At 42.3% G+C, this 72,089-nt stretch overlaps 1 protein-coding gene across 2 annotated transcripts; it reads left to right on the top strand.

Annotated features, from left to right (window-relative positions):
• The first annotated feature begins 33,214 nt into the window (after positions 1-33,214).
• Positions 33,215-46,302, top strand: ARRDC3 (arrestin domain containing 3). 2 transcript variants are annotated; one of them, XM_090038256.1, is made up of 8 exons: positions 33,215-33,745; positions 36,990-37,071; positions 39,141-39,288; positions 40,500-40,602; positions 40,973-41,229; positions 41,648-41,810; positions 42,673-42,827; positions 45,338-46,302. In XM_090038256.1, exons 1-8 carry the CDS (start codon positions 33,466-33,468, stop codon positions 45,392-45,394), a joined length of 1,245 nt encoding a protein of 414 aa, XP_089894382.1. In that variant the 5' UTR covers positions 33,215-33,465; the 3' UTR covers positions 45,395-46,302. The 2 variants fall into 2 exon arrangements, with proteins under 2 accessions (XP_089894382.1, XP_089894383.1); XM_090038257.1 differs by lacking the exon at positions 45,338-46,302 and having other exon boundaries at positions 42,636-42,815.
• The last annotated feature ends 25,787 nt before the right edge of the window (positions 46,303-72,089 follow it).

Here is a 72,089-nt window from a genome sequence, read left to right as displayed (position 1 = left end):
GAGGAGACTAGAGATTTTGTGGCACCGCAGAGCAAGACAGAAGTGTAGCACCAGTTTAAGTGGAGTGGGAGCTCCAGTGCCCACTATATGAGGCACTGTCAGGCCAGATGCAAGAGCGCAGGCACAACCGAGTGAAGCAACAGCGCTGCGTAAAAGTCAAGGCTTTGTGGGCACAGTGGGTTGCCATAACCATCCAAAATCATCAGTCCCACTGTGCCCACAACTTGATGCCTATTCTTGCACCCCAGGACCCAAACCACAGCCGTGCTACCTTTAACAGCACATGGACCCTGCCTGAGCCCCTGCCCCAGTCTGGTGCCTCTGGTTACACATCACTGGAGGAGGGCTCCTCAGGTGCCCAGCATTCCACCCCACTGAGCTCCCCAGCTGCAGTTGCCAACAGCAGCTCAGGAAGCCCCTGGCCAGTGCCTGCCTTGCCATGAGGTATGGCTGGCCATTAAACCACAAGCTGGCAGCTATACCAACTCCTTCCAGGTGGCCCCTAGCTGGGTGCCTGCATGCTGTGCCCCTCCATCAGAGGACACCACCCAAAATCAGACACTATCACCGCCAGCCAGGCCCAAGCGGAGCTGCCAGCCACACCAGCCCTAGCCAGGCAGTAAGGCCTGCACTGGGGCAAGGGCCCTGCCTGCTCCCCGCTCCTGTCCAGTCCGCTCACACTCCCCTGGCCCCAAGTTCTGCCCCCACAGCATGCAGATGGGTTGGAAACAGTACAGAACTTTATTGAGCAGACTATGCAACTGCAGATAGGTGGGCATGGGCCTCTCACATGCCAAGGAATGCGTTGATGTTGGTGGTGATGTCCTCCTTGGCTGTGGGGGACAGAGACATGTAGCACAGCCACAGGTATCCCTCTAGGTGGCAGAGGTTGTGGGGAAGCCCAGGCGTGATCCCTGTGCTATTGTAGCTCAGAGTCCTGTACCAGGTGTGCAAATGCACCTGGGGTACCACGGCAATCAGCAGCAGTAGGCTGTAGTGGTTCAGGCACCCTTCACCTGTGCAAACAGCTCCTTGTGCACTGCCTCCAACACACGCAGCAGGGGTATGCTCAGGGTGCAGTTCTGGTGCACCAAGGGGCTGGTCCCAGGGTGCCTCCCTGGAGAAGCCCCCTGGGGGAAGGGTCGGGGCATGGTCATCTCCTCATCCCAGGTGTATGGGAGCCCAATGCCCCTGCAGCCCAGGTGACATCAGCTGGGCGGCAAGAGGGGCTGGCCTGCAGGACAAGAGGTGGGGAGGGGCAGGGTCTGGAGCTGTGGCAGCAGGTGCTGCCAGAAACCTGACCCTCTGGCCCCTGTAGAGTAAGCAGGGATGGAGGGGGGGGGCTCAGCCAGCAGCCACCTAGTCTCAGGTCTGCCCATCTGACTCACTGCTGCACACGTGCACGCCCGACCCTGATCTGAGGTCGGGCAGGACATGGGCCTCTGGTACCTCTGTAATGTTGCAAACTCTCACAAACAGCTTCTGTCTCATGGCTGTACAGGACCCACAGCTGCACACAGAAAAGCCAGCCCTGGGAGCCAGGATGTGGCCTCAGGGTCACTGCCACCCACAGCCAAGGCCCTGTGGGTGCACTGGCTCTGCCAGGGAAGGACCCAAGACAGGACCCTCCTCCTAGACCAGCTGGAGGAATCATAGGCCTGGAAGGCAGAGGACCTCACTGGGAAGGAGGCAAGGTGGTGTGTGTCTGGGCAGACCTGGAGTTCTGAGCTCCAGGTCCTGGAGCATAAGCGGCTCCAGGTTCTGTGGGAGCAGAATGCCATCCTGGGCTGGGCAATGTAGGCCATAGATGATGACTGTTCTGGCCCTGGCAGTCACATTTGTGCTTCCTGCTGCCCAGCTCCTGAACCTAGCCCCACCTGCCCTCTATAGCAGGTCCCCACTTGGGCTTAGGGGAAGAACCTCTGTCACCTCCAGCTGCCAGGAGCCCCCTGGCCTGGCCCCCACCCCAGGTCTGGCACCCCTTCCTGGGTCCAGCCTCACCGCTTACCCTGGATCCACATGGGCACAGAGGTGGAGCTGCCTACAGCAACACCAAGACAGCATGCCAGTCCTTCTGGGCCAGGACTGGTCTACCAAAGGGGGAGCCACCACCACTGCTGGAGGAATACCATCTGCTGTCACCACTGAGCAAGCCCCCCACCTGCTGCACTCCCCATGGCATCTGCACCCATGGGGGAACAGCCAGAGACAAGAGTCCTAACCACCCATCCCTAAGCTCTGGCCCCTAGGATCCCCACCCCAGGAGAGCCCACAAAGGACACTGTGCATCGTTTTCATGGGGAAGTAGGTGGGTTGGGCAGTGGAGGGGCTCTCTTTGTTGTGGGTGAGGAGGGCTCCGTGTGCTGAGAGGGAAGGGGGGCTCTGTTTGTTGGGAAGTGGTGGGGAGGGAGGGAGGCTCCGGATGCTGCGAGGGAGATGTGTGAGGAGATGTGAGATGTGTGAGGAGCGAGTGTTGTGCTAGGGGCAGACAGGATGGTGGGGTGTCCATGGGTGGTGATGCAGGTGGGCTAGAGTTGAGAGTGCTGGAGGAGGTGGTTGGCTAAGGCCTTCTGTACCTGGTGCCCTGGCCCCCACTGGCAGCTGTGTGGCTCTCCTTGGGCCTTGCCAGGGCAGCATGCCACTGCGGCTGTAGGTGATGTTCCTGATGCCATGCATCTTCCATGTACCATGCGTCCTCCACCCAAGCCTCATGGAAGAGCTTCTCCTGGCCCTCATTAGGTATTATGCAGCCCCCAGGGAGGTTGTCTTCAGTGAATTTGAGGACGGCAGTCAGGGTATACCAGCAGCCCTTAAGACAGCCGAAGATGCACCTTACCAGGACACAGATCCAGCCCAGGCAGTGGTTGAAGTGGGCCTTGTGGGGGTCCAGGTGGTCAGTGAAGAGCTGCATGGTCCCCAGTGAGGAGGGGCAGGATAGCCACAGTACCCGTCTGCAGGTCCAGCAGCCCTGGAGAGGAGCAGCCACTCTTCACCAGGCCCAGCAGGCCAGAGCTCCAGAATATGTGGGCGTCATGGGTGCTGCCCACCCAGCCAGCACTCGTGTGAAAATCCCCAAGTCATCCACAATGGCCTAGAGCACCACCAAGTGAAAGCCCCCACAGCTATTGTAGGTCTAGTCCCCATAGGGCAGGCAGGTGATGGAGATGTGGGTGCTTTCCAGGGCCCCAATACAATGGGGGAATCTCAGAGCATGAAACCCCACCACCACCACCCTGCAAGTAGAGCACCCTGCCTTCCAGCATGTCCTATAGGGTGCTGCACACATCCAAGACAGCCTCCCCAGTGGTGGCCTTGCCCACACCAAACTAATGGCTGATATACTGCAGACTGGTGGGCATGGCCAGCTTCAGCAGGGTGTCTGTAGGGAGGCATGGCTGCATGCCAGTGTCCTGCCCACTTGAGGTGGGGCCAAAGCTGCTCCACAAGGTCATGGAAGTTGGGCCAGATCAAGCAGAAGACCTCTAGCCACTGCTCATCTCAGGTGTGCTAGATTATGTCCAACCACTAGTCCTGGATAGCCCGGAGGGCCCAGAAGTGGCAGGGCTGGAGGCCCGGGAGAATGATGGTGGCCCCGTGGTGGCATCCTAAAGCCCCTCATTGGCATCCCTGCTGGCAGGAGCTGTGTGGCACTGGTGGTGTCCCTGGGACAGCACACTGCAGCCAGGTAGGTAGTTGTTGTGTGGGGGGAGCCTGGTGGCGTGCCCAGACAGCTGGTAGACCAGGCGGCAGTCAGCATGGCATGCCAGCAGGGCCAGCAAGAACCCAGGGTGCTGGTCGTCTCTGCCAGGGGCAGGGGTAGAGTAGCCATAGTGTGGGGAGACAGTTGGCAAGGAGACAGCTCCCATGTGCTACCTCTGCACTAGGCACACTGCTTCTGGGCAAGGAAGCGACTGGCCAGAGAGCAGTGAGTGGGGCTGACTTTTCAAGAGGGGCTGCCAGCTGTGGCCAGAGCCTGGATCCCCCCTCCCCCCCCATACACCCCCTCCGGTGGTGGCAGGGGCCCATTGCAGGGCTGCAGAAAATTTGGTGTAAAGAGCAGTAAATCTGTTCCCTAATCCTCACGTGTAGATGCTCACCTGAAAGTGCTTAGTCCAAAGTAGCTTACACCAGAGTAAACTTAGGTTAGATCAAATGCATATGTAGACTCACCCACTATGGAGGATAACTTACTAACTATAAAAGGGTACAGTCTGCCAGCACCAAGTAGCCTTGAGGCTCATTGATCACTACCAAATTGTGGATAAGCTAATTTTTTATCTGCTATGATGAATACATTTAGAAGGCTAGAGCAATTGTCAATATAATACTATTTTATACTTGATAGTGCACGGTATAGTCTAATTTGGCATATCACAATAGTGCAAGTAAGTACCATTTATTTACAAAGCTGCAAGATCAGGTTTCAAATTATATATGTATCATTACAAACAGAATACTTTACAAATGTTATTTGAATTATTCAAAAGATTGTACTTACTCTATGCATCTTCACAGATGAAAGAGGAATGTCAGTGAGGATATGCCACCATTATGATATAGCGATGGATTCTAAATCTCTGGAGAAGAGAAAAATAGGAAGTATACTTTTCCTGGCACAGTAACTACACTTAGCTACTTATTACTAGCCATGAGCTTAAGATGCATTAGAAGGAATGCGAGTTATCAGGAGCAAGTTCTTCCACCCTTACTCATATTCAGTACTCACCTTTCTGGCAGCTGGTCAACAACCTCTGGATCAGAGTACTGCTAAGTTTCAAAAAGTGGAAGAGTTGGGACCTGAAACTGCTTTTGATGCCCTATTTAGGGTCACTGCTACCAATAGGTACTTATGCAAATTAGTCTCATTAAAAGTTGAACAAGATTTTCCATATGGATAAAGACTACTCAGCATGTCTGACAAAAGTTTGAAGATTAGGTCCACAACTAATAAGATGCATAAGACACTTTTATGTTAACATTTACTAGTTCAAAAATACCCTGATCACAGTTTCATAGTTAGTAGGGTCGGAAGGGACCTGAGCAGATCATCAAGTCCAGCCCCCTGCCATGGCAGGAAAGAGTACTGGGGTCAAATGACCCCAGCAAGGTGTTCATCTACCCTCCTCTTAAAGACCCCCAGGGTAGGAGCCTACACCACTTCGCTTGGAAGTTGGTTCCAGATCCTAGCTGCCCTGACCGCGAAGTAGCGTTTCCGGATATCTAGCCTAAATCCACCCTCTGCCAGCTTGTGACTTATTCCTAGTCACTCCTGGTAGTGCTCGGGAGAACAGAGACTCCCCCAATGCCTGCTGTCCCCTCTGACTAGTTTGTAACAGGCCACTAGATCCACCCTCAGCCTTCTCTTGTGGAGGCTAAACAGGTTCAGGTCCCTTAGCCTGTCCTCGTAGGGCCTGCCCTGCTGCCCCCTGATCATGCAAGTGGCCCTCCTCTGGACCCTCTCCACGTTGTCCACACCCCACCTGAAGTGTGGTGCCCGGAACTGGACACAGTACTCCAGCTGCGGCCTGACCAGTGCCGCATAGAGGGGGAGTATCACCTCCTTGGATCTGCTTGAGATGCATCTGTAGATGCATGACCAGGTATGGTTGGCCTCTCTACACTGCTGGCCCATGTTCATCTTGGAGTCAATGATGACTCCAAGATCCTTTTTGGCCTCTGTAGTGACAAGAATGGAGTTCCCCAGCCTGTAGGTATGGTGCCGGTTCTTCCTCCCCAGGTGCAGCACCTTGCACTTGTCGATGTTGAATCCCATCCTATTCTCATCTGCCCACCCTTGTAACCTGCCTAGGTCTGATTGTAGCCTATTCCTTCCTTCTAGTGTGCCCACACTGCCACTAGATCCCCCCATATCTTAGTGTCGTCAGCAAATTTGAACAGGGTGCTTTTTGCCCCCTTGTTCAAGTCACTGATGAAGACGTTGAACAGTACAGGCCCGAGGACCAAGCCCTGCAGAACCCCACTGCCCACATCCCTCCAGGTCGAAAACGACCCGTCCATCACCACTCTCTGGGTGCGGTCCTCCAGCCAGTTCATGACCCATTTGACTGTGTAGGTGTCAATGCCACAGTCCCCCAGTTTCTTAATAATGGGGTGAGAGACAGTGTCGAAGGCCTTCCGAAAGTCCAGGACAACTACGTCCACTGCTACCCCCGCATCTAAGGATTTGGTGATCTGGTCATAGAAGGCCACCAGGTTGGTCTGACAGGACCTGCCTCTAATGAATCCGTGTTGGTTTCCCCTAAGCATAATCTCCCCTGTTGGCCCTCGTGGACATGTGCCAGAATAATTCTCTCAAAAAGCTTACCCAGGATTGAGGTAAGACTAACCAGCCTATAGTTTCCCGGGTCCTCTTTCCTCCCCTTTTTAAAGGTGGAAACCACATTGGCCCTCTTCCAATCCTCTGGCACCATATTAGAGCACCATGAGTGCTCGTACAGCCATGCCAGGGGTCCCACAATGACCTCAGCTAATTCCCCCAGTTCTCTAGGGTGGAGATCGTCCAGATCAGCTGATTTGAATACATCCAGTCCCTCCAGAAGTTCCTCACTAACCCTTGGCCTAGGTGCGCTTCTCCTGGGGTCTAAGGGGGCCCAGAGAGGGGGTGGCTGTTCTGGTCCCTGCTCAGGAAAATGGAGGCAAAGAAATTGTTAAATTAGAAAAGTTATAGGCATAGAAAAGTTTCCAATAGGTGTCCAAAACCAATATTAGTTTACAAAACAAGCATTTCCTGTGTCACAGGTGAGTCAGGGGATTGGTGTCCTGAGAGAAGCCGAGAACACTCCAGGGAGATGTGTGGGAGTAGTTTTGGATCTGGTGATTTTTTCTTCAACATGAATAACGTGCAGTTCTGCTTGCAGGCTGCCTTGCTACTTTTGTGGAATGTGCCCAACAGAGGTAATTCAGGACTGAAGAGAATATGGTTTTACTAATAATGGAAAGACATAGATCTCATCAAGCTCTCTCATTCTCAAAGAAAGCCAAAAAGCCAGTTAGTCCATGTTGTAGCTGCTCACCTGTGAGATAGGCCCATGCCTGCCTGGGATAAGCAGCTCTGTGCCCCCAAAGCCTCTCACAAATAAGTCAAGCCTACTTGAAGATCTGACTATGGTAGAACAAGTCATATTTCTCTGAAAATTGATAACCCATCCACAACAAGTGCTCTTACTTTGATAAATCGGAACAAAGGAATTTGGAAGGGTGAGGGAGGTCATTTGTTAAGAAGACAAGCAACAAATTGACTTACCAGTTCAGCTAAGTTGTCATCTATTCCAGTCCTAGATCTGACAGTTGTCAGTACCCTGTGCTTCAGATAGAAGTAGAAAATCCCCTTAATTGGCAATAGTGCACAGCCCTGGGGCGGAATTTTATTCTACTCTGACAATTCAGGCCAAAGTTTTCAATAGAACTCAAGATCTACAGTTAAGGGCAGATTTTTCAGAAGAGCTAAGCTCTCATTCAAGCACCAAAATAAGTCAGATTTTCCAAACAGCTGAGTGTATAAGACACCAGACTCTTTTGAAAGTCTGGCCTCCAAATGACTGGGTCATTTCCAAAAGCATAACAGTCAATATGTATTCTTTATCTTTTAAAAAAAAAAAAAAATTAACTAGGGTAGCCCGAATAATTTTATTACCAAAATAAGCATACAATCCCTTTTTGATTTTTACCATGACCTTTGCCTCATTGACAGTCAGCAGCAGTGAGTTTCAGAAGTTAATACTACAGACTGCATTTCAAAGGGTTCAAATCCCTTTAAGCCAGCCAAGAGAAATATAGGACCAACAACAGAAAAATACTCTCAGCACACATTGTTTTATCAAAGGGTTTTTTTTGTCCATGAGCCTTAGGATTCACAAGCTATAACACAAGGAGTAAAGGATTTCATGTACACTGAGATTCAAACATTAAACCCCCTCAATTCAGGCTACACTTCATTCCTTAGCAACTGAGCATAACTAGGAAACAAGATTTCCCAGACACCTGTTTCAGAGAGTTTCCTGAGCTCCTGAATGGGCATTTTTCAAGTCCACACCATTACTTTGTCAATCTTGTAATTAGGAAATTAACCCTCTGCTTGTCAAGGTTCAGGTCCTCTTCCACTTGTCACTGTTTTCCAGTCTCTTAAAGATTAAAAGCTCCTGATACTGCAGCGCTTGCTCTGGTAACAGCCCATCGCTGTCAGTGAGAGATTTAACCGAGTAGGGACTGCATAAATGGGCCTTGCATAATGTGACTGAATGAAGACATCATTTTTTTCCTGGACTGGAACTCATGATAGGGCCATTTACAAATTGTGTACAAGTGAATTTGTTGGCATGAGAGCTACTTCAAGTTCCCTGCCAGCTGGTGGATCATGGCTGAACCAGCTTCTCTGCTGAGCAGCCAGCATGACCTCTAGCCACCAAGATTACAACAGCATAAAATTCTCACTCTCCAACAAGGATACTATGTACCATGAAAGAGGAGCAGCAGAGCAATGTTATGATTTCTGACAAGGCACAACAACAAGATCTGCAGGAGCTGGCTGTGATAGATAAGTAATGGTGCAACCCTGCCCTTTTTATTAAGGGTTAAATACAACATGTTGATGTTGCACAGATACCAACATAACTACAGACTAAGTGATCTATAATGCAAAGCATTGTTCCAAAAATTCACCCTGTTAAGAATCAAAAATACAGAACATTTGCTTCTGCATGGAACTTCATTTTATCACACCATCCCATGTTGCTTCCTTTCATTTCCCAAGCGCCAGTACGATAATGCTGTGCACACCTCAGAGGCATAGGATGAAGGCACAAGCAGGGAATCCCATCTGAGTACACATCTGTGTATGGCAAACTGCCTCCAGACTCATCCACAAAAATCTAAGATAACAGTTCTGAATGCTGGGCAATTAGTATGAGAGAGGATGGTAAAAGGGTGTTTGTGTTTTCTTTTACTTTTCCTATATTTTTATTTAAATTACAGCAGCTTTAGGACTTCTTTAAAAATCGATAGTCCAGCTGCCAACAATTCCAGGACTAGTATGGCAAAAATGGTCAAGTAACAAAATGTAAAGTAAAAGTAAAAAAATGCTCCATCCATGTTTATTTCCCTTTGGGAATGGGTCTAGAATCCAGACCATGGATAACAGAGCCATTATTCTAGTTCTGTAACATCAGGAAAATCCTGAGGAATATTCCCTTTATGCCACTGTAACCAGGGTGCACCCAAGTACTGTGCTCCCCTCTCCAGATAGAAGGGATGGGTGGCAAGTAGGAGTCCTGAAATATGCAATATGCAGGCTAGATCCTTCTACTCCCTATGGAGTCAGGCCAGGACAAGAAATACCTAACTATATACAGATTTAATATATACAAAGATTAAGAGAATGGCTATTAATAAGCATACACACACACACACAAATATATAATTATCATATAATGCTATGGCCTACAGATAAAGGCTGAAAGATTACACCCCTTCAGGTAGCCCCAAGCAATACGTTGAGAAACAGTGGATTTAAAATAGACAAACAAACAGGTAAATACAGGTGAGCACATATAAACAATGAAACAATCAAGACACAAATATATGCAGGTAACTATATATAATTATCAGGGAAGGGGGTCTCAGCACTGTCCCTTAAGAAGTTAACTAATAATATACAAAGCCAAATTTCCCACAAAATAGAAGGTGCCTTAGAAGATAAACTGCCCCACAGCTGGGGTAGCTCCCCTCTGTGGAAATCCCTTCCCCAACAACTAATGACTCCAGGGCCTGGATGGGTGGTCCTCATCCTCTCAGCCGATTTGCTTCTCAGTCATGGCCTCCCAACCCACTGGCTCCCCTTGGGCTGCCACCCACAGGTGGCCCCGTGCACCATTGCATGTACTGAGGACTCTGCCTTCAGCTGCAGGTTGGAGACGTGGGCCCCCTTGTGCTGCGCTGGGGTTCAATCCGCTCCTGGTCCCTCCGCACAGTGTTGCCTGCACCCAATTCTCTAAGCCGCTTGCCCAGAATCACAGATCCAAACTGCCTCAAGCTGCTCCCAGGGTCTCAAGCTCTGCGCATCACTGTGTGCACCAAGGTCCCAGCCGCTCACCGGGGGTTGCAGACCGAGCTGCCTCATGCAGCTCCCAAGGTCTGGCCTTTGTGAGAGGTAGCAGCAAGTGGCTGTGTTCTCCGTTTCCCCATGGGGAACGCAGTATTGGTGCACAGGTTCGGTACACGGAGCACAGACCCTGGGAGCCGTTCGAGGCAGTTTGGGTCTGCCACCCCTGCCACCCAGTGCACAGGCCACTGCACAAAGAGGCATCTTTGGGCTCTTCAGGGCACTGGTTACAGAGATTTACAGAACACTTATTTTTCTGAAAAACTAGGTATAAAAGAAAAGCTTAAAAAAGATGGGGGGGAAGTATTCTCTTTACTTATTTCAGAGAAATCCAACTAGAGTGGAAGGCAGTATTCATAGAGAAGAGTTGGGTATGCTTTGTTTTAGGAACTTTGGGGACAAAAATATGTAATTTTTCTTTTCAGGAAGATTGCTAGAGATGGGAGGAAAGATTGTTTTCAGGATGTTTTGCAAGCTGAGCAATGTATGCTAAAGAGAAGGTTAGTCAATGGATACATTTAAAAGGTTTAGATAAATGAGAGTAGCAAATAAGAGAGATTTTTTCCAGACATCTTTTAAATAAAACAATGAGAGCAGAAAGCAAAAAACTGCAGTAACTGAACTGAAAAAAATATCAGGACATTGAACAAGGGCTTCAGGTAGACAGAGGGATGGGATGGGTATCTTTGGAGCCAACAGAGAGGGAAAAAATGGTAGATTTAAAATGGCAGAGAAAAAAAGGCCTGAGAATCAAAAAGCACGGCTACCACAGCCTAGAGAGCAAGAATGATCATGGAGTTGACAATGTGAATATGGAATTCACTGTGTGCTGACCAAGCCACTCGTGACATTTCTGTATTCTTGTATTTCTGAGGTACCCTTCACAATCCAGATCCTCATAAAACACAACTGAAGCTATTTTCCCTGATCAAGGAATTTGGTTCTTCTGCCATTGTGTCCTATTGTAAATTTCCTGAAGCAAGATATAAATGTCATTGAAGTTGTATACATGCTGGTACAAGGGACAACATCAGAAGAGCATTTTATTTCAATGTATGGCAACTTTCAAATAGGTAACAGTAAATCTGAAATCAATATTCAATTTAGGACACAAAGCAGCTGCCTGATTAGCTTGCCTCCCAAACAATAAAGTTTAACTACAAATAAATAGCATGCAAGGACTTCAGTAAATTTGCATGAAATACATCCATTCTAGTGACAGACAAATCTGCACTCAGTGGGCAAACAAGTTTGGGTAGCACCCAAATTTATGATTTTGCTCTGCAATTAATAGACAAATAATGTGGCAAACTATGTGACATCCTTGTTCATTCCCTCCTAACCACTGCAATTACTGCACGATTTGGCTTTCCTCCAAACGTATTTACATAGCAAAATTTGGTCAACATTCCTGCTATTTAGAAGATCTCAGTGAAATAAATCACATCTCGTTTAGTGTTTAGTAATGACTTTCATATATAGTAGTCTAAATCTGAAAAAATAGAGTAGTCTAAATCACTCCAGGAATATTACCAACTTACTATAAACGGGAAAGAGAAATTACAGTTGGTCTCAACTCTATGAAGCTCTTCTCTAATACCAGAAAAAGTTTTTTTCAGAGCAGCATTTCAATCTGACACACAACTTTTGTGGCAGGAAACACAGGATGAAGATAAGCAATAGGGATAGTCAAAGCTGCCTGTCCTTTTGTTTCTCCACAATGCAAAAAGAATGCTATCATTTAGGGAGCAGCAAGCCAGCGTGGTGACAGAACAGTTAAGGCATCTTGCTAAGGTTACAGAAGTAAGTCTGAGACTTTGTTCCAGACTCAGACCAAGGCTAGCCTCCATTCAACCCAACTTTAGGTTGGTACCAGATCATTTGGTCTGGGAGGAAGAGAAAAGAGGGAAGAGGAGGTCAAAAGGTAGTCAGAAGTGCTCCTAACCACAGAATTCTCTTGTTTGCTGTTGGCAGTAGAAACACCCTAGCCCAATATGTTGTTAGATTCAAGCAGACTTTTGACAGCAATGCCAGACCAATCTAGTCTTCCTTTTTCCAGCTGCATTACATTCAGCTGTTTGAGATCTCACCCAACACTCAGAGGAGCATTTAATCTTCTAGTCAGTGGAGAAAAAGACAATCACCAGAAAAATAGTGAAAAAAAAAACAAAACTCTACCATGCTGCTGGAAGCACTTGGATTAGAGGCATGACAGGGCAGCTCTGTGGTCCAGGTAGCAGCTTCATACAGAGGAGAATTCAACAACGTAACCAGCTACAGTAGCAGCTATTTTTGTGCACCTTCCCCCCCAAACTTCCTCCTAAATACTACCCCGATTATCCCCTCAGTTGCACTACTGGCTGGGATGAATTCTGCCTCCCAAACCATCTCTGTACATATAGGCTGCATTGCTGTCACTATTTTTACAACAAAAGCTAGATCCTGCCTTCTTTCTAACCACCCCACTATTCTGCCCCTATCTTTAAGGACAGATTTTTACCCATAGAAGGAAAGAGACTGATTAATCTGATTCACCAGAGTCTAAGGGAGTGGAGAAACTTCCTGGTATCAATTATAAAGGATTATTGCATCCTTATAAAGGATGAGTCAGGAAACACCACTAAGGAGGAGTTTTCAGCACTGCCACACTTGTAGGGAGTGAACTAGGAAACCCAAGGCTGATACCAAAAACTCAAACTGGCTACAGGAATCAAGGACAATAAGAAGTCCTTCAGATACATGGGAGGTCATTAAAAAAAAAAAAAAAAAAATAACCCCCCCCAAAAGAAAAACAAAACCCAAGGGCAACATTGGCTGCCTGCTAAACCAAATGGGGTAGCTGCCAACCAACACCCAGGAAAAAGCTAATCTCTTTAACGATTACTTTGCGTCAGTCTTCCACCAGCCCAAGGGAATTACCCTGCCTGACAAGATGCAGGATTACCAGGGCAAGGGAGAACATACACCCAACACTGGCAAAGATCTTGCAAGGGAACACCGTGAAAGGCCTGACATCCTAAATCAGCTGGCACAGAAGGAATGCACCCAAGAGTGCTAAAGGAACTGGTTGGCATCATAGCACGGCCAATGGCGAGGATATCTGAGAACTCATAGCACTCAGGAGAGGTTCCTGGACTGTGGAATAGGGCCAACATGGTGCCTATCTTCAAGAAAGAAAGAAAGGGAGATCAAGGGAACTACAAGCCAATCAGTTTGACCTCAATCCTTGGAAAGATCTTGTAAAAAATCTGATAGCATTCAACATGGTGCCATGCAAGGTGCTTCACCTCAGGAGGAAACATCTGCATCATATTTATATGCTCGGCAGTGCTACACTCACTAGCACCACGACTGCAAGAGATTTGGGGTCATGACTGATCACGAAATGAACACGAGCCACCAACGCAGTGCCACACGCAGCCAGCAAAGCAAATAAAACTAGCTTGTATCTACCGATGCATCTCAAGCAAGACCTAGGAAGTCATCCTCCCACTTTACTCAGCCTTAGCAAGGCCACAGCTAGAGTACTGCATCCAATTCTTGGCTCCACAATTTAGAAAGGATGTGGAGAAGCTTGAAAGAGTCCAGAGGAGAGCCAAGTGCATGATTAGAGGATAAGAAAGCAGGCCTTATGAGGAGAGCCTGAGACACATGGGACTCTTCAGCCTGGAAAAACGAAGGCTCAGGGATGACTTGGTAGCAGCCTGTAAGTACATAAGTGGTGTGCATCAGGATCTGGGAGAATGTCTGTTCACCAGGGTACCCCTAAGGAAAACAAGGTCCAATGATCACAAACTGTCGGAGGACCATTTTAGGCTGGACATAAGGAAAAAACTTCTTTACCATCTGAGTTCCCAGGGCCTATAATAGACTTCCCCCAGAGGTGGTGCAAATACCTACTCTGGACACTTAAGAAACACTTGGATGCTTATCTTGCTGGGATCATTTGACCCCAGCTGACTTCCTGCCCCTTGGGCAGAGGGCTGGACACAATGATCTTGTGAGGTCCCTTTCAGGCCCTAATGTTTATGACTCTATATACTGGAAAAAAGTCATATTTTTATTTGTTTGCATTCCAATAGAACCCAGAGCCCCAGTGGGACTAAGGACCCATCATGCTAACAAAGGACCACTGGTTTCTGACTCACTGGGCACATTTACTGGAGATGTTTACTGCAGAGTTGATTAATTAGCTCAGCAGTAAAGTCTCAGTGTCTACACATATTGTCAGTGTCTATTAGGCCATAGTAAACCAATAAATGCCGCCTTAGGATAGTACTTGTGTTTGCTTTGTATTTATCTGCATTGGTTTTGCATAAGGATTATGTTGAAGACCCTGTGGGTGCCTCTACATGTGAAATTAATATACCTGAATAAATTCCAGTAAAGTTCACTCTGGAGTTTATTGCTCCAGGGTGCCACATTTACACATGTGCCTGGGACCTCAGTATGTTGAGCTGGGGTGGTGCAGGCCTGGCCGGCAAAGGACCTAGGGGGGCAGCCTGCCAGCCTGAGGCTGCTTTGAAGTACCACATGACTCAGACAGCCCTGTCAGCATCTACACCAAGTTGCAACACACTAAACAATGCCACCACTATCCTGCAGGCACTGACAGGGTTGTCTAGGGCATATGCATGCTTCAGTGTGGGGACTGCCTGCCAGCTAGCACTGCACTGAAGCACCCTCATGCACCAGCCCGCCCCTCTGAGGTACACCAACTCAAGTCAGAGCAGCCTCAGACTGGCAGGCTGCCCCCTGGGTCCCTTGCCAGCCAGGGCTACACCACCCCAGCTCATCACACTGCATTCCTGGGTACATGTGTAAACGTGGCACCCGAGAGCAACAAACTCCAGCGTGAACTGTTCCAGAGTTTATTCAGGTGCATTATTTTCACACGTGGATGCACCCACAGAGTCTACAACTTAATCCTTATGCAAAACCAATGGAAATAAATACATGGAGTATCAAGCCCCAAGTTACTTTCTTCACTTGCATACAGGTGTAAAGCACTGCTAGTATTCAGTAAACAGAAAATTACCATATGAACATTTTTCTTTTTTAATTTAACTGTCAAGTAAGTCATTAGGAGCATTAAAGGAAAGTTATTCATGTGTTATAAATTTGAATGATCTCTCTGAAATTGAATACATTTAAGGTTCTGTCCATCAAGCAAGCAAAATCATAATCCACCCATTGCTCTGTTAGCACCCATGTCCAAAAAGTCTGGTGAACATACCGGTCTGCATTCTTCAGTGCACTGATAATATAAGAGAGATCACAGTCATAAATCCTGAACTCAGATTTGGCCAGATGTGCTTTCAGGGGAGTCCTTCAGCCCCAAACTCCTGTCACCTCCTGAGATGTTCCAGGAGCCAATTCAACCTGTGGTGCCTCAGCCTTACCCATCTCACCCAGGTCTTTCCAAATCTTAGCAGAGGAAATTTTTCCATTTTAGATGATCACATCTTTAGTGTAGCCACGTGCTTAGAAATTACAGATTCCCCACCCCTTCTGGAGAAGAGGCCTGCCTATTTGGTCAAATGCTCTGATATCACATCTGTCATTGACAATAAGCAAGTTAAAGACTACAAAAGGTTTGTTATAAAACCAAAAGCAATCACATGAGAAATCAGTAACCATATGCTGAGATACACAGCTATAAGAATAAACAAACAAAACAAAACAAAACAAAACATCAGAACATAATCTGATCAAGAACGTCTTGCATTAGAAAGGCTGTTTAACTTTATTTCATCCATGCAGTTAGTCCAATAAAGGATACAATCTACAAAAATCCATCCCATTCCTGTACAATGCTTGGCATATTTAGGTTTTGTTCCATTATCTAGGTGCAAGTCTAAATATTATGCCATTCAGACAGACAAATAACAAGTGTAGAGAGAAGACAAAGATAATAAACATGTCTATAACTAGCTTAGCAGAGAATACCGATAAACATAAGAGAATGGATATGCAGAAACCAATCCCCATATATGAGGGAGAGAAAGGAATAGAGAAACCAAGTAATCTAAGTACCACCATACTGGAAGATGGCTACTCTTTTAAATTACATTAAAAAGAAGTCAAAGTAAAATGTCTACCCAAGCTTCACTGCCTGTTGGGCTAGTATGGTTAAGGCACACCAATTTCTGCAGTCGGTGACACAAAAGGAAGTGACATAATTGAAGTCATGGATGGGGCTGGCAGCGATTTCCAGCAAAGAGCAAGAATAACCCAGCTTGGTTCAAAACAGGTTGCCTCTAGGACTCAGCTCCAGCTTCTCCACTGCCCAGCCAATGCACAGCATAGATGAAGCATCCAGCCGCCTGGCTGCAACACAGGCAAACCCCACTACCGCTGAATTCCACTGAAGCCCCTACTCCACGGGCCAGATCAGTGTCTCTGAAGTCTTAGATCCAGCACACAGGCCTAAATTTGCCAACTTCTGGCTAAAGTCTTAGAATCATAGAAAGTTAAGGTTGGAAGGGACCACAAGACGACATCTAGTACAACCCCCTGCTCAAAGCAGTGCCATCCCCAACTAGATCATTCCAGCCAGGGCTTTGTCAAGGCAGGCCTTAAAAACCTCCTAGGATGGAGATTCTCTTTAGGTAACTTTTCCCAGTGCTTCACCATGCTCCTAATGAGAAAGTTTTTTTCCCCAATATCTAATCTAAACTTCCCTTGCTGCAACTTGAGACCATTGCTCCTTGTTCTGCCATCTGTTACCACTGAGAACAGTCTAGCTCCATCCTCTTTGGAACCATCCCTCAGGTAGTTAAAGGATGCTACCAAATCTCCCCTCAGTCATCTCTTCTCAAAACTAAATAAACCCAGTTCCCTCAGCCTCTCCTCATAAGTCATGTGCCCCACCCCCCAAACCATGTTTGTTGCTCTCCACTGGACACTGTCTAACTTCTCCACATCTTTTCTATAATAGAGAGACCAGCACTGGACACAATACTCCAGATGTGGCCTCACCAGTGCAGAACAGAGGGGAATAATTACTTCCCTTGATCTGCTGGCAATTCTCCTACTAATGCAGACCAGTATGCCATTAGCCTTCCTGGCAATGAGGGCACACTGCTGACTCTCATCCATTTTATTACACACTGTAATCCCCAGGTCCTTTTCGGAAGAGCTGCTGCTTAGCCAGTCAGTCCCCAGGCTGTAGCAGTGTATGGGATTCTTCCATCCTAAACGCAGGACTTTGGATTTGATCTTGTTGAATCTCATGAGATTTCTTTTGGCCCAATCCTCCAATTTGTCTACTATACCCTCCAGCATGGTGTCACCCGCAACCCTGCTGAGGGTACACTCCCATCCCATCTTCCAGATCATTAATGAAAATATTGAACAAAACCAGCCCTGGGAGTAACCCCGGGGCACTCCACTTGATACCAGCTGCCAGCTAGACATTGAGCCATCAATTACTATCCATTGAGCCCAACAATCCAGCCGGCTTTCTATCCATCTTACAGTCCATTCATCCAACCCAGTCCATTCTTACAGTCTATTTATCCAGTCATATCTAACCCCCTTTGAATCCCAAGCCAGAATGGTTTCACAAAGGAAGTCTTCCACATGAATCTCACTCCTCCAAAACCAAAATAAGATATCATAACCTCTCTGCTACTACGTCTCATTTAAGTATTTCTATGGTTTAAAATGCCATTCATTCAATCAGAAATATATATTATTTATGTCTGATTCCCTAAGCCAGTCCATTTTTGTAGCTGTAGTACCATTTACATTTGTAAGTGTTCAGAATAATCTACCCCAGATTACAGTTAACTTTCTAAAATTTTGAATCAAATAGCCAACAAAATTATATGGATCAAACAAATTTTCCTAATAAAGTTATAACCAACTGGAAAAACAGCAATTTTAGGGGATTCAGCATTGGTGGATTTTTTTTAAATCAGTATTGGATGATTTGTCCAAACAGGAATTAATTCAAAGACATTCTATGGCTCCTGTTATGCATGTAATAAGACTGTGATGCACTTGTCCTTTCTGGCTTTATGAGTCCATGTAATAGATTTTTTTAGTACTTATATTTCCTTTCTGCAAGAAAAATCCACTCATATCCTATGCAAATAAACGGCCAGCAAAATAACAAATATTTAAAGAGCAGAGTATGTAATTTTGCCCTGATCAGCACTTCAATTACCATTAAAAAAAAAACAACAACAACAAAACGTTAAATATGTTCAATACTTTTTTAAAACAGGCCCATATTAAGTGCATTTCTAGCTCAGAAAATATCAGCTTGTTTGTTATATACAATGATTTCCTAATTCTGTTTTTAATCTGTAAAACAAATTGGGTAAATACTTATACAATTGGTATCTTTCACCTGATGTACATTCAATCAGCCACAAGATGGCATTAAAACCTGATTACATTTACACTACAGCTTGCACAGTCAAAGACAGTAGGATCCATTCTGAATAAATAAGAGCTTTTCTTAAATGAACATCCAAACGCACAGGAATTTCAAATACAACAGTAAAAGATGCTCAGTTGTCTAGATTTGAAGGAATCTTTAAAGAATATTTTGATACCACCAAACTTCAGAACTTAATCACCTTGCTTAAAGAGCTAGTACATGGTAGATTCACAGCACAGGACAGAGCACAGCATAGAAGTAGCAACAGATGTGTATAAAAGGTGAGAAATATCATTGTATAAATTCAAAATGAATATATATTGAACTTACACATACCTTACCTAAATAACTGCTAAACGCTGTGACACTAACTTCATTTCATCACTCCATTCTCCTTATATTTAGCTGTTCTCCTAAGAATTTTACCCATCATGAATAACTAGATGCCAGCATCCAGATTTTCTTCACATCACCACCTTACAGTATTAGTATGTGATAATCAGTGAACAGAGACCACTGTTGGTATTTCTCCAAGACCAGTGGTCTTTTTTCTCTCTCCCCTCTCCTAACATTTAGTGATCTTATTCACATGTATGCCTGAAGACAGTCTCAAAAACACAAACACCCAATACAAATTGTCACTGGAGCTCTGGCAATTGACATCAGCCAAGGACATGCCATTAAAACTTTTGGTTCTTTAGCTGCCTTCACAGTAATCATTACTCAGGTGTTTTATCATACAGGGTTATTTTGATAATGACTCTTTTCCTTACAATAGTAGAATGGACAATATGCTGACTGCTAAAATGTTTAGCAGAGTAATTGGGCTCCTTTCATTTTTGCAAAGGCTAAGTTAATTTGGACCACCTGCTCAGCTATCTATTCTTGTAGATCTTTTCCTTACATTACAGGAAGCTTTTCTTCCTTAAAGGCTGGGGGGGATAACAACTTATTCAAAACTTCTTCCTTACAACAGGAGAGAGCACCAGAAGCAGAGCAGCTCAACAGCAACACCTACCTGCTTTACAATGATCAGAATTCTCCTCTCTCAGCCAGCAAAGCGTTTTAAGTGTCACCTAGTAGATGATGGCAATGTCACCTAGTGGATAAATGACTGCAGTCAGATTAGACCAGGATTTTATTCCCAGCTCTGCCTGCTCCATGACATTATACAAGTTGATTTCTCTCTGTGAAAATTACTGATAAAGGTGACTGTTTAATCATATTTATTTTATCAATGTTTAAATCTGAATTCTTTCTTCCCTTCTGGGTCTAGATATCTCAGAGGAACCTGGGGGGACCACTATCTTTTGGTTAAGTTGCATACTGAAGTTCAGATCTACTTTGCAGATCTGCATAACAGTGAGCACATCTACACAAGATGTTTACTGCCAGATAAACTAATTATCTCTTCAGTAAATGCCTCAGTATCTACATGTGCAGGGCAATTAGGCTGAAGTCAACCAATAAACTCTACAGCAGGGAAGCACTGTAAGTACTATCCTGCCAAAAACTCTGCAGCAGCACATATGTAGACACTGGCCCAGCTGGCTGGGGCATGAGGGTATTTCAGTGAGGGCGCTGCCTGCTGGCTAGCCCCACACAGAAGCACCCTTGTGCCCAACCAGTCCCCCTGCACCACACAGAGCCAGGTCAGAGCAGCCCCAGGTTAGCAGGCTGATCCCCGTGAACCCCTTGTTCTAACCCATCCCAATGTGCTGCAGTCCCAGGCACATGTGTAAAAGTAGCACCCAGGAGCAATAAACTCCAGCATGATAAGTGCTGAAGTTTATTGCTTTGCATTAACATGCACTTGTAGAAACACCCACAGTGTTATCAATTTTTTATGTCCTATTGGTACATAGTGCCCATTGTGCATATTTTGTCCCCAAAACATTCATAGGAGTTTCAACGATAAAAATCCTAGTGACAATTCAATATATTGCAGCATATTAACATAAGTGTGCATTAGAAAAAAATCCTGTTGCAGTGTTTTCTCCTGACTGATTAATTTAGGCACAGAAGTTGCACTAGTGGCTTGTAAGGTGGATAGAAAACTGGCTGGATCATTGGGCTCAGAGGGTAGTAGGCAATGGCTCAATGTCCAGTTGGCAGCTGGTATCAAATGGAGTGCCCCAGGGGTCAGTCCTAGGGGTGGTTTTGTTCAATATTTTCATGAATGACTTGAAAGATGGGATGGAGTACCCACTCAGCAAGTTTGCAAATGATACCAAGCTGGGGCAGTAGTAGATACACTGGAGGGAGGGGCTAGGATTCAGAGAGACTTGGACAAATTGGAAGATTGGACCAAAAGAAATCTCATGAAGTTCAATCAGGAAAAATGCAAAGTCCTGCACTTGAGATGGGACAGTCCCATGCATCAGTATGGGCTGGGGACCAACTGGCTAAGCAGCACCTCTGCAGAATAAGACCCGGAGATTACAGTGGATGATAAGCTCAGTATGAACCAACAGCGTGCCCTTGTTGCAAAGAAGGCTAATGGCATACTGGGCTGCATTAGTAGGAATATTGCCAGGACACAGAGGGAAGTGATTATTCCCTTCTATTTGGCACTGGTGAGGCCACATATGGAGTACTGTGTCCAGTTTTGAGCTCCTCCCCCCCCCCCCAACTATAGAAAGGATGTGAACTGGAGAGGGTCCAGTGGAGGGAAATTAAAATGATTAGGGGGCTGGGGGACATTACTTATGAAGAGAGGCTGAGGGAACTGGGCTTATTTAGTCTGGAGATGAGAAGACTGAGAAGAGATTTAATAGTAGCATATAACTACCTAAAGGATGGTTCCAAAGAAGACAGAGCTGCTAGACTGTTTTTAGTAGTAACAGATGACAGAACAAAAAGTAAGCATCAAGCTACAGCAAGCTTGAGGTTAGATATTATGAAAAACCTCTCTCATTAAGAGGTTAGTAAATCACTGGAACAGATTACCCAGAGACACTGTGGAACTTCCATCCTTGGAGGCTTTTAAGACCCCAGTAAACAAACCTTGGCTGGGATGATCCAGTTGGGGATGGTCCTGCTTTGAGCAGGGGGTTGGACTAGATGACCTCCTGAGGTTCCTTCCAACCCTAGTTTTCTATGATTCTATAATCTAGTGGGCAAACTTTATACTCATTCTGTGGGTGTGGGTATATTTAGCACTACTATATTTTTGGACAAAAGCAACCCATAGGAAAAACAGTAATTCAAATTCAGTCATACAAGTGACAATCTATTGCTTAACTCTACATAATAGTGTTAACCATTATGGTCCTTTCAAACCGGTAGTTTCAATTAGGAAGTACGTTAGTTCCTGTCTTCAGTGTGAAGATGATTTTAAGCATCCCCAATGGGCCAACAAAAATAACTACGATCTGTCTCAGCAGACACCATCTGCAAACTTGCTCAGCTGAATTCTTTCTGAGTAGTTTTCTTCCTAGCCTGCTAAGAAGAACTCTTCTTGATAAAATATATATAGTGTGCAAGGTTAATTGATAGCAGGTAACCCTATGCATATGTAAATCACTTGCCTGCCAGACAGCCCTTTTAACTGACTGTAGGAAAAGTTGTACCTAAAGGTTTAGGGTTTTTTAAAATGAATGCAACAGAAAGTTAACATGTACTATTCCCAAAGGAATACATTCTAATTCTCTTTTTAAACAAGTTACTGCACTGGTGGCTTCAGAGAAGAACTTACGTTTAAAGGGACTACTCTCCCTCACTAAGGATATTAGAATTTGTCCCACAGCTTTTTCCTCTGCTTACTCTTATTCACGTCATGGTTGCAGACAGGAACAAAATTAAATGAAGATCCTCTATACCCAATATTCTTAGCATCAGACCATGAATCCATATGAATCACTGTTGCCAGAACTAGACTAGTATTTCCAGTGAAATTGTTCGTCTGATTAGAAAGCAAATTTGACCTCACATTATTTACTATAGACCTTGATTCACCATCTTTGCGAAAATGCATGAGTCCCTGAAGATGACTGAGTACACAGTTTTGTAACTTATTAGTTACTAAGATAAAGGGAATGGCTCCCTCAAACCATTGAAAATATTGGGCTAGATGCATTTCAGTCCCTCACTTTAAAGATACTTAGCCATTGGAGTAGAATCAATAACTGGGTGTTATTCCAAAAAAATAGGATTTTAAGAGCGATCATCTAATCCAACAGGGATCAAGCCTGCAAGTGTGATGTTATTAGCACCATGCTCTAACCAACTGAGCTAAACAGTCACTTGTCCCTGCCTGATATGGATCCATAGTATGGAAACCATAGGCAAGCTTTTTCTTTTCTCCCAAACTTCCTATAGTCCAACTGGAACCAGATTGATGCATCTTCTGCCACACAGGTGGGCTTTGCCCCTTTAGGAGTCCTTCAGACAGCCCAAATAATAGGCTTGAGTATCTTACTTTCTGGCTTTGCTACCAGCCCTCGTAACAAAAAAAAATAATCCTTGGTCCAAACACACAAACAAATAAGTAAAACAAACCTTCAGCTTTTTTCCATGCATCAAGTGAGGACCCTTTATCTCTGACCCTTCCGAGTGACAGACTTCTCTGGTTTTCAGCCTGCTTCCCACCCACAAAGTACTCCTTCCCCTAACTCAACTTCCCTGTTCTTTCTTGGCTTCAGCTTTAAATTACCAGATAATTCTTCACAGCTGGGTTTGTATCCCAGGGCTGGCTGCCTCTGTTAAAGGGCCAGACTGCCCTAGGCATCTTCTTAGGTTAGATGTTGCTTAAGTCTCTCCATTCAATGAATAGAGATCTTATGTTTTTTATTTTATTTCTGGGCATGCATGCTGAAATGTTGTGTCTGACATCTCATAGCAACACCTAAACTAAGTCCCATTTTGTATCTGGGCCTAAGATATTTTCTGTGTTTTTTTCCAAAACAGAACAAGAGGCACTGAGCTGCTGACGGCAAGACATAATGTTTTATGTCAATCTGTGAAGAATTTCAGTCAGTTAGAGGTGCAAATAGGAATTCTGTTGTCCTGGGCAGAGATGCCTAAGAATGGAGGGGCCAGCTGAGAGCTGCAGAGTGGAGAGGGAATGGTGCTGAGCACCAGAAAGTCTTGGCTGCTGCTTCTGCTGTTGTTTGTCACATTACATACTGGCAGCACCCAGCAGGTGCCATTCTGGTGCCCCCTAAGTCAGCACCCAGGCCTGCTGCCCTGCTTACCTTCCCACTCCCAGTTAAACTACTGCTGTCCGTAGCTGTTGCTGAAGATGACTCTCCCTTACTTTTTTTCTTGCTCTTATGCATTTTCACATGTTCCAAATCATCTGCTTGATGAGATAGCTGATACACCCACCACTTGAATTTGTCAAGCTGACCTAAACAGCCATGACCTCTCACTCCCCTTCATTTCTCTTTGTATCTTTGCACCTGCCAAATTTCAGAATAGTCGTTTACTCCTATCACGCCCACTTCTTTTCCTCCACAGCCATTTTGGTTTCTGTGTGGGTGCAGAGGTTTGCTTACCGTGCTGAACACTTTGTCTATTTCTGCACATTTTAAGGAGGCCTCTCTGCTGACTTGCTGAGCAAGGAATAAAAGCTCAGTGCTATTACTTTGCAGCAGTATAATTAAGATTGACATGACTTGTTAGGGGGGGTCAGGAATAAGTAGCATCGTGACATATATTTAAAACATTTATCTCACTGATAAAAGGCAAGATGAGTTTTCTTATTAACTAGACTGAAGCAAACTAGGTTGTCTAGCACTGAGCTTGGGTTGCATAAGGAGAGCTGTCTTCTGAAAAACAATGTGTAAACATAGTTCTTATGGAAAAGAATGCCTATTTGGGTGAAACAGCAGGTGGCCCATTACAAATCTTTCTGTTTTCTGTATGTATTGGTACACAGAAATATAAATTGTGACAGAGTGTTCCAATGAAACAGACAGAAGTAGAGGTAAGACCACCTTCTAGAAAATAAAGTTGAAGAATTTTATGACAGGGTTTGAATCTATAAACCTTTCCAACTGAATTAAAATCTGAGAAAAATAATATTATTCTGTTAATCCTATTGCTACTTAATGGAAAAGGAACCAAGAGTCAAAGACAAGAAGACCAGATGGTTTGCACATCCTCCTATGAGCTACTGAAATGTAAGCCTCCTAGATGCCTAAGTGGAAAGGAGGGGAGGAGGTTGTATGTTTTAAAAAAAAAAAAGGATTGGGGATTTCAAGCACAAGCAAAAGCAAAGCATGAAAGCTGATAAAAGATAAGCAGCATGAACAAGCTCAGTAAAGAAAGATAAAAGAGCTCAGGTTTTGGTGCCAGTGAGCTAAGTCCCACCTCCTTAGGCAGAGCACAGAGTAGGTTTTCTCAACAAAGCTGTTCAATACATTCTAGCTCACAAACCTCCAATACAATTTTTGGATTTCTCAACTTTGCAGGTTAGCTACTGTCTTAGGTCATTTAGAATTCATGATACAGCCTTTCTTCCCTTCCTTATGCAGGAACCTCTAGCCAATCCTCAAAATACCACAGGTGCTGAAAAGAAAGAATTGTACCATTTTTCCACTCAAAAGAGTTCTTTATTTGTTTCATTGACTATGGGACAGAGGCTCTACACCTATAACAGGCACTCTCAGGTATGTTGGCTTGTAGTGGTCCCCAAGAAATAACACTAGTAGGGATCTCCATACATAGGAAATGCCAAGGACAAGAGGTGCAAGTCTTCACAAATGTATATCTGCTTCAGGGTCACTACCATCATATAGCAGAACATTGTTATGATTCCTCTAAACCTCATTTGCCATTTTGGATTTATTAGAAAACCAACTCCAGGATCAGAAGACACAAGTAACTCTTTTGGGATAATGTGAGAGGCAAGGATTTTTGTAGATAATATTTTTTATTGAACCAACTGTATACAGACAAGCTTTTGGGTACCAAGTACCCTTCCCTCTTACCTACCCTATCAGCTGCTCCCAGCATCTACTAAGTCAGTTTAAGTTTCAGTTCTGGCATCAAGTCTCCAAGCTACACAGCATAAAGATGTCCTTGCCCCTTCTTTGTGCATTATAAATTAATTTCTAATGCCTTTTTGCCTTCAGCAACACAGGAGCTGTCCTAAATCAAGCTGGAACTGTGCGCAAATTACAGAATCATAAGACCAGAAGGAACTTTGGAGGCCAACTAGTCCATGGGCTCTTCAGCAGATGTCCCACAGTCCACATATGTCCCCTGAGGGGTTCATCTGTGGCCCATGGGATCCTGGTCTGAGTGCTGCTCCCCTTCATTGTTCTGTATTCTGCTGCCAAGAATCTCCAGGCTCCCCCCACATCCTCCTGCTTCTGCTTCCTGTCCAAGATGTGGCATCTGCCTGGCACATCAGGCAGCCTTGGGAATGTGTGGCATATACAGTACAATATACTCCATGATCTAGTCCATTCCTAAATAGACCATTACTAAACGGGACATACCAGGACACACCATTCCTAAAACATCCCAGCCAGGTGCCTATCCTGCCTGAAATCCTACTGCAATATAATACATGTTGTTATGTTAATATACTGCAATATATTAAATTGTCACTGAGACTTTTATCTTTGAAACTGCTATGAATGTTTTGGGGACAAAATCTGCACATTAGACATAATTTACCAATAAGATATGAACTACCTATTATACTCTACTGTATTAAAATCTTAATGCTGAGGGGCTGACCTATGGGAAGATCGGCAACCAAAAAGCCCACATTAAGGGCAAAATACTCTCAGATCTTTAAAGTAGATCTGAACACCTGCATGCAACTCGACCAATAGGTAGTCCCCCAGATTTCTCTGAAGATTTCACAACTTCTCTAGGCAATTTATCCCACTATTCTACTACTCTTGTAAATTAGGCTTGTAAAGATTGTTTGCCCTATTACAAATATTCTAATGAGTTTATTATCAGGGTCAGTCCCAGAAACAGTGAATTTTAAACTAATAGTGGATAAGGCTCATGGAATGCATATTTTAAATTCACTTTCTGTAACGAGGGTACCAGAAAACTGATTTGTACCCTAACTCAACTCCCGCAATGCACACGCTTTTCTTTAAGCACATGCTTAAGTCACACTGGATGCATCTACATGTGCAATTAGCACATAGCAATAAACTCCTTTGTAGTTTACACCAGAAATTATTTCTCCCGGATGCACCATTTACACATGCACACAGGACCATGGCATGTTGAGCCAGGGCGTAGCAGGCCCGGGCTGGCAGAGGCCCTGGGTGTGGTGGGCCAGCCTGAGGCTGCTGTGCCCCAGCTCACCATGCTGTGGAGAGGCTGGCTGGGGCATGAGGGTATTACAGTGTGGCACTTGCCAGCAGGCAGCCCCACCACTATAACACCCTCATGCCCCAGCCAACCCCAGTCACTGTCTACACGTGCATTTTGGTGCACACAGTTACTCTGATTTAGGACAGTACTTGTCCCAGACAGTACTATCCTACAGCGGAGTTAATTAATTTACTGATCCCTAATATGGGCACATGTATAGATGGTGACACTTTACTATGGAGCTAATTAGTCAGCCCTCCAGTAAAGCACACAAGTAGATGCACCCCAACTGCTACTTTAAGCTTGCTGCCTTCATGATAAAAGCTGGACTTCAAGTATGTGTTTCATTTTTCCTGAACTGGTAATCTGTAGGAATTATTTTTATCAACAAATAGAAACATGGAATGTGACCTAAATGAACAACATTATAGATTGTAGTCTACTTTTTAATACTTCATGACCTTCAGACATCAAATTATTCTTAGTAATTATTAAACAAACACTATTGAACAAAAAATAAACAGAAAAATATCCCAATTTGCTTGCACATAATTTCCAAATAGAAAAAAGAGTTGAGTCTAAAATAGTATTTGTTACAAATTATTAACTAAGGCCTATCAGTCTTCTATAATGTGGTTTTTCAACCTTTTTTATTTACAGTGCCCTAAAACATTTCAAATGGAGATGTGGACCTCTTTGGTAATCTATGTATAGTTAACATAAGTAGATAATTATTGACAAACAGTTGTGTTAAAAATAAAAATAATATTAACAACAGCAATAGCAATGATACAATTCTGTGAACTCATAATTTTGTTGTTGGTTCTAATGAGATGGTTCAGCTTGCTTCTTGGCAGAAAACACATGCAAGTTTGGTAGGATACGAAACAGTTTCAGTTTTAGATCTCCCTCAACATCTAATTTGTTTTGCTATTTTGTTTTTATTGATACTAATGCTGAAAACCCACTTTCACATAAGTACACAGTAGTGAATGGCATTAAGACTTTAATGGTCTTACCTGTCAGATCAGGGTACTCCTTTTTATTTTCAACCAGAATTGGGCAACAGGCTCCTGCTTTAATTCAAGTTTTAGTCAACAGTCACAGGATAACTCAAGTAATTGGTCTTCTTTAGCTATTAGACAAGAACTAGAGTTGCAGTCTGCTACAAAGGGGTTATGAATCCACTCATTCTCATTGCCCATTTCGGGAAAATACTGGCAAAACTGAGATTTGAGCACCAGCAAGTGTTCCTCAATTTCGCTTTTCACATTACTGTCCAGAGTCAAGTCATTTTCAGCAAAAAGCTGTCAAGGTTTTCAAGTGTGTCAAATTTGTTTTATCTTACTCAGGTAACCCAGAGTTGAAGCTTCTTGATGAAAGTCATCTGGTACAGTCCCCTGCATACACAGACAACCATTCACCCAGGGATTTCCCAAGATTGCCATGTCAAACTCTCACACATTCACATGTTTTAGATGTACTGTGAAGAAATAGTCAGGAAACTAATACCCTATTCCCCACCAGACGTTTGCTGGTGGCCTCCCATCAGTTTTGCAGGACCTAACCTTTCATTAAAAATACATGCAGTTCTTATTGTATTGAAATAAAGCTTTCCATAAGTGCCTCAAGACACTGCCAGTTTTCCCAGTGGAAATACCATCCAAACTGGTATGCACACACGCTCACTGTCTCTCTGCCTCACTCGCACACAGACACGTCTGTTCCAGTTTGTAGACTGGTATCTCCAGGTGCATGGTGGGGCTGCAGTGTTGCCAGGTCCTGTGAAGCAGCAGTGGCAGCAGGATGAGGAGGGGCTGACTGGCTGCCTTTCGCCTGCTGGCATTTTCCTGCCTGCCAAAGAAGCTCAGGTGGCCTCTGGACATGGAGGGAGATAGAGGAGCAGCAGCAACACCAGCAGCATTTCCCCTTCACACAAGACTGCCATCTTTACAGCCACCTTCACAGACCCCCTAGACATGCTCTACAGACCCTCAGGGATCCATGGGCCATGGGTTGAAAACCACTGTTCTGTAAACTACCAGAGTTATTACTCTTAAAGCAGAGGAGAAAGCCAAGAAATATAACTTTTAACTTTTGTATATTCTTCCACTTTAAGACAAATTTTTGTCCAGGAATATACAATCTGCTGAGAAAGTATGTGATCTAAAAAACCTCTAGCTTTTCATTTGTGGTAAATTTAGAAGCCATTTTCACAAACCCCTTGATTCTCTATATTATTGGTGATGCATGTCCACATCATGTAACTCAATCCCCAAATATCTGTGTTTTATAACCTTGTTTTCCTTTTTTGTTACCAGAACACTTACACTTGAACAACCCTCGAGTTTGGTATGTGTCAAAATAAAACCCCCCTTAGAACCTAAGTTAACTCCTAATGAAGACAATAAAAAAATCGCATTTGGCTCATCTGGCAATTACAAAATGGTCATATATGGAGATATTATTTTGTCCCCCATTACATCAACATCTGAGTACCTGACCATCTGTAATGGATTTATCCTCACAGAAGGCACGAGAAGAAGGGAAGAACTATTAACACCATTTTATGAATGGGGAACAAAAAGGCTAATACTGTGTAGCATGTGGGGGCATCAGGTACTGTATCTGAATTGCTCTTTGCTGAATTGCTCATTTGTGAATAACCAAGATCAGCTCTTCTTCAAAATATAGTCTCTGGAACCTGGGTAAGAAATTATTTTCCCTGAAAGGCTGGCCACCTGTTAGAGATCTTTAAGACTACGACTCAGTGATTTTAAAATTGATTTCTTTCAGCGCGTAAGTTCAGTTTCCTCCTCTGCCTAAAGTGCATCCTTCTATTTCTCTACAAGTAGAGAAAGGAAGAGGTAGACCCAGGTTCAGTACCCCTTTTGATGGAAGAAATTCAAACCCTCACCTCTGACATCCCTGGAGTGTGACGTAATCTCCAGGCTGTGGAATATTCTGCATGGAAAGCATTCTCAAACCCTCCACTTGAAGCTGGGGCACAGTACAGAAAAAGAATGCAAGATTCACTGAGTCAGAAAGAGACTAATTCATGTGCATATGAATGAGGGATTATCGCTTAGTTTAGTGATTAGAGAAGGAGGAAATCATGTGTTCCATCCCTGCTCCCAATACTAGTTTTATATTTTACATTATCTAGTCATTACACAAAATACAGAGCAAGAATCACATAGCATTTCATACTTCCCCAAACCTTTCTCGACTCAAGTGAGTAAAATAGATTGAAACTCAAGCAGAGATTCTATTAAATACAATTAACACAGTTTAAATCCTAATTTTCATAGCCAGAAAGTAATTGAAAATGCCTTATATTTAAAAATGCTCATCTGTGTTGCACAATTCCACAAGGCTAGCGTGAGAGAATGCACTACAATGATAGTGCAGGCCTTAAGAAGTAATACATTGACTTCAAAACAAAATCCCAGTATTTTGCAATGGTCATGTCATCTCACAGTTGTAATCTTACATTAAAAAGACACTGGATAAACTTTTCAAAAGTATTTAGCTGGTTCAGGATACTAAGGCTCATTGAAATTCAAAGGGACTTAGACTGCTAAGTCACTTTTAGGTGCTTTAGAATATTTTGCCCTCTGTCAAACAGCTTAAATTAGGATCTTCTATTTTTGTAAGGAGTGGGGGGGCAAGAAAGTTATTCACTATGAACAGTAATGATGTAACATCTAATAACCAGGTGTTGAAAAATTAAAAGCAAAGATATATGTGATGAAGGTCAGGAAAGGAAAGGTGGTTGTCCAGAGGTCCCACATTGAATTCACACAGAAGAGAATTTTAACCAGTTCTAGGTGCTCAATGATGAAAGATTTGTAAAGCTGTGTTTGGAAAGGGCAAAAGAGTGTAATTAATAGACTGCAGGTTTAAAAAAACAGGTGCGAGAGAGGAAAAGGCTGGCAGGAGAGGCAGTTCTTCACATTAACCACAAGATGGCACAGAGCATTCAAATGATAAGTTCAGAAATGAAATAGCATATCACAAAGGCAAGAAACAATTATAATTTATGCCAACAAAAACTATGAATGACTTATTAAAAAAACCCATAAAAATAATAAGAAGTGTACATATACCTACACACCCACAAAATGTCCCAAGCAAAGCTCCTAGTCTGAACTTTATTTCCTACACATAATAAAATGAATCAAAGACCAAAATGACAGCATGCAGTCATCTGTTTAACACTAAAAATCTAAACGATATGTTGCATGTATAAAATGCAACATATTTGTATGAGATGAGAGACTGGCTGGAGGGAAGCAAGTGTGGGTATGAGCAGGCAGGTAGTGGGAATGGCAGAGCGGAAAGTTTGAGTGGGATATTCTGCAGGAGAGGTGCAGACATGACTGGGCAAATGGTAGGACCACCTAGAACAGTGGTGCTCAGCTTCCAAGCTATGAGCCAAATCCAGCCCACAGGGCCATGTCATCCAGCCTACTGGGCTCCCCACAGGTCTGGAAATTTGGGGCGGGGCAGCAGTAGTGTTAATTGCTGCTTCCAGAACAGTAGCAGAAAAGGGGCTAAACTATATTAAGTTTTATGTCAGATCTGTCTAGAATGAAGCATCCAAGTGGGATAATATTTGCTTGGCCCAGCTGGACTTCAACAACTGTCCTAACATACATGCCAGACCCACAAATGAGACTCTGGATCAAAATGCCCTGTAAACAGTGTCACTCTTCCTTCTCCTCCTTTTCACATGGGAGAGGGAAGATATGCGCACTGAAGGGATTTGCTGCTTGTGTAGGTGGTAGGTGGGGTGAGAGCAAACACACTAAACATCAAAAAAGGGATGAGATAGTTTCTCTTTTGCAGAGTATGTTCCTCATATTTACCACAGGGTGGTGCAAAAACATAAAAAAGTAACAACAGATCGGAAGGCAAGAACAGAAGATGGCCCAGACAAAAATGTATGAGAACTTCCACAAGGTGTCGACTCAGACAAAACATGAATGACCTGAGAAAACAGTCATAAAGCTACCAAGTGAGTCTGCTTTTCTAAACTTTGTTTTAGAAACAGACCTCTCTGAGCAGAGCCAATATACCTATCAACCCGTATTAGCCTTTCTAACATGAACCATTTAAATTATATAGCTATTGCAATAATTATTTTACTGAACATGGAATGTAATAAACATGGAAGGAGAAATATAGCCATAAACTGTTTAATCTGGAGAGTATAGTCAAGCAATTACCGTGTACCAATGAGCATGTCGATGAACTGTGTAACAGATCCATTTGAAATATCACTGTAAAGAACAACTCTTTGGCGGTGAAGGTGTTTTGCACAGAGCGTTTAGAAAGACTATGTGCCTAATATGCTCCAGTGTCTGGTTGTTTCTTCTCTCAGAATCCATTTAGCAGATCTCTTTTGAATTTATGCAGCTATTTTGAAAGGATTTGCTTGATTTCAAATAGAAGAATACTTTTAAGTACTGCTATCTCCCTCTAAATTGCACTAAATCTTATGGAATCAGAAACAAAGGAGAAAAATATCTGTGAGATATAAATTCATTCCAGTTGTTTTGGGGAGGTTTTACTTGCTTGCCTGTTTTAACACAGATAGCCGAGAAAACAAAAATGCTAACTATCTGAATAAAAATGGTAGGAGAGGTCCGTAACTGAGCTAATGAAATATAAATGGGAAGCTGGGTGCTCTTCTCCTTTTACAAACTCTTTCTCCTGGTGAATTCAGAGGCTGGCAGGAACAGCTGACACAAACCTTCAGCAGACATAACTGAAATATGTGGGTTCTCCCGGTCTCCAGAACCGGTTTGAACCAAACAAAAGAGGGTTTTCCCTGCCTTTGGTGAAGTTCATCCCACCCTCTGGCTGGGGATAAACTAGTCCTGCCAAGATCGACTTCTATTTCTGGCTCATTAAGATACTTCTGAAGAGCAAATATTTTGCCTTTTGGAATGCACCAGATTGTGCTTGATGCAGATGAACCATCCAAAATCTCTTCTCCCGAATAAAGGGCAGATTCCTCAGTTCGTGTGCCCGATTTCTCTCCCAACTCTTCAAGCCTCTTCCAGCAGCATTCAGAAGCAAATGCTTTGGGCTCGAGGCTGTGTCCTTAATCAGCTGTAAGGGCTCTGGCATTAGACCACTCTCCTTCTGCTGCACTTATAATGTTGCATGCCTGCTATTAGAAGCTTTTGGGTGCTGGCCTGGAAGGGCACGTTTTAAAGAGTTTAGGGGGGGGCGAGCAATGCAAGAGACACACAATGGAGCGCGGACCCAGGTCCTCTTCCACAGCACGGTCGTCTTCTGCGTTACACCTCCTGTAGCAATGAGACAGAAGGGAAGCAGCAGCCGCCCGCACATGCGCAGTGGGGTTGTTTTTCACAAAGCTGGTCTTAAAGTGAGCTGGCAGTCTGCAGCCTCCCTGTCTTTGTACAGAGACCACAGAGCTGGGTAGCAGCTGAACAGCAGCTAGTGCTGTGACTTTTCCAGCAAGCCCAATGAAGCGTTTGTAGAGCAGACACTGGTCCTGCCTGCAAGCTTTTTTGCACGGCAGAGGCTTTGATCAGTGTCAAGTGAAGATCCCATTTTATATGAGATCTTGACTTCGATTTTGGGTTTTTTTTCTTACAGTATATTTTTATAGACTTTGTTATAAAAAAAAATGGTGCTGGGGAAGGTGAAGAGTTTGACAATAAGCTTTGACTGTCTCAATGACAGCAACGTCCCTGTCTATTCTAGCGGGGACACAGTCTCAGGAAGGGTCAGTTTAGAAGTTACTGGGGAAATTCGAGTGAAATCTCTTAAAATTCATGCAAGAGGACATGCAAAAGTGCGCTGGACTGAATCTAGAAATGCTGGATCCAACACTGCCTATACGCAGAATTACACTGAAGAAGTAGAATATTTCAACCATAAGGACATCTTAATTGGGCACGAGAGAGGTAAGTTGTTGTTTTTTTCATTTTAATTCAGGAGTCAGAATCGTACACAGTCATTTTTGGATGCAAGCAGGCATGCCCATCTTCGCATCCTCTTGGCTTGAACAGTCTTTGGAGGGGGACTGGTTATTATATCCATTAAAAACCACAACATTCACGGATGTGAAAATGTACTACATCTCTTATGGTCTGTAGGTTTTGATGATATGGGCATTGATGGTGGGTCAGACTGCATCTGCAAAGTGCCTGCAAAACAGGACTTTCTCCAACTACCTGCCTTGAACAGAGCTTCTTGCAGAGGCACTTCCAGTTTATGATTATTTTAAGTGTGTCAGGAAAAAAATAGTGCTATAGCTAGACATGAGCAGGGTTGTGTTCCCTATTGCACTGAGAACCGGGGGGCCAAGCCGGCTAGTTAATGCTTGTAAGTGACTTTTTTGTAACTTCTCATCAAATGCTGAGATGCAAGACAGAATCAGGCTTTTGGACGTTTATGGATATAACTCCTATTTTTCAAATCGATTATGCAAGGCCTTTCGAAGGATGGGTAATTGTTGGCGGATAAAGGATTCCCTGTGGCTTATTTTGACATATACTCTCAGCACTCCACGTGTGGCTTCTTCTCCCCCCCTCCCCCCCAGTAAGTTAATAAATCACCTGAATGTCTTTTATACGCCACATCTGTCAGTGAGGCAGGTATAAAGATCTGCCTGCAAGCCTCCTTTGAGCCCCTGAAGTGTCCAACTGGAGCATCATGCCTAAGTTGGGGAGTTCAGGGAAGCTGCATTCATTGAAACCTGCTGTGCCAGCCACGTACAGTGCAAAATAGATTCCTATCAAATAATGAGGGGGGGGGAGAAAGGGAATCAAGCCTTGGCGAGGGGGCAGCGGGTCTTCAGATGGCTAATCTATTGTTTGAATGGTGACACGGTAGAAGTATAGGGGACTCTTGGCTTGTTTTTCTGAAGTTTCCACCCTTTGTTAGAAGCGGTTCAATCCTGTTTGGGACCAGTCCTGGGGAGAGGGAGGGGGTGCGAGCTCTCCTCTCCGCAGATTGGTTACACGCGTCAGGTGGTGGCGATGACTTAATTCCTAGCACAAGAAAATAATGTTAAAACTGGTTATGTAATTTTCTTTTTTCTCTCCCCCTTGTTGCCTTTCACTTATTCTGCATATATATAAGTAAGTGCCGCAGAGACCAGTGCGGGAGCTGAGGGGGGGGGGGTCCCCTCTTTCTCCCCCCCACCTTACAAAGCCATCTCATTCAGGGGAAACTTGGGGGTTTGCGCTGGCAAAGGCTTTTGGAATAAATGGAAGGATTTTATTAGTATTACTATTTTAATGTTCACAAAATGAGCGGGTTGCGAGGCCCGAGGTAAAATGATGGGGTCCCTTCCCAGGCAGAGTTCGTGCCCTCTACCCATCCCCTCTGCGGATGCCGGGTGGGAAGGGGCCTGTGTCTCTCCCTCCACAGCCCAGGGGATGACTGCAGGGGGCGACTCGGGGTGCCCCCCGGGACAGGGAGCGAACAAAGAGGCCGGCGGGCGGGCGGGCGGTGGGTGCGCGACTCGGCGGTAGCAGCCGGGGGCTGCGCGGCCGATGCGGCCGCCGGGCAGCCCGGGCGCCCACTATTCTGCCCACGCCGCTCACACCAGCTTGGTGCCCCCAGCCCCGCCCCGCTGCGCCGCCATTGGCTCGGCGCCGTTTGTTAGCCTGTTGCTAAGGCGATGCCCGCCGCTGATTGGCGCGGGGCGAGGCGAGGGCGGGGCAGGTCCCGGTTCCTGGAGTCCGGGGTGCGCCGCTGCAGGGTGGGGGTGGAGGTTGGGGATCGACCCCCCTGCACCGCGGGCCTGATCCTCTCCGCCTTGCGCTGCGGCCGGGGCAGGATCGGGTCCGTGTGCTGTGGGGCTGAAGGGCTGCAGCCCGGAAGCCCCGAGAGAAGCCGGGGGGAGGTGGCGAGTCCCGCCCCGCCCGCTAGGGTAGGCTGCGCGCCTGCGCTCGCGTGTGCTGTGCCGTGCGCCTGCGAGCGCCGGGCGCGCCGGCTGGCTGGGGCTCTGCTCGCGCCGGTTTAGGCCGGTCCTCTCCTGCTCCAGTCTAGTCTGTGATTGACAGCTCAGCACTTGTTTACCACAGCGCCGCCGCCGCCCGGCTCCCGGGGACTGCTGAGCTGGCAGAAAGCGGCCGGCCGGCCGGCCCGGGGGGTGGGGGAGAGAGAGGCACGGAGTTTTAGGGCGAGGGGAAGAGAAGGGTCCCCGGCCTGCCCTGGGGTCCACTCACCTGCCTAGCCCCATCTCCCCCGCCACTTCAGGCCCCTGACGGGGGTTCGCAGCTTTGTCCCTTCTCCAGGGAGGGGGAGAAGCAAACCCTGCATCAAACCCCACTGAAATATTACCCCCCCCTTTTTTTCTTTTTGGCCTCCCCTGAGGTGCTTCAGGCCGCGGGGAGGTGCCCAGTTCTTTCCCTGCCTCCAGTTATTTTGCCACCTCCAGCATCTCTGTTTGACCCAACTCGGAGTCCTCCCCAACACCAGGGTCGCAAGCCGCCCGGGTTGTTTCAGCCCCCCTGTGCCCAGGCAGGGGTGGGAGGGAACAAAGAAGGGCAACTTGTTTAAGGGCACGGGGAAACTTCCGAGGCGGGGGCTGGGCAGGACGGAGCCATTTAACTGCAATGCTTTTAAGAAACCGGTTCTGTGTGACACTCATTCCCGGAGCCGGCCACCTCCTGCACCCCTTAGTTTCTCTCTCTGGTACTTTCGAGATCGGGTTTTGCAGATGGTCTCTTCAAGGGTTTCAGACCTCAGTGTGGTGGCTGGATAGGGGAGAAAAGGAAGGAGGATTGTGCAACTGAATCTTGTCCAGCAGGCTGGACGTGCAGTATAACATGAGGTTACTTTCTGAACGATGTGAAACCATTTCAGTTAGGACTTCCCTAGGCATTATACTGGAAAAGCATTGTCATCAGGTTGATTCTAGAATAAAGCATGGAGTTGTAAGCCACGTATTCAAAGTACTAATCGAATTAAAAGCAACTGGCCTCTGTATGTTAACTCCATCCAACCATGTTGCCTGCCCATAGCAATTCAGTTGTCATATACCCAAAAGTGAGTTAAGTGAATTAGATATGTCTACACAGTTTACATTTAATAACAAGCATATCATTTCCTTTCAGTACAAGAAAGAAACCTATGTAATATATTATGTGTAAAATGTTTTCAGGTGGAATAGCATATTGGGTTTTTCCCCCCTAGATGATGACAATTCCGAAGAAGGCCTCCACACTATTCATTCAGGAAGGCATGAATATGCATTCAGCTTTGAGCTTCCACAGACGTAAGTACTACATGCAATACCCATGTTGTGTAAATACCATGTTAAAGCACATGTTTATTAAACCATGTGAAAGATTTTAGTGGGCGGGGGACCCTTTTTCAGGGACAGGAGAGGTTGCACTAAAAGAAGCACCCTGGACTGAATCTTAACATGCCCTTTTTTATTTTATTTTTTTTTTTTAATGTGGGTGGAAAAAAAATTGAAAGCTAACTGTTACTCTTAAATCAATCATTCCCTTTTTGACCTGTTGCAAATGACATGAATAAGTTGGCTATCCCATATGATGCTCTACTTACTACAAGGAGGAGAAAATTGATTGATTGATCAATCCTGGTCCCTGGAGAGTTGCTGGGATCACTTCTTGCTGCATCAAAATTCCCTCAGTCATGTAGATAAGCAGACTTTGCAAAAAAGGATTCAGTAATAATCTGCTTGGGCTCAGTTTGGAATGGATGTGAGAAAATTAACTGTATCTGGACTCATGTAAATAAATGGTTCTGAGAGTTAAACTAGTAAATGGAAGCAAATCTGTATGCAGATTGCAAGATGGTGGCTGTATAGAAACCAAGAGGGAAATAAGCAGACAGATGCATAGCAAGGAAACAAGATTATTTTGGGGATTAAAACAAAAAGCAAGAATGCTAACAGAACTATTTGGGTGATAAATACAGACATGCATGGGATGTCCATTCTTAGAAAACATCTCAAATGTCCGTAAGTATACGTAAAGTGATTGGGAAATTGTGTGATGAGATTTCACTCTTGTGGGCTTCAACAAAATATCTGAGTGACTAAGTGAGGGACAAAGTGGTTAGAAGGGAGAAGGAGAGGAAAAGATCTGGGGTAAAGGCAAAGCCTACATTGAGGTAGAAAACCTTGGAGGGATTTCATGAGAGTTAAGATATCCTAACTCCACACAATGTGGGGCTGGTAAAATTTCATATTATTTGATGTGCAGGGTGTCTGGCTTTTATAGGAGTTGCAAGTATTTAGCCCTTCCTAACATTGGTCTCAAAAGGAATAATATGAATAGTACAGTTGTTTGCAATAGATACAGCTAAAACATGTCAAAAAGGACCCATGTAGGAATTCTAGAACGTGAAACTGCCTTCTGATGAACCCATCAATTACCATTCAAGAAGCAAGGATGACAATGGTGAAACAAGTCTGAGTTTGGATATTAAAACTAAAGACACTATTTGAAAGAGATCAAGAGTTTGGTATGGAAGATGAGCAGTAGAATATGGTACAGACCTAAAAGGGTGACCGTAAAATTAACTGATTAAATTTGCTGCAGATGAAGCAGATCTTGTGAAAGAGGGCTGACAGCACAAAGCTTTAGGAACGACACACTTTCAGATGGCTAGTACTGACCAGAACAATGTGTAAATAAGTTTATTCAGTTTGTTCGTCAAGAGAAAAAACAAGCGCGTGTGAGACTGAGTTTAATTGTCATAGTCTGTGTGTCAAAACCATAGTATTAAAATTCAAGGTACCCAAAATGCTGCAGATTTGAGATTTAGATATTTTTAAAATGTTAGAAAAACATAGGGTCAACCCCTCAGGGTTGTTTTTCCCGCAGATAGAACTAACTCCCATTGTCTTCAGTGAAATTCAGAGTATAGACTGCTGGATTTTGGTTTTCTGAAGGACAGTTTAAGGTGGCCTTGTCAAACTACAGGGGGTTTGGGAGCGAACACAAAGGGATTAGGTAACTATTTGGAGTGTCTTAAATTAGTTAAGGTGAGCTACAAGAACAACAGGTCATACATTTTAACTAAGGCAAAGCCAGATACTACTGAAGGGCAGGTACAAGTGTACTTTACACAGAAGTTAACTCACAAAATATACTACCAAAGACAATGATACATCACATTCCTACATCATAACTGTTGAGAGATTTCATGGTTAATTATTTTTCTTTCAAAACTGATCTTTTTGAAATGTGGAAACTTTCTAAGTAAGTTGTACTTAATTAGATAAATAAATGGTACAGTGCAGCTTGATAAATTGTATCACTGTTAGAGAGAGAAAAAGGCTTACTCAATTTTGACCTTTGTCCTGCACAGACCACTTGCTACCTCATTTGAAGGCAGACATGGCAGTGTGCGCTATTGGGTGAAAGCCGAATTGCACAGACCTTGGCTTCTACCAGTGAAATTAAAGAAGGAATTTACAGTCTTTGAACATATAGATATCAACACTCCTTCATTATTGGTAAGAATTGAGAGCTGTGTATATATTGTTTTTGTATTTGGCATATCTATAGTCACTGAAACCATTACAAAATCTAATTTTAATACTATCTGCTAGTTAAAGTGCAGGTGACTAACCCATTTTAGCAACTCATAGCAAGCTGCCATATTGAAAAGTTACAGAGTGGTTGGAGTTGAAATTATCTATATTTTATATTTATCTGTAAACTGAATCGGTGGCAAATTACAAAAAAAATCTCATTCAGGAGAGGTTCTATTCACTATTCTTTATCAATTTAATACAGAATAATTTAGCTGCTAAAAGAGCACTATTATTCTTACAAATCTTCTAATTAATAACAGCCTGTTAAACTTAAAAATGTACAGTAAACTGTGCTGTAGTGCATAATTGATAAATTTAATATAGTTCCCTACCAGTGGAGAGAAACTAACACTTTTTTTTTTTATACTAAATCTTTTTGATATTGGACAAGATATTTTCAAGGAGGTTCTCATTTCAGTTTGGCTTAAAATCCTTTTTCTTTCTTCTCAATGAGCAATGCATGCAAAATTTAAAAGTCATTGAAATAAGGGAGTGGGAGATTTATATATGGGTGAAAAATCAGATTTTATCAGAGGATCTATGGCCTCACCTATAATCTCTATTAAATCAAAGGAAAGATGTATGTGGAACTTGAATAGACCATTAATCATGATCTCACATAAAACAATGCAAACTTAATTGATTTAGGTGGAAATAGGAGCAGGTTTATTCTGAGAACAGCAAATAGTTAATATTCAGGATTGCAGCAGTGGGACTTTGTTTTACATGAAATACAGTTAAGGGAAATGTAGAAAGATGCATTTAGTTACAATTTTATGAAAAACTATTGACACTGTTGAAGATATGTGGGCCAAAAAGCTGTTTTTTTCCTAAAGCAAAATTTTTCTGATTGTCTTTGTCTTTGTTTGTTTTTTTTCAATGAATTCTTCAGTGAGGATGAGACTAATTGAGGTAGCTCTGGTAAGGTAACTAATACCAGTGCTAGACTGGATTTAGGACAAAACATTCTTTGTTTACTTGCACAGTGTTAGGGAAGTCAACATAACTATTCTTTTGAGTAAAACCAGTAGGGATTTGCCATTTAGTATCTTAATACTATTTCTCTGCATTAATTAGAGCCTCATTAATATGCACAATTAATTCTGGTTTAATGTTTGGTTTTTTTGCAGTCACCCCAAGCAGGCACAAAAGAGAAGACTCTTTGTTGTTGGTTTTGTACCTCAGGCCCAATATCCTTAAGTGCCAAAATTGAAAGGAAGGGCTACACCCCAGGTATGTAGCAAGAATAACTTCTTTCTTCACTCTCTTAAAATTACCCTTTTTAATTCATGGCCTTACATAAATAAGTATCAAGGAAGTTTTTTTTATTTGCATATTGTGGTCTTCTGAGTGTGCTGTTGAACCAGATGCATCATAGCTGTAACTTCAAATTGGAAAAGTACATTTTCCTTTACTAGCCTTGCACACTTGTCACATCAGCTCATACTGAACTTCATTCTGCTTATTGCTATCAATGAATATTTTTGCCAATAAATTTAGTATTGGCAGGAGCTGGCCCATTGTAACCATGTAAACATATTTAAAAATATATGTGTTTCCATGTAAGCAGATGTGAACTGAATGAAATTCTGTTTCATTCCAGGTGAATCAATTCAGATTTTTGCTGAGATTGAGAACTGCTCTTCCCGTATGGTTGTGCCAAAGGCAGCCATTTACCAAACACAGGCATTCTATGCCAAAGGGAAAATGAAGGAAGTGAAGCAGCTTGTTGCCAACCTGCGTGGGGAATCCCTGTCATCTGGGAAAACAGAAACCTGGAATGGCAAACTGTTGAAAATTCCACCCGTTTCTCCCTCAATCCTTGATTGCAGTATAATCCGTGTGGAATATTCATTAATGGTACGTGTCCTGTTCATATTCTTTCTTAAGCATATGCATAACTACTTTGGAGGCATGATCCCATGCTAATTTTGTTTAAAAAAATCAATGCATCATTGTTGAAATGCATAAAGGAGAATAGGTTTAGGAATAGCAAGTGCTGCATTTGTCCAGGAGGTTTCCAACCCTCTGATTCTGTGACAAATGGCAGATGATTTACAGCCATGGCAATTTTCAAAATATTTTTCACCTAATGTGAAGAACTCTCAACTTCTATTTAACTTGGTAGGGTTCAGCACTTCTTTTTGGCACAACCCTTTAAAATAGTGTATTAGAAGTAAGTATAACTCTCACCTGGAACTGAGGGCAGAATTAACCCACTAGGGACTGATTCAAACCAGCTTCTATTCACAGGCTTTTTTTGTCACTTACTTTTTAGGTATACGTTGATATCCCTGGAGCAATGGACTTATTCCTTAATTTACCACTTGTCATTGGTACTATTCCTCTACATCCATTTGGCAGCAGAACATCAAGTGTAAGCAGCCAGTGTAGCATGAATATGAATTGGCTTGGTCTTACACTGCCTGAAAGACCTGAAGGTAAATTGATTTTAATATTAATCTCATCTGCTTTAATAGTATTTTGGGCTTGTATGTCTGATTTACCTCATCACCACTTTATTAAGAAACCCTTTCTCAGTAAAACCCACATGGCGGGAGGTCATTTCCATATGGGTCTCTTTCCGTGCAATTTCTGCACCACCCAGTTATATTGTGGTGGGTCTATGGTTCCCTTTTTTTATGCTGTAGAAAGAACAGTGGAGCCCACCTGCTCCAACATCTTAACCATGAGAATCGGTGCAGATGGCACAGGATGCTAGGGGATTTCAGCGTGGAATTTCAGTATCTCCAATTACTGGTCCCCAGTTACTTCCCTGGCTTGGAAGCACCCCAGTCCATTGCAGCAGTGCTGTCAGGTCTTCATCTGGCCCACTGGAAGCTGGGAACCTAGTGGAAAGACAGCATAGGTTGGGCTGTATTAACTTTGTGCAGGGAATCTCTGCATTGCTCACTGGTAGAATTATATATGTTTCCCCTTCCTGTAATTTGGTTTTACTCAGTTGTCAAAACATCCATGTGCACGAACCTTAGGCCGAAAGAGAGACCTCCAAAAGAAAGTGGGGTCGTCTCACACTTTTCTACCTAGGCAAGAAAAGAGTGCTGTCCCATACCCAGATTTTAGGATAATCAAGCTAAAAGTCTATGATGATTGTCAGTCATCTTAACAACATAAATTTTAATTTATTTAGATAGCATAGTCTTGTATACAAAAACGTAGCTATAATTCTTGTCACTGAGCACTTTAACTTTTTTAATGATTAAAGTTTTAATATTTGTCATATTATGTATTTTGACATGCATAAGAACTGTAGTTCGAACTGCGTGTACCTTTTCCCTCTAGCACCTCCTAGCTATGCAGAAGTGGTCACAGAGGAGCAAAGACAGTCCAGCCTTGCACCCATAGCTGCCTGTGACGATTTTGAGAGGGCACTTCAAGGACCATTATTCGCCTACATCCAAGAATTTCGTTTTCTGCCTCCACCTCTTTATTCAGAGGTAAGTATACGAGTATGCCATTAATTACTGTGGCTCTTAGGTGTGTGTATTCTGCTTTCTTGTGGAGGAACTCTTAATAAGCTGGAAATGAGAACTGTGTTCCACCCTTTTATAATTATATTAACCTCTACAAGCAAAGACTGTGGAACAAGACATACACCAAAATAGCTTTTCAGGAATTTCATTCATGTCAGTATCATTGCTGTAGAAGATTTATGCAAAGTAGCTGAGAATCTGGGCGAGAAAGTAGGAGCCGTTTGTGCTCAATACTCCTTCAATAAAGGTGGTATCTCCTTGTTTCGGCATCTACTTTTAAATTTATGACCAGCTTAAGGCAACCACTTTTTTGAAAATTATCAACCCCCTCCCATAGTAGGTCACTTCTGTTTTAGTGCCTGATTTCCTATCTGCTCAGTACACCTCTTACAGTAACCTGGATAGGAGTAAAATAGATTCTCTCCAATCCTTCATCTCTTTCCCATTGGAGTGAATGAACTGTTTCCCCTCCTATCTCCCCCACCCCCTGTTAAGCCCATACTATGGTAAAATGATAACTGTATATGTATCACATTAAAAGTCTTCAATTTTATTTCAGGATATAAACTAATCTCTCTTTTCACGATCCACTTTTCTAGAATCAATGTCCAGCTGATAGGTGACATGTTTAGATCAGTTTCCGATTCGCAAGTCACCCTTACATTTGAAATTTTGTATCCCTAAATTTGAAAGGTGCCATATCCAGAGATTTTTTTTTTATATTTGTTTCTTGTAATTCACATCTCTAGCATGATATGCATATGAGCTAGAATTATGCTACTTTTGGCAGCCCTTAACTCTTGGGATATTGTTTCCAGAATGTTATCCTTATATATAGTTGATAGTGGGAGGCCAGTGTAACAGGAAAGAGATGTAGCTGCTGGCTGTTACCTGTTTCTTGTTTCTGTTAGCCAGGTTCTCATTTATTTGCTTCCGGAAGAGTGTGACCTTCCTTTGTTCAGTCATCTAAACCCAACCAGATATCTCTAGGCCAATTCAACTACATTACTAGGCCTGTAACTCATGCCAGTGTCAATTCTCTTCTAAACCAAAGAAATACTTCATTGTGAGGAGGGGTTTGTTTGCTTTTTAAATCTGTAAAGCACTTAACATAGTTTAGGTCTAAAATGATGCATCTCTTTTGCCTTTCACTCTGCGCCCTCCCCCTTTTTCCCCTGCCTCTTGTTCTCATTCCTTCCACTAGCTTAGAATATTCCCTGCCCAATTCTGTGGCCCTCTCTTTTTATGCTCTGAAACCCTTTAGATGTAAAGCTTTCATGAATCGCAATGGACTTTTATTAGAATCAGCTTCTGGCTGAGAGGTGACCTGTTTGAATCAATTTCTAAGTTAAAAATCAGTCTTAAATTCATTATTCTTTCTAAGATGGATATTTAGTTTGATAAAGCACCATTGGATGGCCCTGTTAAAGACAGTCTTTAGGTGCCTTTTATGGCACATACTTAAAATCTGCAAGAATTAAAACAATTTGTGCAGAACAAAAAAGCTAATTAATGCCACTTTTTTTTTTTTTTAAAGAGCAATATTAGGCAAATATAGATTGTAGGATAGTAATATTTTTGTCTTCTGGAATACTAACTTAACAAGCTGATTTTTTTTTTTTTTTTTTTCATTAGTAATGCTAAAGACTCTTAAGAAGTCCCCTAAGGGACTTAATTGTTGGAGAGTTAGTTCTTTTTTTTTTTTTTAAATGGCATGTACTCAAGGCCAGTCTTTTAAAGGTATTTAGGTACCTAAGGATTCATACATAGGCACGTTTAGAAACTCAGTGGGCATCTAACCCCATTGAATTCACAAAATAGTACACTGATGGGCAACACTAATATTTCTAAAATAGATAGCCAGATGTCCCAGGCACTTGGTTTCCAGTAAGTGCATTCCTTTTTCATATTTTGCAATATGAACAGTTTTAAAATGGTAGGGCAAGACAATGCGAGTTTAAAACACCTCAGAGGAAATTCAGTTCATTCTCACACTAAGTAAAAGGCTGTAACAAAAAATAGTGACAAAATAAAGTGATTTTTTTCCCCCCCCCCCATTCTTAACAGGTATTACCGAGAAGCGTTTTGTTTCACATTTAAGAAACCAATCCAACATATTTCAAACAGAAAATTGTGTTTGTAATAAAATTTGCTTATCCAGAAAAATCACGCTTCACACATCAGTATTTAAGTCTTTACATCTAAGCAGTCAAGTCTCAGCAATAACCTTTCATTGTATTTAAAACATACAAAACTCAGAGGTTAATTAGGTAAAATCTAATATAGACCTTTTATTACCTGATCCAGAGCCCATTATAGTCAACTGGAGTCTATTCATTGACTTCAATGAGTTTGGGAACAGAAACAAATACCTATTGCTGCTCACTATCGCAAGATACTTAACTTTAAGAATTTGGATTTCTGAGGTTTGTTTGTTTTAATTTTCCTTTCTTTCTTTTTTTATTTTCACTTAGATTGATCCAAACCCAGATCAGCCCACAGATGACAGACCATCCTGTCCCTCTCGCTGAAGGAAACCATTGCAAGCTGACTTGACTTCGGTTTTAAATCATATCTCTGCCGTGTTGAAGATCAAGGCGTCATAGTGGAGATTACACTTTCAAAGGAAGTGATATTGCTCTTGCCTGTAAAACGGTGAATAAATGAAAACCTGTGATCATGCTTTTGAAGCCTACAGCAACACCATAGGCCTGCTCCTTATGCTTGAAGACCTGAGCTTTTTTCCCTTAAATACTGGCACATATTAGGAGCAGCCTTATTAGCCTACGGTCATATGTGTCAAAACACTCACCATGTTGTAAAAGAGAGGGATGACTTCCTCTTTGATTTGAAAATTTGCACATGCTCATTGCTTACGTTGTGCGGTTCAGTGTCACTACAGCTTTCTCATTTATGCCGGACTGTTGTTACCCCTTCTAACTTGTTTGTGGTCCGCACAACAAGGAGCAAAAGAAAGCTTTGAAAAAACTTAAGATAACAAATGCACTGACATTTTTTTTTAATTTAATGTAGCCTGGACTTTACCTGCATATGCACATGCTCAGAATTGTCCTAGTAGGCTGATCATGTATCACCTCTTCAGCTTGGATCCTGTTGTGGATTTATTTACAAACATCAAATGCCTTCAAGCCAATCCTTCTTGCTGTATGTTTTGCAGCCTACTGTAGTAGATAAGCAACAGATGTGTAGGGGGGGGGAGAAGATAACAGAAGGAAACTAATAAGAGACTTTGTCAAGATTGTATACCTTCTTGATTTCTTTTAAGAATTTGTTGCCTTTCTACTATTACCGCAAAGCAGCATTTTGTTACAGACTGCCTAAAAAAAAATCACTTAATCTCAGGTGAACTCATCACTTGCCAAACTGTTGGAATGCTATTTGTTTTATGTTGCACTGTTACTTTTTGTTTTGTGTTTGTGGGTTTTCTGGGGTTTTTTGTTTTCAATTTTTTTTTAATTTTTTTGGGGGTTTTTTTTAAGGGGGATTTGGAATAGGGACATACACAAAAGTAACAAACCCACCCTTATTCCCTTTTTATCTTTTCTACGATTTATGAAGAGATAGTCAAGTTATGAAGCTTAAAAATGAAGCAAAATGAAGGCAGCACCAGCATACACCAGCCAAGACCTAAGCAAGTTTAAATTAAAAAAAAAGTTCTGGCCATAATTCAGAGAGGTTTTCCATTCTCATCCCATAAATAGGGGTGAGATGGGAAAGTGAGTTTATTTTTATACGTAGTAACTTAATCATCAGAAATTCTATACATACATAGAGAGATACTAGACAAAGTATATTTAAAAAAAAAGTGGTTACGGTTGTAGTAAGAAAGCTTAATCTGTGCATTTTGTGTTTATAAAATTATAAGGACAAGAAAAGATAAGCAGAATAATGAAACTAACTGAACTGGACACTGCAGTTACCAGTCCTACTAAAAGACTATATAGCAGAGATTTTGCTTTGATTATGTCCTCTTCGGTGTTCTGCATACAACAAAGCATTCACACAACACTTAAATGCTATGTGCAAACTGCTTTTACCCTGCATAACATGAATAAACTCAGTGTACCTGAGGGTGGCAGGGAACCAGTGTATCTTGTAGCACAAAAACCAGCACATAAGCAGTAGGGATTTTGTACATTTGTTTGCAGAAAGCTACTCACTATACAAACTTTCCTCTTCAGAAAAAAGCAGCCCAGATTTTTTAATGGGTATGCAGTTTTCATGTTGACTGTTCTATGAATTCGTGTCCCTTCTACCATTTATACCATCTATTATAAAGCAGCTGGAAGTGGGGGATGGGGGAGTTTTGTCTCTGGCCTGGTGCTTATTCTTACAAAATGCTTTCTTATTTTTAAGGCTTCAGAAATGACAAGATAGGCTTTTCCATAAGTGGCCTTTATGAAAACATGGAAGACACTTCATGTTGACAGGGTGAAAAAAACCCAGTATAAATAAGAATCGCGTTTTAAGTGATTCAGTTAAAGGGTTTGGGCTTCTGTGTAAGCAAACTAATATATTAGATAATAAGGAAATTGGGTGATGTCTTATCTTATTAGGCCATTTTTGTGAATGTCCCTCCCCTACAGAAAAAGAGCTGACGGGATTTTTGGCATAAAAGGGCATTTGGTGGTTTTATTTTTATTAATTTTTTTTTTTTGTTCCTTTGTTTGTTTGTTTGTTTGTTTTAATGGACTAGGGAACAATTGTTGATACACATAGCATTAATACTTATCACAGTATAATGGTAAAATTTATATATAAAGCAGGATTGACCAATATTATAGTAATTGGCACTGCAACACAAAACTGGTGGGATTTAAAGATCTAAAACCTTTATCAAAGAAAAGTTTCCATTAAAATATTTCTTTATTCAGTTCTTTAGAGGCATTACTTTTTTCCTTTTATAAATATTGGTCAATTCTCAACATTATAATGAAGTGTGAGGGTTCACAGTTGTAGCCCAGTATTTGAGATAGACTCATGACCTGAATTAAGGAAAAAATAAGTAAAATCCAAAACTTTAGAGAAACAAAGTGCAATATTAAATGTTTGCTTTATAGATTATATTCTATGGCTGTTTGTACTTTTTTTCTTTTTTTTCTTTTTTTTCCCTTTTTCTTTTTTTTTTTTCTTTTTTTAGTTTTGGTGCTGACTGTGTCCTTGTAGACTCTGTTTAAAAAAACAATACGTGGAAAACCATTTAATTTTTCCTATTGCTCTTCCTTGTGGAAATAAACTTTTTTTTAGAAAAAAAACTCAAAAACAATTGGTTTCCTTGAGTGGTTTTACTTGGGGGGGAGAGAGAGAGAGAACACAATTCATGAGACATGACTGCAACTTAAAGAACATTTTATTTTGCCACAGTTTGCTCCGTTAACTTCACTGAAGCTGTTCTCGATTTGTGGATCTGACACAGCAGAAGCACCAAGTTTTAGACTTCTAATGGCTGGGTCTATGTGGAGAAACCAGAGTCCAAACAACCAAACAATTTCCTAGAAGGAAATCATGTCTAATTTGCAAGACATACATCATTACAGGACACTGTGTTTATATGTAAAAAAAAAAATCCATGATGATCTCCATGTTGTCTAACACTGTTGTCTACTAGCATTTTTTAAGCTTTTAGGGTGGCCATAATTTGAAGCCAGGACACGAAGCTTAGCAGACAGTAGCATTAGGGTCAAAGAGGTACCGTTTACTGTTTCTTGACAATCCATTCATACTGAAAACTGCTATCTCCCATCCATGATTCAGTAATGAAGTCCTCCTACATTCCGTCAGTGAATCTATTACAATGGCATCTTGCTTCCGCATACCACGCGCAGTTGAACTTCTGACAAAATGGATTATCTTAGTCTTCCTGTTTCAAAATGTCGCTTGGCCTAAGGAAAAGTTCACTGGGCTGGAAGCCAGGGGCTCTCGACTCCTATGCACTTTTTGTTGATGGGCATACAGAAATTCTGTAGCCTTGGCAATGCTGGTATTTTTGTACCCAAAGACAGGTTTCATAGGCCAAAAGGCCAGAAGAGACTTTTGCTAATCTAAACAAGTTGCAGAAATTCCCAGACTATATTCTTTTTTGTATTTCTTTACAGGGGGTGGGGGGAAATGCCCAAACTTGGTTTTAAAAATAATTAATAATGGAGAATCTATCAACACTTTGTAAGTCTTTTTAATAATTGATTACCTGTGCTGTTAAACGTGCATTTAATTTCCATTAGTAGTTCATGCTGTATCAAAATACTCACATTAGCTTTTTACTGAAATTGGACATTTTCGGTTTCACTTACCCTAGCCCAATCCATGTGTTACATTGCCTCTGTGCTATATTCAGGACTGCTGCTAAGAAAGGCCCTCCTGTACATGTGCGCTTGGGCAGCTCAGGTCCCCAACGTCCACACGAGGCCAGCAGCTCAGTGCAAGAGGCACTGCATGGAGGGTGAGAGACCCTGGGAGCTGCTTGAGGTGGCTTAAGTCTACAGCTGCTGGCATGGGGCAGAGCTCAGTGCAGATGATTCTGCACAGAGGGCCCAGGAACAGACCGAGCCCCAGTGCTGCACAAGGCTGCCCAGGCCTCCAACCCATAGCACAAGGCGAAGCGCCCACTACACACAGCGGTGTATGTGGCCTTAAGCCAAGCCGGTGGCAGCAAACTCAGGTGGCAGGAAAGCCCAGCAAGGAACACCTTGACCTGAAAAATGGGAGGCAACCTTCTGGGACTGTAAAGTAGTAAGTTACCCTGGAGAGAGGGTTCCCAGAGGGGAGGGACCCCCAGGATTGTGAAGAGGCACCACGTGGGCTGCTCCTGGGTCATGGTGGGGCTTGGAAGACTTTTTCTTTCCCCTCACCTCTTTTCCTGTAGTGGTACCTTGGGGTGGGGGCCCCTGCCCTGGAGGGCATCCAGGTAGTAAGAATTGCTTGTTATATTTGTAGACTGTGCCTTATAGTTTAAGTGAATAAGTTAAAGTAATAGTTTGTATATTTATACAGTTAAAAGGTTTCCTGATCAATATCCTTTGTTCTGGGTTGTTTTATTGTTTACTTGTATTTTTAAATAATAATTGGGTGTGATGTGAGAGATATATATGGAATAGGGTTTATTGTTTTGTAAATCTGTACATATATATAGTCTATGTCCTTATCCTTTAATGTTTTTGTTGTAATAATAAGTTTGTATATAGTTAAGTAATTAATTGACTGGGCCTAACTCTATAGGGGACGAAGTAGGTCACGGGCTGCTGTGTCCCTCCATAGCACCCTCCCCTGCCAATAATTCCCTCAATTGGAGAAAGGAGTACAAACCTGTTTACGCCCAGGCTACACAAATAAAAGCCTTTCTGTGAATTTTGAACAGGGCACTGGAGTGAACACCCTTATATGACGTCAGCTACTCTGGGGGACTATTGCCTAGCCAAAGTTCAGCTTGACACCAACAATCAAGTTACAGAAGAATCTAAAGAATGCACCTTTTCACCAGAAAAAGGTTTCTTGTAACAGATGCCAGTGCCTTTTACTAAATGAGCAGTGCTTTAAATAAAAAACGGTTCAGACTTTTTTTCTAGCAAATCTACTTACAGCACGACATTTTGCCATTTGACTGTAACCTTGGATGACCTTAACAGATACGTCGGGGGAAGTGGTGTTGTTTTTTTGCCTGATACCCAGACGATACCCTAAGAATGGAAAAAAGTGACCTCTTTGTTATCAAAATAATCGTGCAGTTTTAAAATGCTTCTTCATAGCTACAGCCTGCTATTTTTAGAGCTAAATTCTCATATCTCCCGAACCAGTAGACACCAGGACAAAGTGATAGCGTCTATGTGGAGGCCAGATGCAACAAGAACTATGTATGCGTCTTTCACCTGACCCATTTCATAATAAGGAAGATTCAGGGTGGTGCCAGCAATTCTGTTACAGAAAGAAACTGTTGTTTTGAGAAGCTGTTTTAGAGCACCTTGCAACACAGGCTGCCTCAGTCTTGGAAGACAGACAGTGAACAAAGGCAGTGATGCAGTGAAGAAAGAAAAAAAGTGAAGGAAATGATCAGGCAAAGAGGAAAATGTATTGCACAGCATGGAAACATGCACTAAAAATTAGCATGTTCTAGCTTTCATGGTGTTACTTCTCCACACATCCTCTGCCCACAGCTAGTGCAAAAGAGAAATGTAACAAGTCTGCGCTCCTCTGGCGATAGAGCAATGTTGACTCACTCCCTTTACAAAAAGAGGGATCAGTGTGAAGAAGCTGCCTCTGACACAGTGCAGAATTCAGTTTGTGAGAACTCCCTGGAAGAAGGCTCTCAAAGAGTGGCATGAAAAGAGCACAGATTAATTTAATTAGCCATCATGACAAGCCTCCATAGCCTGAGTGAAATATCACCTCTCTTCTTCAGCCCAGCAGGTGTCTGAGATACTCAAGCCATGCTCTGGACCACATCTGCCTTAAATGACCAATTCCCTAAACCAAGTCCACAGAAGAAATTCCTTCCCAGAAAGCATTCCATCTTTTAACTCTTCTGTGAAATATGAAACATTATAACCAGAAGGAAATATGACTCTACATCCTGCTTGCCATCAAACGACTTAGAGGTAAACAGACTATTCCAACTTTTCTCTGAGCCTAATCTGCATAGAATGAACTGTTCCAAACAGGAGATTTTACCATACGTTCAAGTCTCCTATGAAATATGGACTTTCATTTCTGCCTAGGAGAACTTTTACAATATTTTCTCCTATTGCTGAAGAAGGGTGCCTGTGCCCAAAACCTTGCAAATAAAGTTTTGTTTTGTTTTGTTTTTGCACAAATCTAGTTGGTCTAATAAAAGCTATCACCTCTCCCATGAGTTCCAATTCCTTTTGCCTCTAAACCAATACAGCTACAACCTGGATACCTAAACCAAGTTCAGGCACTTGATAATAAAGTCAATGCTGCCATCAGCTGCTTATTGATATAAGAAACTTAATGAATGTATGAAAGTAAATAATGAAAACCAGTGATTCTCAAATGTTTAAAACCAAATTTTTTTCTAGGGTGGAGGTGGGGTCAGGAGGAAAGACCGCAAAGTCTCGTAGGAATTCTTCAATCATATTTTTTTAATCGCAATTTTTAGCCTGAACTTTTGTTTGCCAAATTATAAATGTGTGCTACAAAATCAGAGTGCCAAAATTATTAGAGCCCATCAAGTAGTCAAAGAGATCATCCTTCTAATAATCAAGAATAATTATTTGCCCTTTTTGCCCAACCAGATATATATGATCAATAACTATTCATCAGATAATTATTACTATGTTCACTGGTTTTAAAATATAATAATAATAATTTGTGGTGGGCTTGATCCAAAATCCACTCAAGTCAAAGCAACTCTCTCTCTTGATTTCAGTGGACTTGGAATAATCAGTTATATTGACCAATTTATACTAATTGGTCATCAACACTGAAATTCAGAAAAGACATCACCATGGAATTCTGGGACCTAATTTAGACTCCCAAATTTTAATTCAGATTCCCTCACTTAATGTTTATCTGTTATAACTAGAGTAGAATATAGTTTATTGTGTTTTGAACTTTTCAGTAAATTACAGGGCATATTCTTTTATAGGCTTATTTAACAGCTTAGTTTTAAGTAGAACAAACAGGATGTGGCACAGCTGGTTCTTATTTTAAATGTCAGCTACTATGACTATACTGCTGTAGGTGTGCACACCTCTCAAAAGTAATTAATCTATTGGAAAGTATTGAATAAGTAAGGCAACACCTAGCCAATGTAAAAGTCAATATTAGAATTGTAGGTACCTGTAAACATTCAGAAGTCACTTTCATTAGTAAGTCCTTTTCCAAAATGTTTGCTTTTGTTTTTTCACGCAACTAAAATTAGCATCCAGGCTATCTTCTATTTTGATTACTGTAACACAGTCTCCCATGTCTCTGATCTTTAAACCTATTCAGGACAATATTTTTCAATGACAGCTTCTTTAGCCCTTGTCCCAACCAGAGAACTGAATCTTCTTTGAATTCTTCCACTGGCTCACTTTCACAACCATAAGTTCAAGGTTTTTGTCCTCACCTTTGGCTTTGACCCACTCTGCTGCCTCCTGTTTTATCTGTGTTTTTAACCTATGTATACCAGCTCTTCCCTCTTACCAGCAATAGTCACCCCACCCACCTATTTGTAGCATCTAGCATTCCATCTTTTGGGTGTGTTCAGACTAGCATACACGTGTTTCTCCAGAGACAAATAGCAACAGCACATAGTTGTGCCACTGCTACTTGTCCCTGGGGAACACCAGCGCGCACATGCTCTGCCACATGCCAGGTTGCCCTGGGTAGTGGGGGAGTGAACACCCTTATATGAAGGGAGCTGGGACCAGCTGAGGTACAGGAGGCTGCCCACCTAGGCTGCCTCCTGGGGCTCCAGTGGTGATGATCTGGGCACATGGAACCTGGCCAGCAGCCAGAGTATGGCTCCAGTGAGCCAGGCTCTGGTTCCTGCCATGTACACCACCCCACTTTTTTCCCTCTGTGGGTTTTTTTGACACCAGGACTTTCTGGTGTCAAAAAAAAAAAAAAGAAAAACAAAACCCACTAGGATCTCCCCATGTCACAAAAACAAATTAGCAGTGCAGCAAATGGCTGCATGTGCAGCACATGCTGTTTGTAGCACTACAGATGTGTCTGCAGCACAACAAACTCTATGTGTGTGCTCATCTGGACGCACCTTCTGTGTCTGAAATACTCTCACAGGACCAATTTATATATTAAGAATTCCTACAAGTCCTCTACCAAAGTTATCAACACTTGAAAATTTTCTGTAGGCATCACAGGTGAAGTGATTTAGAGGTATCTGAAGAAGGATAGGCTGTATAAATTTCCTACAGGTAATTTTCACGTGCTGATAACTTAGGTAGAGAGCTTGTAGGAATTCTTAATATTTGTTTTATATACTTAAGTCTTATAATTAAACTTGTCCCACTTAAGCCCCCAATTTCCCCTCCAAAATAAATTTTTCCATGACCTGTCACTATTATACATGACTAATCTATCAACGTGATGTTTCAGTGTCACCTTCACCCTCTCCTGTGTTTATTCCTTTGGTTTGCAACATCTACTTGAAAAGTTTACATAAATATAATAACAAAAATAACAAGCAGTGAAAGCTGCTTATAACAAGTACTGTAATAGTCAATGCTGAATGGAGTGAAAGCCACAAATTGCTTCCATGCGTTTTAATGCAGACAAGGTGCTTTGGGTGAATCTGATCTCTTTTATTAGACCAACTTAAATAGTTGGGAAAAAAATTTCTTAGCAAGCTTTTTCAGGTTTAAAAACCTTTTGTCAGGCTGAAGAAGCATCTGCAGTTGTTGTGTGCTCTTTCTGGATGGAATGAATAGTAAAAAAGCCAGAGGCTGGTATGCATGCAAGAAAGGTAGTCAGGGGAGATGGAAATTGAGAAGTCAGTGGGTAAGAGACAAGCTGGAAGTGGGGAAGTTGATGAAGTGAAGTTCATAGGCTTGTCTGTGAAAAGTATTTTGTAAGTTCCCTTTGAGGATTAGAACTAAGAGATTGGAGACAGAGTGGTTTTCTTGTGAGAAATGTGCCCACACCGGTAATTGGGTATTCTTGTCTTTAATAGATATCTGGTGTGCGTTCATTCTAGCGATCAGTTCTTGTTTGGTCTCTCCTACATATTTTTCATTATGGTATTTGGTGCATTGGATGAGATATATTACATTTCTGGAGGTGCAGCCGTAGCATCCAGAAATGCCGATGGTTCTGTTGTGGGGATGGTGGAGATGTGTTGGCAGGTTTCACATATCTTGTCATGGCATGGTCTGGATCCATTTGATGTGTTCTGGGCCATAGGAAGTTTGCTTCTGGTGATGAGGTTAGCAAGGTTTGGTGCTTGTTTGAAGGCTAGCATGGGTGGTTCTGGGAAGATCCTTTCAAGAATAGGGTCTCGTTCTAGTATGGGTTGCAATTGTTTGAGGATTTTCCATATGGGTTTGAGGGAACAGTGGTATGTCATAACCAACAGTGTATGATTCATGGGGGTCTTTCTTCTGTACTTCAGCAGTTCTTTACATGATATACAGGTGGCTCTTTCAAATGTGCCATCTGTTTCTCTGGTGGAGTATCCTTGTACAGTAAAAGCTTTTTTAAGACTAGTGAGGTGGCAATCCCAGGTATACTCCTCAGTGCAAATTCAGTGGTATCTGAGGGCTTGACTGTACATAACAGTTTTCTTGGTGCCTTTAGGGTGATTGCTGGTTCTGTGCATATATGTGTGTTGGTCTGTGAGTTTCTTGTATAACATAGTCTATATTTTACCATTCTGGATTCTGATCATCATGTCTAAAAAGGAGATGTGGGTGCTGGATTATTCAAGAGATAGTCAGATGGAGGGATGATTATTCTTGAGTTTCTGATGGAACTCAATCAGAGATTGCAGGTTTTCAGTTCAAATGATGAAGATGTCATCAATATATCTTAATTATAGCAAGAGTTTGATGGTGTAGTCCTTGAGGAATTCTTCTTCCAGGTGGCTCATAAAAAGGTTGGCATACTGGGGGGCCATTTTGGTGCCCATAGCTGTGCCCACGGTCTGGAGGAAGTGTTGGTTATTAAAAGTGAAATTGTTGTGTGTGAGGATGAAGTGTGTAAGGTCAGTAATATCTTTGGGTCTGTACCCTGAGTTGTCATCTTGTTCTCGTAGCAGGCTTGGATGCCATCCTGGTGTGGGATGTTGGTATATAAGCTGGTAACATCCATGGTGGCTAGGAGGGTGTTGGTGGGAAGGTGGTCTATGTTTTTAAGTTTCCATAGAAATTCTGTAGTGTCTTGGACAAAACTCACTCTTTGGGTGACAAGCAGTTTTAGGATTGATTCAATGAAGCCTGATATTTCCTCAGTTAGAGTTTAATGGTTGGATATGATAAGTCTGCTAGGGTTCCCTTGTTTGTGGATTTTAGGGAGCACGTAAAAAGTCCCTGAATTAGGTAGTGAGGGGATCAAGGTCCGTAGTTTTTCTTGTAGTTCTGATGGAAATGATTTGATAGTATTTTTGAGTTTCAAGGTGAAAAGGGAAGTAGGATCTTCTTCTAGTTCTTTGTAGTAGGTGGTTTCAGAGAGTTGTCTGTTGATTTCCTTTATGAAATCTTCATGGTTAAGAATGACTATGGCTCCTCCTTTATCTGCTGGCTTTGTTACTATTTGGTGGTTAGATCTTAGAGATTCTATGCCTTTCTCCCTGGTGGGGAGAAATTGTTATGGTGGCGTGTGTTGTCGATTATTTCATTGTTAATTCTTTCCCTGAAGCAGTCACTGTAGCAGTCAAGGTTAGAATTTCATCCACTATGAGGTGTCCAATCTAATTTTTGGGGTTTTGCATGGTTGATTTTTTCCTCAATGTTGTCAGAGGATGAGTTGTTGTTGCAAGTGGATTCATTTTGGTTGTGAAAATATTCCTTGAGGCAGAGGCATTGGACAAATTCTTCTAGTTCTCCACATTGAAGTATTTTGTTAGGGTATTTTTCTGGACAGAAAATTAGGCCTTTAGAAAGGACAGATTTTTCAGTTTGTGTGGAGAAATTGATGATATTTGAGGATTGGTTGCTGCTTTCAGTTTCATCAAGTCTGAGGTTAGAATGTTGTAAGGTGTTGGTATTGTTCCTCTAATGGCTGTTTTGTGGCTGGGAAAGGTGCTACTGGAGTAATTTATTCCATTTCTGCTTTTTATGTTGGATGAATGTTGTAGAAAAAATTTTGTAGTCTCTTTGTGTCCATTGCATAATATTAGAGAAGATATCTGGATTTTTCTCTTTTAAATTGTTGTAGCAGGTGGTGATTTCCTTTCTGAGCTGGTCTCTTGGAGTAGATTAGGTGAAGAATACTATTTCTAATTTTCTCTGAAGTTCTCCTGCATAGCGGTGAAGCATATTTGGAGCTGTGTGCAGTAGTAGGAGGATTGTGGATGTTTAATCCACTGGGAACAAAGTTTTTTTCTTGCATAGGCTTAGAAAATATGTGTCTCTGTTGAGTTTGGCTTCTTTTTCACGTTGTACAGTTTCCATTTCAAATGGCTGAATTTAATATCTTCCATGTTACAGGGTGTAGGTTGTAGCCATGTCGATCGAAGGACATAGGCAGACAAAGCTCTTTGGGTGAATCTGATCTCTTTTATTAGACCAACTTAAACAGTTGGAAAACATTTTCTTAGCAAGCTTTGGGGTCTATTTTAATGGACATTTTCATTGTCAATAGGTTTAACTACACTAAGCCTTAAACTAGCTAGTCCATATTCCAAGGGGATTATTTCTTCTTTCTCTTTTCCTTATGAATAAAGAAAGGAAAAAGATAATTGCTGTTGGCATTATTACCTGTGGGGAGGGTAATACCTAAGCCCAAATTTTGCTGTAGCTGCTATGAGAAGCCCAGCTAATATTCATGGATCCCCAGCATCTATAAGAAGAGGTAGATATTTTCAACAAGTTAGTGATCCTCGGTTTATAGAGCCCACCCCCCCGCAACCTTTTTTTCTTTTTTTTTCTTTTTTTTTTTTTTTTTAGGAGAAATCTACATATGGATTAATGAAAACTTCTCCCACTATGTCACAAAACATGTATGTGGTCTCTTGGACATGCAGAAGTTTCCTCACACACACAAATACTGGTTTTGGATCAGAGGCAGCTTCACTTTATGTAATTCAGAAGTCTGTTTACTAGTTACACAAAATAGTTCTTCCAAGTTCAAACAAGGACATTCTGGACTCGAACATAGTGTTGTTTTTTTAACCTTTTAAGAAGACGTTTTGTTTCTCTAGCTCATAGATCTGTCTAAATATGGGGACATTTCCAATAAAGGTTTTCAAAACACTGTTATGGGATTATCCTAGAATGCTAGAATTTTACCCAAGAACAAAAGCAAAACATTTTTTACCAGCTCTAGTGTAATGTTGCGGACACCAGAAGCAACCATTTGTGAGATATGCAGTCACCTGAATGTTCAGAAACCCTAACCCAACTCCCAAGAAATCTTACTCAAGAAGGTGTTAGTGTTATTGCAAAAGACAAATGGTAAAAGGAAAGCAACTCGTATATGACTTGGTAGGAAAAATAAATACAGCAAGATTCACTAGGCAAAACACTTTTAACAGATAAGTAAATGATACTGCACACTGAATAACTGTTTACCTCACTGGCATCATATTTGTTCTACAGTAACCCCTGTCAGCTGTCTGCTTTCAGTCTAGCCGCAGCGTCACTCAGTAATGCTGAGCAGTTTGCAAGGACAATACAGTGTCTAGAAAGGCCTTAATATTTGAAAATGCATGTTCTAGCAAATTTACTTGCTCCAGGTATGATCTTATTGATAACAGTGAAACTGTCAAAGCTTTGCTATGAACTGGTTTGAAGTGATGCACATTCTATAGAGCAGGATAATAATGGATATCCCCGTTAAAATATATATATTTAAAGTATGAGAAAACTTTGTGAACATACTTTGATCACAGGGCTGTTGAAATCAAAATAAAGAAAGTGTATCTTGAGACGGAAAACTAGCTGACTCTTAGTAGCTGCTGCAGTCACTTATCTCCCCACTCATATGACTTATGTAAAAAGAACTGATGACACTAGTTTGCTTACCATGTGTGGGTAGTGTGGGGGAGTGTCTCCCTGTGTTCCCAGGGAGGGTCAAATCTGTCCACGCTTGCATTACCTTCATATTCTTGACCTTTCCTCTAGTATTCACAGCTGACATTAGTTATTTCTAGCCATTACCCGCTACAAAAGGAAAACAAGGGTGGGGAAACAGAATAGTTGTAATTATTCAGATATATAGCATATAAGCAACTGGTCATAGTAAAGAAGCCAAAATAAGCCCCGCACTCGCTGGGCATGTCTACATGAGTTGTTCACTGTGGAGATAATTACATCCGCAGTAAAGTCTCTGTGTCTACACATGTGGCCCTATTAGGCCTCATTAAACTAATTAACTCTGCCATAGGTTAGTACTTGTAAATACAAGTCCTATCCTGCAACAGCATTCTTTAATGTGCAGCAACACATCTGTAAATGCTGACTGGGCTGGCTGGGGCACAAGGGTACTTCACTGTAGAGACTGCATGCTAGCTAGCTCTGCACTGGAGCACGCTTGTGCACCAGGCAGCCCCTCTGGAGCACACTGAGTCGGGTAGGAGCACCCTGGGTTGGCAGGCTGACCACAAGGGCCCCTTGCCAGTTGGGGCTGCTCCGACTCAGTATGCTGTAGTCCTGGGTGCATATGCAGCGCCTGGGAGCAATAAGCTCCAGTGAGATATGTAATTGCATGTGTAGATGCACCCACTGTGTTACATTTTGCTTGTTTATATGGATTATAACAAAGCTTTAATTCCTGAGTGTACATTGTTGTACTATATTTTATTCTTAGATTATATATAGTCTTGGCAAAATTTCATTTTTTTCCAGCAAATTTTGATAAATGTCAATTTTACCTCATACTCACAGACTGATGAAAAAATATTGAAATAAATAGAAAAGGACGCAAGAAAAATAGTGGCTGATAGAGTGTCTGATGACAGGGGGAGCAGTCCTACAGAACAGTGCTGACTGGAGTTGGGACTGCAACTCCCAGAAACCCCAGGGGATTGGGAATAAAGAGAGAGGAAGTGACAAAGTGAACAAAGGAGCTATAGGTGAGTATAACCAGAACTGATGGAAGCTCTGCTGCTCAGCTAGTGGCAATCCTACAGTCGTTACCTTTCCTTTATCACAGCAGGCAGTTATATTGCACAAGCCTAAAAATTAAAATCAATAAACTAAATGCTTAAAAATAAAACATTTATATTATCTGTCAACATTATTTAAAAAAAATTAAAATAAAATTACGCCAAGCCTAATTATATAACTAGACTTATTTTTTTTCTTTGCAGGTCATTTAAATACATTGTTAAAAAGGAGAAGTATTTTGAAAGTCCCACTTAGGATGCTATCAGATCTACATTAGATTTTTTAAATTGGGCTTTATTTACATGTTTAAGGGGCTGATTACTGCTTCTGCATCTGATTAATGACCTGCTCTCCCAGGTGAGCTAAATACACCCCATGGGCCAGATCTGGCCTGCCAGGCCATTCTATCCGGCCTGCTGGGCCCCTACAAAATTCAAAAAATTGATATAATCTGCTCCTGGCTATCAAAGATCACAGGAGCCAGGGGGAGCAGGGCCCACGGGGAGCTGGCAAAAGCCAGCAACAAGGCCAGCTTGGCTGTTCCCTACCCCCAGCCCCCTCCCACCCTTGCCCCCTCATCCAGAAGCCTCTGCCCCAGCTTTCACTGCTTCCCTGTACACCTGCTCCAGCACCATGTGGCCCCAGGCTGCATTGCTGGGCCACAGGTGCATGGGGCTGCACCAGTACCCCAGGGCCAGGAGCAGGAGGGGTAGGGGGGGGTGTGTGTGTGTGTGTGTGTGTGTGTGTGTGCGCGCACGCGCACGCACGTGTATGCATGTATTTGCAGTGAGGGAGGGGGAGAGAGAGAGAGAGTATTCATAGGGTGAGTCCCACAAGCATACCCTGCCATACACACATACCCCCACACCCGCTCACACATCCCAGGCACCTTCTCCCCCAACAAACCCCATACCCGTCCACACCCCACATATCCACACATCCCCACATGCTTCCTCACCCCATCCCCATACCTATTCCCCTCACAAAACCCCACACACACCCACACCCTCCCCCATACACCCATAGCCCCCCACAAACCTGTACCCACCCTCTATGCCCCCCAATATACTTGAGTAAGACTTCATTTTAAGCTATTGTGCAATCACCTCTATGTACAATGCACAAATGCATGTAAATCAAGACAAAAATATTTTTTAAAATCAAATTAATGAACGTTGTAAATGTTTGATTGTAGAATATAATTTGGTATTTTTCTGGCAAAACCCCTTGCTGAAAGGAGTACTCCTGAGGGCAAGTGGAGGGACCTCTGGTGGCAAAGATCAGGGGGTAGAGGGCAGGACTTCTGGTCCCAAGATGATGACCATGGGGCAGGACACCTGTCAGGAGGCAGGGCTATCCATGTGGCCCTCAACAGCTTGCCAAAACTCAGTAAGAGGCCCCCCCACCTGAAACAATTGCCTGCCCCTACGCTATCCTATTAATCATAGAAAAAAATTTAGTATATTTAGTATACTATATATAGTATTTAGTAATAGGATATATATATAGTATAATATAATACTAAATTTAGAGAGCTGTTATACAGTAACCCGTATGTGTATATGAGCTGGCATATACATTATACAAGTGAACTAAAGCACCCCAACTTTGACACTGGATGGAGCAGGGTTAAAGTTGGAGCAATTTCACTACACTTGTATCCCTACTGGCTCACACACCTTTAACAGTGACAGCATAGCAGCCCCTGTGCTGTCCCAAGCAGCAACTCCCCATCTCCTTTTAAGGCCACTGCAAGTGTGCTTGTCCGTAACCAGAACAATACACAATAACATTCAACATTTGGACTTTTCATTGCAACTGTGTTTTTTCAACACAAGTGTCTTCAGAGAAACCCTATTCGTAGCTTTGAGAAAGTTCAGTATAGGAACAAATGAGTAAATTACTCTGGAATCAGAACAAACTACTAGGGGCCAGAGAAAGCACAGACTTGCATCTAAGTCCCAGTATGGTCCAAGTGTTAGAGGAATGCTAACCATGTACCTTTACAGCACAGACCAATGAAAACCTCCAACGCCCAGTTCTAAAAAGCTCAAGATCATTATCAAATACAAATTCTGCTGGCACACTAGGTCATACTGCCAGAATCTGGGCCTGGAGTGCTTTTTCATCCTGAGTAATTCAGCATCTAGTAGCATTTGACGCTTCCTGATCCAGAATGCATTCTCTCCACCATGAACGTTCTAATGCTTTTTAACTAGTAGTACTGGTTCAAGGGGACTTAGTGTTTGAAAACTGTTTTAGTGATCTCATGTTACACTCTTTAAAATAACATGGTATTAAGTTTTTGGAGGCTAGTTTACCACCTTTAAGTACTTTTTCCATTATTATCTCAGTAAAGCCTTCAGATTTTCAAAGCTGTGTTGACTTATCAACTTAAAATAGCAATATATTCCACACAGTTTCCATCCACCACATCCTACAGTATGAATATAAAGTGTTAAGTGAAACCTCAGATAGTTTTGGATCTGAAAGAGGTTTCATGTGAGCAAATCATAAAACACAAGCAGTACTTCCTGCAAGAAGAAGTGGAGACATCCTTTGCCAAGAACTACCCAAATGATTCCTTTCATTATGGTTTTTCAATTCATGTGCTTCCTCTGAAGTAAAGGAAGACTGGACAATTGCTATAATCAGCAGCACATTTCAGCAGTTCTACACTGGAAAACTACATCAGAGTAATTTATTCTGAAAAGAGAGGGAAATTTCATTTTAATATTTCATGAAAGCATGGCATTTTTCAAACTAAAAAAGAGTCAATTTACTTTTCATATTTTAAAAAATTGCTTAAGGAAAAAAAAAATCCATCCCTGATTGCCACAAGGTTGCCAAACCTTTTTTTCCCTTCACCATTCCACAGACGGATATACATTTTAAAACGTACATTGAACTTTTTCTTTCAAAATGTAATTGCATGTCCAGACTGAGTAAACTACATGCACAATTTCCTAGTGCTTAATTTTAACTTTTTTCACACGCTTTTTTTTTATATGTAGCTTAGACCGACTTTTTCTATTTAAAACTTAGCATATATACCAGCCTCTTACTGTGGGGCTGCTCATATGTTCTGGGCATCTGAAATGAGTTTCAAATTCTGTATGTTCTGTAGCATGTACAGCACTCTGGAATGTCTTGAACATGGGAAATGTGAGTTTAGAGGTAATACTGTTAGATTCAAATGTGCTTTTATTTTTATGATAAGCTTTACTGCAGTAGAACGTGTACCATATTTGACAAGCTTCCTACCGTTAATCTCAAAGCAGACTGAATCAATTAACAAAATTTGTTGCTGCTTTCTTCTCATAATTTTGAGCCATGCATTTTAAAAGCAGAATTAAAACACTGCATTTTTGTACAGATTCAATAATGAACTGTGCGTCATAAATGCACAAGGCATCTTACAAAGGATTTATAGTCTACGGGCACTAACTGATACATTGAAAAAACAGAGCGAGTGATGTGCACCTCTTGGCTTCATGGAACATATGGGTTTAGAAAGTGATTTGAATGAAGAGACAGGAAGGTAGATTAGGCTGCATGCATAATAGAGCACTGCATGCTGAGTGGAAGAGGTTTACTGTTAACCCAAATGAAAGGTTTAAAGAAGTCATAGTTATGATGTTCCTTCTTTATTATTTGATGTATGCTGCAATGCAGGCTTTTCCTAAAATCATAGAGATAACTTACAGGGAAATGCAAGCATTATTTGTACAAAACTGAGTTTTCTTGGGAACAGCCTGTAATTTTAGAATGTAGTTAAATGCGATGAAAATATAAGCAGCAGTAGTAGTTCAAACCTAAGCCTAGATACTGAAGTCTTACGCAGGGAAAACTCCAATTTGGCCTTTAAGCTTTATGCTTATATGGTATTGTTACCAATTTTTGCCCCAGTACATTGAGCTGTTGAGTGCAGTGAAAACAGGATATAAGAATGGACAAGCAAGAAAAGAAATGCAAAATACTCAGTTAAATGTGCTGTGTAATGATTTGACAAGACATGTTTAAAGGAAAGCTTATTTAACAGAAGCTGAGTCATGTCTACATGAACTGGTTTCTATTCCCTCTGAGTCATCTCAGTACTGACATATCCCTCTAGTTGCCAAGATAATTTAGAGCAGCTGTTTATAGCAATCATCCCAATGGCTTGCAAGACCGGGTTTCTCGCAACTTCTTAGTAATTCTAGCAGGAAACAGGGCTGGGGGGGGGGCTGTGGAGCTCAATCTCCAAAGCCCAGATACTACCATTTTTCTTTAAGCAAGCACTTGGTTTACACAGGTTGCATTTTCCCCTGCTCCCCAGAGGCTGAATCTCCTGGACAATCTGTGTACAATCAAAGCTCTTAATAAAACTTAGCCATCCAGGAACACTTTAATGCACAGACTAATCTATCCTCCTCCCAGCTTTGCACAGTAGATAACCCTAGGTGTAGCTATCCCCATTTGACATGGGGAGAGACCAAGGAAAGGGAAGAAGGTAACTCACCCAGGCTACACAGCAAACCTGTCAGAAACAAAACTATACCTCCTTATGTCCTGGCTTCTAGCACTTGCAGCACGTTTCCAGACAAATACTTAGCCATTCCAGATATAGATGAGTGGCTTACTTTTGAAGGAACAGATTGATCCAGCTGTAGGCTGGACTTAGCTGCTGATAGTTGTTTACATAAACACAGCAGGAAAAACAAGTTCAGTAAGGCTGGAAGCCAAAAGAAACAGATGTAATGAACTGAGGCAGATGTGTATAATATGGTACAAGTATTAAAAAAACAAAAAGCAAAGGAAGCCCACACCAAACACAGTATGCAATTAAAAATATGTTATCATCAGTTCCTGGCTCTTACAAACTTTTGTCTTTTATTCTGTGATTTCATTTATACTAGGCATACTGATGATACGTGTAAGGAAGTTGCTCTCAGTTGACCTTAAGGATTGCAACAGGGAGAAGGCAGTCCCTTATGTGTATAGGACCCAGACTGCTTAGGTCAAAACCAGCATCTTGAACTATGGCGAGAGCCAGTACGCACTCTGGAGCACCGGAGTTGTGTGCTCCTGAGAAGCCACCCCCATCAGAAAACAGGCTGCCATGTTCTGCACCAGCTGCAGACACATCTCAAGGGCAGCACCACAGAGTGCATTGCAGTAGTCTTGCCTTATGGTTATGAAGGCATGGATGATAGCAGCTAGACAAGACTCTGAAAAAGTGCTGCAGCCTTCTCATTAAAGTTGTTGAAAAGTGCGCCTAGTTATGGGCACCACCTGAAGATCCAGGTGCAGCAGAGGATCCAGAAGCATCCCACAGCTGTGAACCCTAATGACAAGGGAAGGCTGAACCCAACTGTTAAGAAAGACATGCAGTGCAAGGTGGAGAAAAGTTTGAGAGAATGAACAACAGCATGTATATTAAAAGACATAAAACTAGGAGGCCAACCTCTCCCCCAGCACTTTTCAAAAGCAAACCCTATGATTTTTGGGGTCTGTCTCATGATTTCTTAATGCTGGGATTTGGTAATACTAAATATTTTATTTTGTCTATGGTCTTAGGATCATATTTTTATCATGGCCAATGAATATATATGAGAAAAGTTATGTAATCATCTCCAGTAGAGATAAGAATGTCTCCTTAATAATAAAATACATAGAACTTATATATCAGGAACTGAGGGCATGTTGGATCTTGCTTAAAATCATGAGTTTCTCAATATGTAAAATTATTTTAATTTCTTTTTTTTTAATTGTGACAGCTTGGTGGCTTGGTGGAGTTTTAGCCACATTCAGGTGTGTTTGATGCTTTAAAAATTTGGTAACAATATCTCTTTCCATGTCTAAGGTGGGATCATTGGCTACCCCTTTCAGACAACATCAGACCCAAACTCTCTGACACTTCCATTTCTTTCCCTATATAAAAAGCTTAACTTCCAATAACAGGATTTTTTAAACCTAGCATCTGTTGTGAGGTTCTCCTCATCCCTTCAAGATATAATCTGAACAGCAATGTGTCCTACTATTTGGAGTATGAAACTGAAAGAATGATTTTTGCTTCCAAAATTACTTGACAATCCTAGCAATTCTGCCTACTTTTAAGGATAGAAGCCATTTCGGTTTCGCTATGTATCATAATACTCTTCAAAACCACAAGAAAAGGAGCATATTTTCACTTTTCATATCATTGTCTCATATCTGCAAATGAATCAAAACACTGTGAGTGTTGAGGAGAGAGGCATTATACTACTTTTTTCCAGCAGGGAATCAAATCAATATCAGGACTTCCCTCACTTGTACTTGTGAGGGCATTGTCGGCCTTTCTTGTATTTTCACCCTGCCTCTCAGTATATTTGGTATTTTTCTTAAAATCCAAACTCATGGATTAGGGGATGAGACTCTTATGAAAATGTCTACTTTTTATTCTAAAGTAAAAGCAAACAAGTTTCTAACCCTTATGTTTTTGGAGAGAAGCCTAAAAATAAAACTTCAAAGACTCTACAAACACAAGGCCAAAAGGCAAAGAACCATGCAGTATTTAAAATCCCATGATTTTAAAGTACCTTGGCTGGCAATACTGCTCAAGAAACAGCTATGCTGGCAGGTGCTTTGTGCTCTGGTTCTCCCCTGGTACTCCAGTAAACATTCCTCTCTCTCTCCAGCTGATTGAGAAATAGCCTCACATACCCACTGGGCTGCCCAGAAGGGCAGAAGAACAGACTAGAATAGCGAAGTAGCCCTTCCATGGACCTCATCATTAAGCCCAAATTACCTACCCTTAAATATTAAATTTTGTCAAAAGATAAATATATTCTTGTGTGTGTGTGTGTGTGTGTGTGTGTGTAGAGAGAGAGAGACCTGTGTACATACATAGTGAGCGTGTGTGCGCGCATGTGTATAAAATCACTATATATGTACACAAATGGACATACATACATATATTATATATATATGGAATGTGTATTCCATATATATATATATATAAAATATGGCATATGTATGTATGTCCATTTGTGTACAGGTATAGTGATTATATAGATCTATATATATAATCTATATATATATATAGATATGTATATAGATGTTTGTTCCCTTCCAGCATATGAAAAGTATGCAGTCTATCAAATGACTGGTCACATCTCCAGATACCAATGACCTTGTACTACATGTCTGAAGAGGGAGCTGGTAGACTCATCAGTTCAGCACACTTTAAAATTGCTATCTGTGAATTTACCTCTTTGGACCTTTGAAGTGAATATTATATTTTCTTTCAGTTTTCTGTTTGTTCTTCCTAATGATATATATAACCTTAGAAGCAATAAAATACTTTATCTCTAATGTAAATAAAACACGGTCCATATTATAAACTTCACAGCAACATTTTTCTTTTAAAAGGAAACAAACAGAAATAGACATTCATTTTTTTATAAAAAATCCCTGCATCCCTGCAGGATTCACAATTTCATAACCCTCTTGTTGTGAAACAAGCCAACAAAAGCTAGGACATTTACTGTCAAACATTGTTCTTGATTTTGTACTTGTTTGTTCTCCTACTTTCCTTTATATTTTCATTTATGAGGGGACTGCATATAAGGAAAAACTATTTTTCACAAGCAGCAGTTCAGAACTCCTTACAGGTTTATGGTTAAATTGTATACGTAAAGATATATGAGTCACAGGTTAATTTGTTATGGAGGTGAATCACTAAAAAGCGGGAATCACTGTATTTGAGGGAGCAGTTTGTAAATCGGGTTGTGTCAGGTTTAGGCCAGGTACAGACATTAAACTTTTACTGGTAAAAGTGATCGGAACCTGGTCTATACCCATACGCAGAACAGAAGTTCAGCACACAAAACCTGTCTATACCTGTAACAGAACAGAATTTAGCACACGTAGATTGGTTTAAAAATAGCAGAACCAGGTCTAAACTATGCACTCCCCCCAACCCTCCATCCTAAAGGGTGAATGTGTGTTCTGTACCAGTCTAAACTATGCTGCTTATGGAAAACTATGTAACTTGGATCAATTCCGCCTTGGGCTTTTTGAATGTCTATACCTAGCCAACATATAAGTCAGAGCTGAGTAAGGACAGAGGACAATTACTGAAAAGAATCATACTGAGACTTCACTTCCCACAGGACACCTCCCTTGGGCTAAAAACAGACAACCGGTTTATTTGTATCAGAGAGTTTTGGGCCGCATCAAATCCAGACCTTACCGACCACCGCTTCACTGTCCAGCATTAGCATTAAGTCCCTGTGAATTATTCAGATTAATACTTTGCCTTACAACAATTACAGCTAATTCAACTTAATTGCCATTTAAGCCTAGGTTTTGGTTCGAGTCATATCCTGGCTTAATTAAGGCTGCATCAAACCAGTTATATGTTTACTGAGAAGGGACGATCTAGTCCCAATTTTTCCTTCATCTCCTAATTCAGTCAAAACTCTGTTAAAACAGTGAAAATATTAAGGAACCATATAAAATATACAGTCATAGAAAATTAGGGTTGGAAGGGACCTCAGGAGGTCATCTAGTCCAACTCTCTGGTCAAAGCAAGACCATTCCCAACTAGATTATCCCAGCCAAGACTTTGTCTACCTGCATCTTAAAAATCTCCAAGGATCTGTTCCAGTGTTTTAGTACTCTCCTTGCGAGAAAGTTTTTCCTTATATCTAACCTAAACTTCCCTTGCTGCAACTTGAGACCACAGCTCCTTCTGGTGTTATTTACCACCACTGACAGCAATCTAGCTCTGTCCTCTTTGGAACCCCCCTTCAGGTAGCTGAAGGCTGCTTCTAAAGTATAAGGGAGACAAGTTTCTGTGCTATGGTGGGAGAAATTTCAGGGAAATTCGTACTGTGAGAAATGAACAGCTGTCCATTAGGGATGTGTGACATGGGCCTTATTTGATTCTGACCCTTCTGGATCGGCCAGGGAGTGCACGGGGGGGCGGGAACTCCCAGTGTCCCCCACCCACCAGCTCAGTGATTGGCTGCAAAGGGATCCCAGATGCCATTCCCCAGACCCAGGAAGCACCAATCACTGAGCTGGAGGGGCATGTTCCCCCACCCCCCCGTGTACTCCCTGGCAGATCTGGAAGTGTTCTGGTCCACTTCCAGGTCTGCCACCAAGTGCGCTGGGGAGCCACCCGTGCTTCTGTGGGATGCTGCATCTGCCCCAGCACTGCAGTGTTCAGAGCCCCTAGTACCTAGAAGTATGTAGAAAAAACATTTAAAGCTGTATCTACGTCTGAATTGCCGAATCTGTCCAAGTCTCTCCGAATAGATTTAGAGAGATTAAAGGGTCCTATGTTTCAATTCGAATTTGGAGATTTGGCCACTGAATCAGGCCGAATCTCTGCCGAATCAAATCAGGGACCAAAGCTTTGCACAGCTCTACTGCCCATAGCCATAGATCACAGAAGCTTCCAGCTGCCTCAGAATGAAAATAAAAATTATATGAAATTAAAAACCAGACAAAAAAGCATGATCGCAGAAATCATAAGTAAGGATGTTGGCATTTATACTGGTCACTTTAGTACATGAGTCATTTTCATTCAATAAATGTGGAAGCATTGTTCCAACCTTCAATGTATATAATTAATTATCTTGATGCACAGACAAGGAAGTAAACAAATCACAGCCTTGTTTGTTTCAACCCTATGCAGAAAACAGAAAAAACATTTTCGTCAAATGAAAAAGGAACAATTTTGCCAGGAAAGAGGCTATTGGAAACAACAGCAGAAAAACTGTATAAGAAAGCTTCTTCAGGAAACAACTGATGTTGTTATTTGTCCTTTTTATATCTTAGCAAAAAAAACTTCAAATATTCAAAATTACTAGACTGACCATAGCAACCTGGAAAAATCTCAAGCAATTCTAACAGCAGTAACATTTCAAAATTTATATAGGAAATAGTATCCCAGTAATAACTAAAGTTAGGATTTACAAATCACATATATAAATTACAAAAAGTGTTTTCCATTTAGATTTTAAAAATGGTCAGTAAACTGATTAACCAGAGTTCTCTGCAGAGAGAATTCCATCAAAAGGAAGCCAGATGTTGAAAACTATGGCTACTACCAACTAGCACCAGGTCATGATCACATGAACTTACATTCTGAGAAATGCACACATCAGGTCCCAGTGATGATGAGTTGATGACACTTAAAAAAAAATCAGCAACAATATGTATTTCTTAAAAATACAAAAGGGCATAGAACAAGAGAAGCCCTAAAAAACACTGTTAAAATAGATTTGTATTATATGGTAACATATATACCAGAGTTAATAAAAAGGCTGTAAGTGTGCTTCAGTAGACTTTAACTAAAACTCCTCCAGAAATAAATCAACCCCTTTGAAAGTCCTCAGTCATAAACAAGTCTTCACATGAAAAGTAATGGTATCCAGCAATCACCACACTATTCTTCCTAATTCACTGTTTCCCCACTATTTATTTTGCCCCTATATTCTATGAGCCAAAAAGAACATTAAGAATAACATTTTAATAAGTCAATCACAGAGAAATATTTCAGTCCTTAGAACTTTAAAATTCCCTTTCTTATTTGTCCAAACTCTCCATAGGACTTTTAGTTTGCAAAGAGAAGTGGCATAGGAAATATCAAATATATTGATCTTTTCCAGTAACATGTAGAGGGTTTAAAAAAAAACAACTTGTTTTACTTGGTTTAAACATATACACGGATCAGCAGTTTCTGTACCAACAGTAGCACATGATATGGTAAACATTTCAATTCTACCTGAGGCCTATTAAGCACATGTGGGCAGGAAGGAAAGAGTACCTAACAGAATCACTATAGACAGGAATTTTTAAAAGAAGAAATTGGCCAACGTTGTAAGGGCGGATGAATCTAACACAGTTAATATACAGCTTAGAATTTTAAATGACTAATTGTCTTTTTCCTTCTCTAACTTCTACTATGTTTCAATTATTACTCAGAAGCAAGAATGATATAGTAGCAAATGAATCACCACATTATATCCTGTTGCAATTTTGCTCTCTCTGGTAGCCTCCCATATAAGCAGCAAGGAAACCCAGCTTTTTTTAACCTTGGGAGAGATCCAGCTAGATACAGTGACAGGTGAATGATGTACAGTATACTAATGTATATTTCGTGCTAAACTCTGATCTTACAAAAACGTAAACTGTAGGCCTGTGCAAATAGGGAAGTATTTAATAAAGATGTGGATTTGGTCGATTCATAGAACCATGATTCAATTCAGTGATTCAAATCACTGTCCCCATTTGATTCGGCCAAATCAGAATCGGAGATTAGGCACCAATTCAGAGATTTGGATCATCTGAGGCAAGACAGGCACAGCTGGGTGGCTGCAGGCTGTGCTTGCCCCTCCTGGGTGGGGGGAGCTGTGGGAGAAGCCCCCATGGCTGCTCTGCCTGGCCCCATCACCAGACTAGTCCCAGTACTTTAATTAAAAAAAACAAAAAACAAATCACCAGCAGCAGCAGCAACTGGGGGCTCTAGGCACTCATGGCAGAGCCCCACCATGCAGCACAGGACAGTGGGGGGCAGCAGAGATCACCCCCCCACCTTGTATCAGCGTGGCAGCTGTCCAATGGCATGGATGCAACATGGCTTGGCAGGGCACCATGTTCTGTCTGGGAGCTGGGGCCATTGGGGCTGAGCGCTGCTGGGCTCCCGCTGACATGTGGAGCTGCCCCAGCTCCCAGACAGCATGCAGGACCTTGCCAAGCCATGCTGCACCCATATGATGAGACAGCTGCTGCACGGGTACCAGGTGGAGGGGGCGATCCCCGCTGCCCCTGACTGTTCCACACTGCACAGCAGTGCTCTGCCACGTATCCTCAGAGGCCCTAATCACGACTGCCAGATCTGGTGAGTGTGGGGCTTTTTTTTTTTTAAGTGCTGGGGAAGGAGTCTGGGGCCAGGTGGAGGGGGCACATCAGAGGCAGGGCTGGGCAGGGGGTGCAGATCAGGGAGCAGGAACTGTGCAAGGTGGGCTCTTCCACGTGGCCCCAGAGCCCACACAGACCCTGCTACAGCTTGTGAGCATAGGGCTTTTGTTGTGCATGTTGTGCATGTGTGCTGGGGCAGCCATGGCTCCTCCAGCTGTGCCTGCCTCTGCTCCTGCGGCTCGCTTCGGATGGCAGCAGGGTGTAACACCCACTCCCAGCACTACCTCACCTGCATCAGCACTGGGACCGGGGGCTCTGCCCTGCTGCTGCTTGCCCCCCTCCCGCCTGGAGTGAGCTGTGCCCGCATCCCCCTACCTCCCCACCCCAGCTGGGCAAGCAGCAGCAGGGCACAGCCCCCACTCCCAGTGCTGCCACACCTGCATCCTGAGCCCCCCCCCCACTCACCTCCCTGGGTAACAAGCCCCCCCCCCCAGCTTGTCCCAGTCCCAGCCCCAATCGCTCCCTCCCCCATGTCCCTTCCTTCCCCCCTCCCCCAACCCCAACAGACTTACCAGCTGGAGCCACCTGT

Source organism: Crocodylus siamensis, chromosome 3 (genome assembly GCF_052110815.1).
Source record: "Crocodylus siamensis isolate JL-2025a chromosome 3, ASM5211081v1, whole genome shotgun sequence".
In the NCBI taxonomy this organism is placed as follows: domain Eukaryota; kingdom Metazoa; phylum Chordata; order Crocodylia; family Crocodylidae; genus Crocodylus; species Crocodylus siamensis.
The sequence above is the reverse complement of the archived record's forward strand: the minus strand, read 5'-3'. Positions and strand labels throughout refer to the sequence as shown.

What these genes read in the sequence shown, in the direction of transcription:
- ARRDC3 (XM_090038256.1), top strand. Translation starts at nt 33,466, where the DNA reads ATGGTGCTGGGGAAGGTGAAGAGTTTGACAATAAGCTTTGACTGTCTC. An exon ending in AGCTTTGAGCTTCCACAGAC is followed by an intron (nt 37,072 to 39,140) that starts GTAAGTACTACA and finishes TGTCCTGCACAG; the next exon opens with ACCACTTGCTACCTCATTTG. An exon ending in CTCCACCTCTTTATTCAGAG is followed by an intron (nt 42,828 to 45,337) that starts GTAAGTATACGA and finishes ATTTTCACTTAG; the next exon opens with ATTGATCCAAACCCAGATCA.